Source organism: Anser anser (assembly GCF_964211835.1).
Source record: "Anser anser genome assembly, chromosome: 1".
NCBI classification, from domain to species: Eukaryota; Metazoa; Chordata; class Aves; order Anseriformes; family Anatidae; genus Anser; species Anser anser.
This window is the reverse complement of record NC_139720.1, coordinates 119,408,410-119,480,498: the sequence shown is the minus strand read 5'-3', so window position 1 is coordinate 119,480,498 and position 72,089 is coordinate 119,408,410. Positions and strand designations below refer to the sequence as shown.

At 42.3% G+C, this 72,089-nt stretch overlaps 2 long non-coding RNA genes across 2 annotated transcripts; one reads left to right on the top strand and one right to left on the bottom strand.

Moving 5' to 3' along the window:
- Positions 1-14,855: 14,855 nt before the first annotated feature.
- LOC310892889 lies at positions 14,856-65,159 on the top strand. The gene is made up of 8 exons (XR_014578567.1): positions 14,856-16,402; positions 23,320-23,426; positions 30,506-46,165; positions 46,304-46,553; positions 48,815-48,992; positions 52,317-52,408; positions 52,544-52,820; positions 54,991-65,159. It is a non-coding gene; the product is annotated as an uncharacterized lncRNA (long non-coding RNA).
- LOC310892890 lies at positions 28,049-38,143 on the bottom strand. Its single transcript, XR_014578568.1, has 2 exons — positions 38,014-38,143; positions 28,049-37,831 (listed from the first exon to the last, which is right to left on the bottom strand). It is a non-coding gene; the product is annotated as an uncharacterized lncRNA (long non-coding RNA).
- Positions 65,160-72,089: the final 6,930 nt, after the last annotated feature.

The window sequence follows — 72,089 nt, the reverse complement described above, 5'->3', positions numbered from 1 at the left end:
CTGTTTTATCAGAAAAAGAAGGCATACTCCTGTGATAGTAATTTAATCTATTTCTAAAACACATAAAGATAAAGGATAGTGAAAGTCTGAAGATGAAGATAACAAGAGCTGCTGAAGCTCATACTGCCAGAACTTCAGTGCTGAAAGATAAGAAATAGCCTTTTACTCTTCAGGTGTGTTACATGAGGCTGCCTGTCAGAATAAAACCTATGAAAAATCATATTTTCAGCATTTTCTTCTAATTTCTATTATTGCTTTAAATGTTGCTCTCTTTTATTATGGCAACAGATGTTGGCAGTACTGTACAATATGTGTCTGCACAATATGTGTTCTCACATTTTGTCCTTGCAAAGCAGGAGACTTGGATTTATTTTTATTTAAAATTAAAGAAAGAAATTTATAGGATGTTCAATAACTGGAAAAATAACTTAAAAACTCCTTATAGGACGTGAGGAAGGTTTACTGTTCAAATTCATTGCGTAATGTCAAGGGAAGTGTAAATACTTCCTTCCTCTCTTTCTCTCTTCTTGGTAAAGTAGAGATATTTTCTGAACAAAGAATAAGTGACAGACAAACACATGCAGCTTGTATCTTGCTCAAAAAATAGCCAAACATCTGCCATACAATAATACCAAGATATGAGCTGCAGTCAACTGAGGATTGTCCCTATCTGTGTAATTGCAATTTATCGAGGAAACCCAAAGAGCAAGCAAGCTTTGGTCTGGCCTAGTCTTTTTTCTTCCTTCATCCCTCATTTTGCATATGAATATATGCAAGCTATATCCCCCTGTGCAATGACAACGGTGCAGGGATGTGGATTCTGAGCAACATTAAAAAACAAATAAACAACTCCTGCATGAAGGCATGGAAGAAACTCCCCATGAAGGTGGAGGGCCATGGGTGGGCACAATGACTGACAAACAGGGTCTCCTCTGGCCAAGATGGGTATAAAACATAAAGTAGAGCTCACCTATGTGTGAGATGATGCAATGTCAGGGGCTGTGGCCCTCCTGGGGTGGTGGAAAACTGGTGTTCTTCATTCTTCAAGTGTGGTTGGTGCTCTGGAGTTGGCTGGTGAGACCAGCTTCCATTGCAGCACCCAGGAGCCTTGACTGCAGCCGGAGCCCTGGCTGCTTTGTCAGCCTTGAGGCACTGCTAAGTGCAGAGGTGACCCAAGAAAACTTCAGCACCGATCTGAGGACTAGCTGGCAGCACTGAACATGCTGTTAGCATATAAATGATGGACTTCACTAGGCAAAAGGATCAATAGATGCCAAAGTCACTTTGAGGATATGTTCTCACTTTTTCCTGGTGAAAGCCAAGACTCAAAGGTGTTGTGGAAGACAGGATAGGGCCAGAAACTGCCCAGGGGACTCTGTTGGCTCACAGAGGGATATAATATGTGTTCCCCTCCCACCCTTCCAAGTTTCCTGCAAGTATATGAAATTAGAATCTGACTCTTTTGTTCTGATAACCTTTGAAAAGGAGTCAGGCTTGCCAAAAACTTCTGCTACTACACCAAAGGAAAAGGAAGCAAAGTCATAAAACATGTTTTGGATCAAACAGTAACATTCTGTTGCACACATCTAAAACACAGTGGAGGGAACATAGTGCTGCTTTGGAGAATGACTAGGGACATGAATCACGATATTAGCTCAATATTTGCCTAAAGAGTATAAACCACTAAGATTCAGGCAGCTAAACTTTGTTTTTAAGGACTGTACAATGAAATGTGCATACTGCAGCCTTGTTTGGCTTAAATGTTCAATTCCTAGACTTTTCCTATACTCCAAGTAATTTTTATGTTCTTTTCTTTTTTTTTGAGCAAGGAAATGGTATAGGTAACAGCTGTGTTTCCAGCAGTCCTAATTTATCAATTAAGTTTTGAACAAAACCTGTCAGGTGAGAAAATAACAGAGGTTGTCTTCATGATTTGTCTGGACAGCTTAGTGCTCTGTGTTGTTTTTCACAGCCCCCCACCTGTCCAGGTGGCGGGTGCCTTCTGGCTGACCAACTCTCCCATGTGTATTTTGAGTCTTGTTCCTTTATCTGTTGTCTCCTGTCCCAGTGGAAGGATGGAAAAAGGCAGCATGGGCAGGAAGGGGAAACAAACGGGGTCAACAGAAAGCCTGGGAGACGTGAAGGCTGCTGGAGGTATTGCAAGGCAAGTTGTTACAGGGATATGGAGGATGCTAAAAGGACTTATGGGACACGTGGTGAACTTATGACACTGGAAGCAGAGCAGGGTTGTTTGGGGTGGAAGAGGAAAGCTGGGCACATTGAACTGCAGGAAATCAAGGTTCAGTAGTTTTGCTCCTCAGGGAACAACTTGTCTTCAGAGCTTGACAATATTGCATTGTGTTTAAATGTGTCTCGAGGGATTGGTTTATTACTATCATGATATATGGATCTCTTACAGATACTTATCTCAGAGGTTGTGAAGGGGTTCAGTTAGCAATGGCAAGCTATAAATGGGGAGGAGAAGGATGTCAAGCTTAACGGCAGGGAGGAAGGAAAACTAAAATAATAAATATTGATTTGGAGTATGTCTTTTATTATCTCTGAGTGAACAGGAAAATGTTATAATAATGTGATCTTTATGTGAACCATAAATTATCCACGTGAAGCTTTTCTGCATTGGTGTTGACTAATCAACGAAGCATTCTGGGGAGCTGTTGGCAATACTGTTCATTCAGCAGTGTGAGTTTGTTGTCATATTTCATTGCATTCCTGTAGGCTGTACATTTTTATTAGTTTATAGCGATTTGTGGGATGCATGCCCTGGACTCAAGGAAATAATTTTTGCCAGGTGGTTCAAATGAGTAAGAGTCTTGTCCTGAGTTCAGTGATCCTTCGATCTGTTCCCTATTGCATCATACTCTATAGCTAAAGAGGGCTAAATAAATCCTGATAATAACAGACTTTCTGCAAAGTTAAAATATTTTATATGGATCCTGACTTTATGCTGAAAGTGAATTGTAAAAACAATGCAGGCATTGGATATGTAAACTGAATGCTGCATTAGCCTATCAACGAGAGGCATTTTTGTAATAATAAGAAATCCGGTTCCTGTATCTGAAATTTTTTGGGCATCAATTCTCTCTGACATCACTGCTGTGGGTGACTATGTGAATTGCATATGGACAAGCCTAATGTATTTGCTGTTACCATAGGTTGATGTGAAACACATCCTAGAGGAGATGTCAGAGGTAAGGCAGAGTTGCATCCATGACCTAAAGGTTCTTTCCAAGAAACCTGAACCAGTGCTGGCTCAGACCCCAAGGGGAACCTCTGAACCAAAGGATGCTGCGTGAGTGGATGATTCTTCCACTCACAGGCTGAGTTTGGTGATTTAAAGCAGCCTGGCCATATGGGATGAGGAGGGGAAACACAATTAATATGCACTCAGAAACCAACAGTCTTGAGCTAGATCCTTGTCCCAGTGTGTATCTATGGACAGCCCAAGTCCAAATCTTCCTCTTGTGCTTGCTTATGAGGTTGGGGGGCACTGCTGTCCAGCTCCCTTCCAGTGCACCCAGGATTAGGGGAACCCAGACACAGGCATGGGCTGCACCAAGAGCTCTGTAGAGGGCATATGTTCTTGGCCACACCATGCCATGGGGTGGTAGAGGAGGCTGTGCATGTGTAGTACGTGTGCATGACACTTGGCTTTTCTGCTGGTGTTTTCCTGTGGACCACGTCCCTCTCCTCCCTTCTGTGTGATATGGGACACTGGGATGTCACCAAATCCTTCCCAGAAGCTGTGGGCACCCCTTCCCCAGAAGGTCTCATCTCCTCATGTCCCGCTATGAGAAGCAGGCAGTTGGTGACTGTGATGGGGTGTGAGGATGCATTACCATGAAGGGCTCAACCCAACCATGCAGGGCTCAACCCCATGCTCTGCCCTGAGCCCATCAGACCAGCTGTGGTCAGCATTACCAGCAGTCCTGCCTGAGGAACCTACGCACACCTTCAGTGTAGAAAAGCTTTTTTCATTCTATTTTAGCACTTCCCCCTTAAGGGTTTAATGAATTAAGTTAACAAATTGACACACCCCACTCAAGAACTCCTATAACAGAAATGCAAAATGGGCCCCTCCATCACAAATGCAAGCCTGGCTTTATGTGTGTGTGTGTGCATGTGTGTATCTGCTTTCCTGAAGATGCAGCCTGGGTCTGCATTTCTCCATGTTCAAATTGAAGTGTTCAGGTTCAGGTTTCAGGGGTTACAGGCTTGGACACCCCACTGCTTCAAATTTATTAAAAGCCGCACATTTTTTTCTTTAAAGTGTGACATGAAAAAGAAAGTAAGATTTATTGTCCAAAATCATTCCAAATGGAAAAAAATGAGTAACGTGGCAGCTAACGATTCCTTAATACATAGGTCAGATGGAGGAAATGTAAGCGATGCTATGAATACCAAGTTTTTCCCATTCAAAAATCGAGAAGGAAAAGTCATCAAAAGAGGCAGTGCAGATGTTCACCATGTGGTCACGCATCTTTTTTTTTTGTGTGGTCTGGAGTACAGATCATACAGCTGATATCAATATTTTCAGACTTAATCAGATGTCAATGCCTTAGTTACATATACTGGAATGGATATATTAAAGTTGTTTGTGTCTCTCAGGGCTGTTATTTCATGCTGCCTGCAGAGAGGCATGGTGAGCTCAGAATACATCTAAACTCTTAGTTACTTATGTATAAGCCATCCAGTCACATTTTTGTCCCTTTCTCCTGGATTTTCACGTGGAAAAACCTTGTTCAGATTCAGCAATTGTAGTGCTATTCCAAGATGAGACTAACCTGAGCCTGCCTACTTCAGTGCAGCAGAGCAAGGTGGATCCATAGCGCTTACAAAGTTTCTGGCAACAGATCCATGGCCTGGCAGCAGCCCAGGTCTGAGAGGCTATGAATCCCTTCCGCTCATGGTGGAAAATTCTGCTATCACAATAGAAACCATCTAGTGCATTTGTGTGCACCAGAGGGTAACGCAGACAAGGATCAAAGCCAATTTACTGGTGCAAAGTTGGCATGAAAATGCCATTTTGTGAAGATAACGAGTCTGATTGCAACACTAGCAATAAAAAAATGGTGTTTTGTTTCTTTATAAATTTATATTTTTATGTTTATAAGTATCCATTTCCACTGTTTCTTCTATCAGCTTACTGAATTCTTGTATTTTTCATTCAGTTTATTGGTCTGTGAAATCTGTGTGCATGCGTGACAGACTTGCAGTGTGGCTTCCATATACTACATTACATATGCCAAGAAATATGCTGTTGGAAGACTTTGAACATGAAACACATTCAAAGAGCCTGAGCTTGCATGATGTGTGAAAATCAGATCCCTGTAAGATCCCACATGTGAGATGTGTAAAGATGGGGGCACACACAATCAGTGATCACTTTAAAAAATTTATTTCTCCCTACCAAATCTCCATTAATAAACTCTTGAGTCAGTAAGCATGTTCTCTCATTTGCAGTCACTGGAAGATACAAATTATGGGGCTTTGTGTAAGTCTGATGAGTATTTGGAATGATGAAATTTAGGTAAAGATAAAGTCATTTCTCTTTATTAGAGCATTTCTGCTTAGAGTATTCTGGAAACGCTGCTTTTACTGATCCTCATTATTATTGGTGCTCCAATGCAAACAACAAGATTCCCCCAAGTCAGTTTTATTCTGAATGTTGTTTGGTCTGACACTACATAGTTCTTGAAAAGAATTTTTTGTAAACATTTAAAACACCGAAGTCTGATTGCTTTGAAATTGTAACAGTGTCAAATATTCGTTTGCAACTGGGGACAGGAAAATGAAAGCTGAACAGGCACCCCTGCCCACACAGGCATTTTTTTTTTTAATTGTATCTTCTAAAAAAATTTAGAACTATTTTTCAAGTGTTTCTGTTGCTGGTTGCTATTGAAACTTTGAAAAACCTTCCTAGTGCTTAAAATGTGACACAAAAGAGAGATTGCTTCATTTTTGGCTCTCAAAGATAAAGAAATTTCAAAATTATTAAAAGCAATAAAAAGGAAAATGAAAAGCAAAACCAGAACAATTTTGACATTATCTATCTTACTGTGTCAGTGCTGAAAGACAAGAAGAACGAAGCCAAAAAGTCTCTCTCTCTCTCTCTCTATGTACCTTAACTTTGGCAGGCTTCACATTTGAAAATTTTTGTGAAAGATTTTCATTTACTATAATTGCAGTTTTTCTTGACATCCAAGTTTTAATTTTCAGATAGTTCTGGAAATAAATATGGCTTGTTTTTGGAAAAAGAGAATCCCTGATAGATATGAACTGAAATCTCTTTTGTTATCTACAGAATGCTAAATTTGGACAGCTAGATTAAAAATAACTAACTATATAATAATTGAGTGCATGTCTTTGCTTCCGACTAATCTCCCTCCCCAAATTATGTGAGAAAATTAATTAAACTCATTTGTTAGTAATCGCTACCTTGCACTTATTCCCACAAGCCAGAACTGTCATCTGCAAACATGAGTAAGGACTATTAAAGTTACACTGACTGAATTTCAAGGAAATTTCTTGCAATATGTAAAAGTAATCATGTGCAAATGTGTTTGCAGATTGGGATTGTATTCTCACCCAAATACATAATGCAGTTTCCAGGTGGTACCTGTCTGATATTATGTCTATTTTTGTTTTAGCACAATGAATACTCAACAGCAGAGCAATACTGCTCACTGCCTTTTCCTTCTAATATTGTTCATGGCAGAAATCCAATTTATACAGTGTAAATAATCATAATTTTCAATAGGTCGAGGATCTTTCCTGGCAAAAGCATAACCAATGTCTTCTACTCCTACTTGTGCCATTCATGATGTTTCAGTGACGTGAATTAGCATAAAGAATCCATTACCCATAGATGGATTGTGGGAGGGGAAAAAAAAAGAAGAAAAAAGAAAACAGAGAACATGCCTAGTGCTGCAAGGCAGAGGGAATTAAAAGCAAATAGCAAAGCAGGTGGAAAAAGCTGACAAGGAAGCTTAATGCACTAAAGAAGTACTGAGAGTGTGTGGCCCTGGGGAAGAGCATGGCAATCGGTGTCTTTGAGGCATTGTTCAGTCCTCGCACATCATTACTTGGGAGTTAGTTATTGCTAAACACCACTTTTACGTGGGGCTTGCCACATTCCCTAAGCCCTCTCCGGAGACTCTTTTGATGTGTGAAGAAAGGATTTGAGAGTGGATGCCTTTCTCACCTGGAATGTGGTAGGGACTCAAATGCCAAGTGAAGCTCTTCAATTGTCCTGTGAAAAAAAAGGATCCAGCAGGATGTTAAAGCAAGAGAGCTTTTCATCACCGGCTTCTCAAACGGGAGTGACTCATATGCCATCTGTTTTGTCCCTCCACCCAATCGTATGCGCTCCCTGTTTGTGCTGGTTAATGTATTTGCCATCTATCGAAGGGAGAGGAAACTTCAAAGCAGTCAAAACAAACATGCCTGAGGAAGGCTGAAGTTTTGGAAGGGGCTGGTTGGAAAACCACTGCTGCCCTCACCGCCCATCGAAACATGCAGTCCTGGGGGAAGGACTTGCCTGCTGACAACCCACTGGCATCTTCTGGCAATGGGTCAGGGAGCTCTGCCTGTCTGAGGCACGTCAGTGTTATGTGAAACAGTGCCTGAGCTAGCTCCAGAGTGCATAGGGTGGAGAAGAGCAGGGCATGGCACCATGCCCCACGACCCTGCTCCTCAGTGCCACAGCTCAGTGGTGTGAAGTGGTGGCTGTCCTGCTCCGGAGGCTAAGGAAGGTAGAGGATCAGGTGTGGGTTATAATATGGTGTGGGTTTATGAGCAGTATGGAGAAGGTGAATGGGGACTCTCAAGCTGCCCAGAAGACATTGTTCCTCTAGTGCAAAAAATGGGAGCAAACAGATGAAAAGCACCTGTTGTCAGATTCAGAAAAGCCTGGGATATGCTCTGCTATCCAGCACAGAGCTGAACAGCAGAACTCCTTGCTGCAGGATGCTGAAATCCTATCTGGGACTTGAATAAATAAATGGGGAAAAAATCTATCAAAAGCAATGAAATACAAAGAGAGAAACTCTGATTAATCTTCAGCATAAGCTCTACACGATTTTGAGACTAAAACTGGGGCTCCCAAAACACCAAGCTTTATACAAGACACAACAGACCAGTGCCAGAATAAACTGGAAAACTGGATTACTGGTGCCTCAGCCATCCATAGGCTGTCATTTTACAGGGTTTTTGCCTCTGAGCTCCTAGTCATCAGCTAAAAAGTCTGCTAACAACAAGGTAATATCCCATCTGAGAACGTGGACTGAACATGGCGTGCTCCACCCTTCTCCAAGGCATTGCCTACAGACACCTTAGTGTGACAGTGACAGACGTTTCTAACAGGACATTGGTAGGTGGTACTGCTGGAGGAAAATCAATAACAGCCTGGGCTCTTCTTCAGCTTTCCATCATGACAAGAGTCAAAAAGCTTGAACAGGGTGAAGGAAAGCTTATGAGAGTGCAGCCTGACCAAGGAGCAGCCTTCCCTCAACAAACTCCATCTTCGTCATGTGTTTGTAAATGATTTCTCACTGGTTTTAAAATTTCATATGCAAATGTATAGAGAAAGAGGTGCAAGACATGCTGTACACGTGCATGTAAAATATATCTTAAGTCAGCGGTAGTTTCAGGTCCTCAGTGGGCAGCCTGACTCCATCACATACAGCACCCCAGAAAGAGCTCGCAGGTCTGGAGACAGTTTCAGCCTTTGCCAGGATGTGTCACAGTCTTGCTCCAGCTGGTTTATGGGTCTCCTTTATCAGTGAAAATGTTACCTAGCCAAACGAGACGGAGGAACAAACGGTACCTATCACCAGATCTCCCTATGTAACAGTTTCCAAACATATGCATTAGGTAATGAGCCTGTTTCCCTGACTATGTGTCACAGCACTTGGTGCTATTCTGGTTGTATTTCGCAAGCTGGCATTGCTTTTTAATATGCTTGCTGCTGATCTGTTCTGAATCAGCTGTTCTGCTTATTCTCAGGCTGCTTTTGTGAGAAACCGCAGTTACGCCAGGCAGCTTCTGTCAGCCCCATGCCATACTTCTCACAGGAACATGATTTCCAGCTCTCTCCAGTTTTCCATCTTCATCTCTCCTATCTCTAGCTGCTACTCCTTCTTTCGGTGTAGTGTGAAACCCTTTGTAATGGCAAAGGGCACAGAAACCACTCCAGCAGCCCTCATTGCCTTTTTTTTTGCCAGTGACAATAGCCAAAAATGCACAGTGGTGTAATTCAGTAATTCACATAATTCATGAATGCATTCAGAGAATATGTGCAAGGTGTTGTTCAGAAAGCTCAGCCTTTTGCCTGTGAATCTCTGAGACCTTCTTGTGCATTACATCAGCTTTCTTAACAGTTTACACGCCCTTTTTTTGTTTCCACCCCTCTGGAAACATTTGTCATGGTGTATTATTTTATTCAGCACAGCTGTACATAAAATGTAGAGTGTTAATACTTTGTTTGGCTAAACGTGTGTAATTTGGGAAGACAGGTGAAATGAAGGATTAATCATCAAGCTTTTAAGTCTTGTTAGCTGCGGTTTTAAATGTTGTTTATTTGGAATTACAGTGTGGATATGATGTCTAAGTGGAAGCTCTTTACATATATAAATTAAAGCTCCTTTGTGGTTGATAATAAGCTGGAGGTTTGATTTAGAATCTGTTATTTTCTCTTATATCTGGGTATTCAGATAGACTTATCACAAATAACCCAGTGGTGAAGGTACAGCTACCACAGTGACAGTAGTGTTTTCTTCCTGCTTTCTATTAACGTCCCTAAGCCTTGACTTACAGGATCTCTCCTGCTGGTTGTGGGAAGGTAATTACACCTGGATGCACACCTCACCTTTGGCATCAATTAAAACAGCTAATTCTGGCACTGTTTGTGATGGTTCGTTTGCGCTGCAGCTTTCCAGCAGCCACAAGTTCAGGTAAGGGAGAGCTGAGCTGTGCTCCTTGCTTTGCCCTTCTCCCTGACCTTCTCCAGCCTGATCTGCATGTGAGCACCCCCAGACTGGGCCGGACAAGCGTTCCCCCAGAAGAAGTCCTGCCTCCCTGCTGAAGGAGGTTTTCTAGCTCCTCTTCTGGAAAATTACAGACATCTGGTTACGTGGCTGTGAGTCTTTGGCATAGAAATAAATTGAAACCAATTTTACTGCTCTCATTGAGTAGCGAAATCACCCTTTATGCAGCTCACAGCTGTCCCAAGTCACCTTCTTTCCTATCTATTTATAGATTTCATGCTCAAGACATCTCAGCTTCAAAAGAAATTCTTCTCAGGAAGGAGTGCAGTATTGTCTGGAAAGATAGGGGTACTCCTGCTTTGAATTTGTGCTGTGGAAGAGAGAGAGGTGAATATTACATTTGTCAGAACAGCAATTGAACCAAGAGAACGGAAAAGCACTCACATGATGCTGAGCCAAAAAGGGTATTTTAAAGGATCCTTTTGTGAAACAACTGCTTTGTTTAAACTAAAAGGACATTTTTCAACTTCATTCTGGGACTATTTTATCCTTTTAACCTTTTTCCGCTTTAGATTTTTATTTATTTATTTATTTATTTTAGAGAAATAGTGTCTTTTCAGAAGAGTTGCTTGTTTTGATGTCAGTCAGAACATGGAGGTATTTCTGAAATGAAGCATTTATTAAGTGGCATCCAAACAGAGTGTTTTGATGTAACATTTCCAGCACTTTTCAAGTTTTATTTTGCAACAAATTTTTTAGTTCCCAGATATGCTTTGCCCAGTTTGGGTAAGGGCTGGTCTGCATCAGGCAAAGATGATAAGCAAAATTCCTTCCTAAAAGAGCTAGAGACAAAAGAGTACTCTGAGAAGCAAATCCTTCTTCCTTGACTAGTGCTGGAGGGAAGCAGTTGATTAAATGGTCTTTAGCAGTGCTGTATGATGTTCTTCCATATTCTGCTCTCAGGAACCCATATTTCTTATCTTTCAGATCTGAGGAAAAGTGCCAAAAACCGTGTTGCTAATTGTCACAGACAGCCGGCACATAGCTCGTTGTTGCCAGATATGTGCTTTTCTTTGAAGGATTTTAACATTTCCATTTCATTTGTGACTGCCCTCTTTAGAGGAGAACGCCATGATAACCACATTTGAGCGCGGCCTGCTCACAGCACTGAAGATACACCCTGCCTGACAGAATATAACCATGCTTGGGAAATATATTAACTTTGAACAAGAAGAGAAGGTAATTTTGAGGAAATCATGGTCAGACTACATTTCTGATATCTTATGGGAACTTATTTTCTGTGTCCCAGCATTCATCTCATTTCCTAGTGTACGGTGGTTTATGCGGTAAAAGGCTCAAGACACCAAAATTTCTGGAGGAGCAGTGACAGGAGCGCAGGGGGCACGTGAACAGGTGGGGGCACCCTGGTCACCCAGGAAGAGAAAGGAGCCCAGCCCTGACCCCTCCCCGGGCTGTCCCAGGGGACCCTCAACCCTGTTATAAGACTCCATTCGTAGCTCTTTTCCCAGGTGAGGGACTCACTATGTGAACTTATGGGGGTCTGGGTGCAAGCAGCTGGAGACAGACCATGGATCAGAGGACCCACGTGTTCGTGGTGCTGCCACTGGAGAGACAGAAGTGTGTGGGTGCATACATCAGTGTGTGATCACCAGTGAATTTCAAGCTGGACTAGCTGACAAGTATGCTAAGTGCTGTGGGAGACAGTATCAACGTGGCCATAGGTCTGGGCCAACTGCTGGAGAGACCAAAAAGCTCTGAGCTGACTAATGGAGGGACCGGGGGGTCCAAGCCAGCCCTCAGAGAGACCTTGAGGCCTGTGTATGTACATGTGTGTGTTTATGAGGGACAGCTGCAGAAGGACCAAGGGCCAGCAACCAAGCAGAGTGAATGTCTAAGCCCAGTTACTGGGGCATCCACAGTGTGTGTGTGTGTGCCCACCCATGTGCGTGTGCATGTGTGTGTCTACAGGGGTTACACGCTCAGTCTTGCTGCAGGCATGGAGCTGCAGCAGCCCTGCCAGCACAGCAGTGTATAGCCTGGCTTCTTAAGTCCACCTTGGATTGCGTCCACTTCAGCGTGTCTTTGACAGGAGAAACTCTGGAAAACATTTTCAGCAGTCAGACAGGAGGAGACGAGGACTTGCCAGCATTTGTCATCTGACAATAAGTGTGTAAACAAGCTGGCAAACAGCGTCTCGGATAATCTCTCCGCTTGGGTCTGTGATGTATTTCAGTTGAGCCATGACAGAAGAGAAAAGCTTGCATGCATCTTTTATCTGCAGCTTCCACATCACTGGTTGCTGGTGATCCGAGACGCTGCAGAGGTTGTAGCTGGACCAAGCTGGAAGGAGCTGGAGTCTGTAAAGGTCTTCTGGGCAGCTACACGCAGACCCTGCCACAGCACAGGAGCATTGCCTCTGAGGCCACTGAGGCATGTCATTTTCCAGAGCAAGAGGTTTTGCTCAGTTCTGGGTTGCCTTCCAGGGAGGAATTTTTTTCTAAACTGGCTTTTATCTGCTTTTCTCTTCCTAAATCACTGTCGCAATTGTTCATAGTTGGCTGTGTTTACTTCACATTTATACAGATTTCCAGGACTGAATAACCACCATTTTATATTAATTATTGGAACACAATGAGGAAAAGAATTGAGGAGAAAAGGAATCATCTGTGAAATTATCTGTTCATAGCATCAGATTCATGTATTTTCACACAAGGTTTTCACTTCTATAAGAATCTCTAATGCATACCTCTTGCTAGATAAAGGTATTTCATCCTACTCATTCTCCCTCCCCCCCGCCCCCCCATCAGAATCCTTCCTTCCTTTTCCTTCCTTCTTTCAACTCTTCTATTTATACAGCATTTCTATTAGAATTTACTGCATTGGAAGAAGAACTGTTCAAGCTCAGTTTTGCCCTAACTCAAGCCTCTGTACTTTCTGGAGGACAGGATTTGTTGGCTAAGTGGATTAGCTTCTCTCTCTTTGCTGTCCAGAACTCCATCAATATGGTTACTAAAATAATTGGAGATAAAATCTCTGGCACTTAAAACTACATAATTTTGGGGCTGATGCATTTTGCACAACACACATGTGGGACCTGTAGGTGTTATATGGAGTTTGAGAATTTTATTGGATTTATTTTCAGATTTTTAATAATGGGATGAACTCCATTTTGGAAGCAAGTTTATTGTTACCCAGCAATGACCTGTTTGTCACTGTGCACAAGAGGATTTCAAATCTGCACTTTAGAAGATAAGAACGAATAGAAGTTCTGCTGATTGTGTTCCCTTTGGCTTCAGGATTATGTCCAGACATCTGAGCTGTAGAAGCAGGGAGACAGAAGCAGATCAACCACTTTGTTTTTATCAGCCTCTTCAATGTGCAGCATTTTGGGTAAAACCCTTGCTTCTTACTATGGTTCTCTTGTTCCACATCTGCTCGCTTAGCATCACTCATGTGCACCCTTAGCTTTGCTACAGGAAATATGTAGCGGCAGCGTTGGTCACAAACCCTGCTACAGACTCTTTTATTTAACTGATAGCAACTGCAAAATGGGACTGTGTGTGCCAGGCAAGCACATGGCCCAGGTCAGAATTAGGTTAATTAAAAGGAGATAAGCAAGGCAGGAAGTCCTGAAATAGATAATAGTAGTTGGCATGATCTTGACTTTGAAACTTACTTAATAGTTTCCCTTTTCAGTTTATTTCTTTTCTAAATTTTATTCTTTCGGGCAAGGAGGGAAGGAAATGTGATTAAGTGAGATTAAGTGGCATTTAATTTGCATTTTTTCCTCTTTCCAGCTATATGTCTGCTACTCCTTTTGCTGAAGCCAGTGCTCTTGCATTCACTGGGGACGGAACAAGAACCTGAATAAATAATGGCATGCAGTCCCGTGAAAAGTTGTCCACATGGGATTTTGGAATTGTGATGATACTGGTTGCAGCAAAGGCAGAGTTTGCATGGATAAAAAACTGTGTGTGCTAAAGTACAAGTCTGTGCATTTGCTTAATTAAAGCTCCTGGAGGTCAGTTCAACTGGGCTTGATGTATTTTGCCTGAGAAGGAAAGGAAGCAGCATTAGATCTCTCCCAGATCTTGCTACAGCATTTTAATGGGGAGAATATCTATTTGGAAATCCATAGCCAAACAGTAACCTCTTGGCACCCATGTACAAGTGTCAGGTCTGGTTTACCTCTTGAACACTTATACTCACCTGTTACAGTGGTAACAACTCCTCTTTAGTTCTCTGACTGCATAGAGAGAATATTTTCCTTCTACAAGCGGGTCATACCCTTACTTTGATGACATTACTAACTGCTTGGAGGTGTGGACAGCTAATGCAGATGGCTCAGAAACCATTACAGAAAGCTATTAATGAAAATAATTTGCAATGTGTATTTCCAGGGGAAAGCCGCACGTGAGCAGCAGCCACCTGCACAAGAGAGGGTGCCAGCAACGAAGCTCATGGCACACCCTACACCAGGGCGTCAGCACACTGAAAAGCACAAATTCACAGTCTTACCAGACCTGGTGTAATCTTGTCAGGATATAGCATCCTGATGAGAGGATGTCAATACTTTCTGAACTGTGTAGGCTTAGTTTGTCCCCCTGAGACACCAAAGAGATGCTGACTGCCTGATGGTAAAATCCAGTCTTCCTGCATCATAGATATTTCAGACGTGAAGTTTGGATTGGAAAGCTATACCTCCATCAGCCATACAAAGAAAAGAATTTATTTTCTCTAGAAATTAGATCCTCTATGAGATGAACTTCCCGTGACTTTCTGGCAGTCAGAGGTATGTTTTTCGCTGAGTTGTATTCTTCACATATTGACTATGCTTCCCATGAAATTATAAGCACATTTAACATGAAATTGGCCAGGTTTCACTATCAATTTTCTCATTTTCACCTTTGCAGAAGGGTCTCACAATGCTTAGTGATTGGGCAATTGAATGACAGAAGAAATTCAATGTCAATAAATGCAATGTGATGCATATAGGGAAGAAGCACCCTAGCTGCACATATGGAATGACAGTTTCTAAATTAGCTTTTAGCATTCAGGGAAGAGATTTTGGAGTCACTACCAATAAGTCCCTGTGAAAATCAGTTCATTGCTCAGTGGCGGTCAAAAGGATTATTAGGAATTATTAGGAGAAGAATAGAGAGCAAACAAACAAACAAGCAAAAAAAAAAAGAAAAAAAAAAGGATGCTTCCATATAAATTCATGGTACATCTGCATCCTGAATATTATTCAGTGACCTCATCTACTCAACTCAGGATGGAGAGCTGCAAGTGGCCCAGATAAAGGAGTAAGCAGGCTTCCTGAATCAAGTGGCTTTTGTGTGAGCAAAGGTGAAATACGCTGGGTATTTTCAGCCTGCCGAAGAGATGAAGCTTGATAACATCATGAATGGTAATAGGTAGTTGAGGAAAAGAGATTAATTATCATTCCTGACAATGTAAGAATAAGGGCTGATGAAATAATCAGCTGGGCGTTGAAAAAAGCAGCACTTCATCACCCAGCACATGACGAAGTTGTACAACTCATGGCCACAGGATATTACAGAGACCAAAATAATACATGGGCACAAAAGCTGATGGGGCAAATTCACAGAAGATGGGGCCATCAGTTTATGTTCAAAATGATGTTCAGGATGAAACCTCCAGCTCTTCTGGGCTGGGAAGGGCCTAGAGGGACTGAGACCCACCTTCCTCCTTGTCTTCCTCCTGCTCTGTGTGTACAGAAATGGCCATAAATTGCCTTGCCATGCCCACCCCTCCCTGCCAGCTGCTCCAGAGCTGGCCATGACTGGGCTGCATCCATCCCTATGACTAAGGCACAGTGAGAGGAAAATAAAACCCCTCAGTGTGGCAAAGCCCTGAAGTCCTTACTCAACACTGGGCCGAAGCCTCCGTGGTTTGGTCGAAGTCCAGCGGCACATTTGTGGAAGAGACAGGAGCTGGATAAAGCCCTTTCCTTTCCTGGACACTAACCTGCAATTACAGCTGTCAGTGCAAAACACCTAATATATCCTTATTCATTTTTTTTTTTACCCTTGTTGTAACTTTTTCTTGTATTCAGTGTGCTGTAATTCCTTTTTTTTTCTTTTTTATTTTTTTTTCCCTTTATAGCAGTTAGTTTCTCAGCATAGTCCCTGACCACAAATACTTTTGAGTGGAACATCTGGTTCTAATGTGCGCTCTAGAAATGTTACTTTCTGCAATATCCCACTCCTCCCCCAGATGATATTTTCCCTCTTGTGTTTGCCCAGAACGGCTTGAAAGCGGATCAGTATCTGAAGAAACAAAAGACCCGTCTGAGAACAAAGACTTCAAAAGCCACAAAGTGATTTCCCAGAGCCTGGGGCAGTTGCAGGAGGGTTAGCCTGCAGCCTGGCCATGCAGGCAGGGACACTAAGGGGCTGCCTTCCTCCTCTTCCTCCATGCTGACCTTCCCCACTGCTCCTACCAGCTACCATAACCACACAGACGCTTTCAGCTGCTTCCCTTCCTTGTGATCCCACCTAGTGATCTTCTCCTTTTTTTCAGTTCTACTTCACTTCTAGGCAGACCCACTCCTCTTCAGAGGAGGAAATACTACTACCCAGTCCCTTCTCTTGTTTCTCGCTGCCATTACAGCAGCTTTTTCAGATTTGCTCTCTTAGAAGCCGTCCTGTGCTTTGTGAGTAAACAAACTTTCACCTACTTGTAGGGGGGGAGTACTGCTCTGCATAAAAGAGGCTGTGTAGTTGGTAAAGTGCAGATACAGGATGAAGCAGGAATGTGTAATGTATTTTCAGGCATAGGAAACATGAAAAGCCAACTGAACTCCAGAGAAAACTGTAGTGCACTTCTGGTATGTTTGCAATACAGTTGATGTAAATAATACATGACTCCTGGAAGGAGTGTAGAAATATAAAAAGTTTTATGCAGGGAAGCACTGAACACATGTGGGAGATTCAGATGCACCGACAAATCACGGGCTGGGCGCCAAGCACTGCAATGGTGCCTGCTGTAACTGGGGCTCGGGGACTGAACTACTTTGATTGCAACTCACATCCTGAAAGGGTAAATTGTGCAGTGCCACAACCCACCAAATTATTTAACTTCAGAAAAAAAAAAAAAAAGGTCCTCAGTGAAGGGAGAGGAGGATTTATTATTCCATTATCTTTACAAGCCATCCCAACAAGCAAATATGATCATGGTTTTGTAAGAGTTCACATGAACTAGGCTGTCTTACTGGACTTCATCATTGCCATGAAGCATGGAGAAACGGATCATGATGCAAAGGCATGAAAAAAACCCAGAACCTTAGCTTAATCATTTTAAGTCCCTTAGGGCCCTCGCTGTTGAGAGGTGAACAAATCTGAGCATGTTCTGTGGATCCTGCTGTCTGCGTGACCCTGTGCTGGCAGCTCGGCTGCGGCTGGGCAAGGTGGGATCTTCTGTGTTCTCAGGACCTACTGGCTGAGTGTCTGGGGAGGGAGACTTGCTTCTCCAACCCTGCCCTTTGAGGCAGATCTGGCATCTGTTGCCTCTCTGTTCAGCTGCCCTGCTTTTTCACACAGCCACTCCCCCAGATCCCTCTTTTTCATGAAAAAAAACAGAAGGTAGATGAGAAGGTCCCAGCTCAGCCCTTGACTCCCACTCTTAAGTCACCCTTTTTGTAGTGTTCCTCCCTCCTCTCAACCCAGAGGACATGCCTAATGCCTTTTTCAGCATTAGGATCTTCAGCTATCCTTTTTTTCATCTGCTCATCCATCCATTTAATGCTTAGCATGACTGCAAATGTTTGCCATATGGGCCTGTCTCTTGATATTTTAGTCTGGCCTGAGTTTTGGGTCAGTAATGAGCAGTAAGAAAAATTATAAAAAATCTGTCACACTTGAAAGAAAACTGAATTATAATTTTTATTTATATTATATATAATTTATATATATTATGTAAGCCATATTCTTAACGTAGCTTCTTGGACACCTGGGAAAATGTTTACATTGGGATTTTGTTCCAACTGTGCTGAAGTGACACCAACAGGACAGCAATTCCCTCTGTAATCATTTGCATGCTTCTGATGCTGGTTAGCACATGGTAAATATGACGAACTAGAGGAAATTGTTTGTAATGCTGGAGGTCAGTAGAAATTCGAATTATTTTACAAAACATGCCTGGAAAGCTAGCTGGCTTGTACAGTCACACCAGAGAGACCTGGAAATCACCTTGCACAGCAGCCTCTCTGAAACCTCTCCAGAAATATCTCTCAGCTTGAAGTCTAGTCTTTGGTGGTGGCTGCATTGGTGCAAATGAAGCAAACCTGCTGTGCTGGGCCCTCATCTTTGCCCAGCAGCTCTGTGAGTGTGGTGGCTGTAGGGAAGAGCTTTTACTGCAGTGCTGGAAACTGAGGGAATTGGCTGAGTGAGCTCTAAAGGAGCAGGGATGCCGTGCTTTGGTGTTTTCTGAACATAGACTTTCTTTTCAACATAAATGTTCCAGAAGATGGATACAAGACAACTACTGGTTTGATCTGCTGCTTTCTCTCAGGTGGTCACAGGGACAACATCCTGTGGTCACCCTCTGAATGCAGCTGTGCCGTGCTTACAGGATCTGTCCCCAGGGTCTGTACACAGCAGGGAAACCCCGCAAAGGGCAGAGGACTGGGAAGAGCTTCTCAGAAGTCAAAAGAATCAGGTTAGAAACTGAAGCAATTTAATCGTCTTTTGTAAGAAGTGCAGTGACAGATAATTTTGTCCTCGTTTATAAAAAAAAAAAGCATTCTTTGATATGAAAAAAATACCTAATTTTATAGGAAAAGTGCTTTATGGAAAAGGTGTTTTGAACTCATTTAGACATAGCTGGCAAATTTTAATTATAGATGAACACTTACTTTAGCACTTTTTAGTCATATTTTACTCCTCGGAAAGCATGGTGGGTCTGAGTCAGCAAGATTCACAGCTGCCTCCAGCCCAGGGAGGAGGCTGGGCAGAGCAGACTCTGCAGCCTACAGATGTTGTGCTCTGTTTTCAGCAGCCTCTTGTAACGCTTTTTGAGACCCAGTGATATACTGATTAAGGGGATTTTTTTTTTTAAAGGGAGAATCTAGATGACAAAAATTACTAGAAACAGTACAATTCCCACAGGTCTGACTGAACGACATCTGCTTCAGCTAAAGCACTGAGAGGTTTTTGAAACAAGGCAGGTGTTCAGGTTTCATTAAGGTAAATATTTTAAGCTATTGTCTTAAGGAGGAATGGCTGAGAAAGCAAAGTTGGCTTATTTTGAAGGAAATGGCAGAAATGGCAGAGATCAGGCCAACCAACCACCCCCCCTCACAAAGGAAGGAGTATGATTTTGATGTACACTTCGATGTACTTTTTTTTTTTTTGTATCTAAAAGAGTAACATTTTGGAAGGAAAGGAAGCAAAAAAAGAAAGAAAATGCACTTGGGTGCAGAAACAGGGCTTGCTATGCTAGAGTGGAGGACAGCAATGCAGTGGAAGGGGTGGAAGTGAATTAATCTCTCTCCAAACTCTCTCCAAAACACAAAGTATACACGCTACATGAACATGCTCTTAAAACCCTAGCGGTGCATATATTTTTGACAAAAGTCTTGTTACTTCACCTGTCATTCTGATTTATGCTTCTCAGAGAACATAGAGCTGCAGTCAGGAAAAAAGAGAAAAGCCATATGGCAGACTATCGTCAAACAAACAAACACATACAATATAGATGCCAAACAGATTTTGTTCAAACAAAAGGAGCAGAAAAACAACCCTATCCTCCTTTGATACCTTTATATGCTTTCATAAAAGAGTATTTGCCTGTCTTTCTCCGCCCTTCAAACCTTCTGAACAGACTTGCTCTAAGAGCACGTGTGCTCAAGGTATTTCCTAATTCAGTCAGGTTTTAATAAGATCACAGTTCACAGGGATATATATGGCTAACTCTGTAAAAAACTCTGGGAATGGCATCAATTGTAAGTGTTATCAGTGTGTTTTGTATAGCTGAAATATTGTGAGACGGAAAGCAGCTGACTGGGCTGGAGCTGTCATACCTTGGAAGTGGTCCTTGTGCAGGGCCCCCTTCAACCTGGGCTGAAAAATGAATCTTGCTCTCTTGGAGCCTGCTGTCACCTCCGTCCCACTGTGGAAACCTCTGAAGCAACCCCTTCTCAGGCAGGAAGGACCTTGCTCATTTTGAGTCTGTGAGCTGGTGGGTGTGGGGAGGCTCTTCAGGAACTTGCAATTACAGGGCTATTTTTTTCAAGGAGATAAGTGTCATTTTAAAAGCCCTGGAGCAACACCATCATACCTTTTTGTAAGAGTAAATGAGGAAAGAAATAAAATTATGTCTCCTCAACTTTTACTAAAGAGAGAAAATGCATTTTATCAATTGTGGAAACATTTAATCCTATTCAGGCTGTAGGGCGACATGCAGTTGATGCACACAGACACACGTTTCCAGGTTAGCACTGGGGTTCCATGCTGATGTGAGACCATGAACTTCACAGGGAACAGGCAGCTGGATGAGGGGATGAGGACAGTCAGAACTAGGAAAAAAGAAGAAAACTGACACTGAGAGCAGGGAGAACAGCAAAACCAGGAATTTGGAGGAATAGTCTAGAGGGATGGATGGGGAAGTTGCACAAAGCAATGGAGAATCGGAAAGTGAAAAGGGACTGAGAGCATCCACAAAGACATCCAGAGCTGGCTCTTCTTTTTCCTAAATTCCTGTGCTTCATCATTCCCCTACTTCTGCAGAAGTTCTGTGAATGCCTTGGCAAAATGATTATTTTAGTCATCTCTAAATGGATGCAGATCCTGGAGGCAGAGATCTGCATTAAGGTCTGTGCCACAGCTCTGGGTGCTCCACGCACAACGCTAGCTGAATTCCCATGATGGGACTGATAATTTTTTTTAATAGGAAATTACATGTTTCTTGCTCCCCACCCCCTTTTTACAAAAGGGGACTGCCATAGGTTATCTGTACTTTCATCCATGATAAAATGACTAACTTAATCAGAATTTACCGTGGATGCAGTATTATTCCACACGTTTTATTCCACACAGGAGAATTTGTGTTAATTGCTTGTGTTAATCACATCCTCCCCTGTTCATCTTAATCCCTACATTTAATTTTATTTGGGTTGTGTTGTTCCCTTGAGGAACTGTGCTTGATCTGAGCACAGTTAGACTTGGCTAAGTTTCTTGATGTGCCAAGGAGAGTGGAAGAGTGCACTGAGGATGTGACTCAATCCAAAGCAAAGAGGACAGAAGGGAGGAAAATGCAAAGAAATCTTGATGCAAAAAATGAAGTATTGTCTTGGGGTTTATCCCTATAAAAATACTAACAAGCTATGCTTATTTTAGGAAGCAAAGCAGACAGGAGCAAGTTATTTTGCACTGAGAGATGTGAACTAGCACCACCTGCTCCTGTGCTGCTGCATTTTCTTCCCCCACGGAGCAAGTGGCCTTGTCCATGCAGCTGAATGGAAGCAGCTACAGCTCTGTGCTGTCTCGGGATGTTGCGTGGCACAGTGCTAACAGGCATGAACCTAAACCATACCTGGGAGTGTGCTAACATCTAAATACTGAAGACATTCATAAGTGGTGCTTGGGCACAGGCCATAGCCCTGCTCAGTTTCCTTGTATTGATGTAGCTCATGGGTCTCCAAACAATTGGTAGTATATTTTTGTTGTGCAAAGTCTCTGTGCTTATAGGATACAGAAAGGAGATGCTGTTAGATGGGAATTCCAGATTTACCCTTGAAATTCTTTACTCTTGCAATCTCAGGTCAAATTCTTAGTGTTATGCTAATATAGCTTTTCTTGATATAATTTGCCTTAGCTTCAGTTTAGGATTGAGGGATTTTTGGTCATAATTTTTTGTAAGTGAGGTAATTACTGGGGATTTAGAGTAGGTAATTTTACCCTTGACAATAAATCAGCAATCATTTGTGATGAGGCAAATAGGCATTCAAGCTGGGCACAGTACAGCTGAGGTAGAACCTCAAGGGATTATAAAAGGAACCTGCTGATGTGCAGGTTTCTGACTTTCTGGTGTCAGCATTAAGCGACACTATTCAGATAAAACAAGTCTTTTTCTGTGTGGAATAAAGCTTTGTTTCCAAATACCTATTTGTACCTGGCGAGCGAGACATGAGAATTTGTGTACACAGATATAATGCTCTGTGTTTGATCAGCAAGCCTTAATATTAACTCATCCCCCTGTCCTTCAAGTTTCTCTGGTTGCAGCAATTAATTTATAATACAGTTATAAAAGCACAGGTTGCTGTCGCATCTAAAAGGCCTAAACAAAGCAGCAGCCTAAAGAAGCTTTGATTATAGCTGTCCGCTAGGATCTTGAATCCAAACATGGGTTGTTGCAAGTGTTAACAGCATGTGGTCACAGGAGGACAGGCAGTGTCTTGCAAGGGGCTGCCTTCATTCTTGGGCGACAAAACAGGGAAGAGTTTAAACAGTACAATAAAAATAATTTCTTAAGCCATAGAGATGTTGATAGCCATGCAGTTCTGGTGCAAATCCCCTTGAAGGGCCTTCACTGAGCAGCCCTGTTTGATTTCTTGCCACCAAATCTCAGAAATGTCCAAGAAGCAAGTAGACTGACACTACCCACTGTCTCGTCCTCTCTTTTGCCCTTCCTAGGCACAGGCCTTTTCTGCTCCCCTCCCATGGAAAGGGGCATACAATGCTGAGAGCTGAGACTACTCGACATCCTTTGCAACAGGCTTTAGAAATCCAACGTTTTTTATTTTAACAAGGTTGTCTTTATTGATGGTACATTTGCTCTTGTTCTCTCCAGGCAAGTCTATTAATACACTGATAATGTTTAATCCTTCACCTATTCATGGATAGATAAGCAGGCTGGTACCAGGTCTACTCTCCTTAGCGCAGTAGCATAAATTATAGCACAATGCAAGACTTTCCTAAGCACCTGAGCAGTTTATATAATCCTGGTGGAGTTAATAAAGACATTTCAAGATATTCCTTGCATTATAGCAGATTAATTTATTTTTATTAACGTATCACATCTTTGAATGTTGTAATCATGTCCTAGCTCCAGCAAAATGCTGTGATCCCTGCTCCAGACCTCTTAAAATTTTATGTTAGTCACAAGTCTATTACTGTGGTTAAAGAACTAGCAGAGTAAGTGGGGACAATAGGAGCCTGATGAAAGTTACAGTTATGAGGATGCCTGTTTTTCCAGAGGAATCATGGTTGCATCATTGAGATTTAGGATCTTTTTTTTTTTCCCTTTTTTTTTTTTCTCCTGTTAACATTAGATTAGAAGACACTCATGTGTTGGCACGCAGTGTGTGAACTTCAAAGGAAAAGAAGGAAAAGCCTTTGAGTAAGGAAAGAAGAGAGAGAGTTTTCCAAGATAAAACAGGTACCTTTTTCTGGATCTTCTTTTAATAACACATGAAAAAACACAATTAGAGAAGGAAGTTCTGACTAACTGTAGAGCTGAATGCTGAAATGTTGGCCTTCTGTACTAAAGCACCTTGTCTCCCCACCTCCCTTCCTCCTTCTATCCCTGTCTCTCTCCTTTCCTCCCTCTCTGCCCCATCCTGAGCACGGACACCAGCATATTTCTTGCAGTTGTGCAAATTCTTGTCCAGTAACAGTTTTGAAAAAGACCCAAAAATAAAATGACACAGTAATGTTAAAACAAGGGACTTTAAATTTTGGCTGAGGTGTTTAAAAGAAAATAATTTAAAAGGCAATTTAAAAGCATTAGTGGACTCAGCCTAGCCAAAACCACAATAAATAGCATTTTTTTTTACTTAGTTCTTCCTTTTTTCTTTTTTTTTCTTTTTTTTTTAATGACTTTTGCATTGAAATGGATGCTAATTAAAAGCAGGAAAATCACCAGGCTAATTAAAAGCAGGAAAATCACCAGCTATGTCAGTATAATTTGCATCTATTAGTCACCCAGAAGTTGGTGCAATTCTAGCTTGATCACACAAAAAAATAAAAAAAACATAGCCTAAGGGTGTCTGTAAAGGGGGACTAACATGCAGACATAATACATTGCTAAAAATACCTTATAGGTGAGCATATCTATGTAGGCCATGGACAGCTTCTACTCTTTGAGGAGAAAGGTGAAGAAGGTATCTTAATAAATAAATTCACATGAGTTTTTTAGAAGCATCCTGTTGTTTACTTTAGTAGCAACCTAACAGAGATTTAAATATGAATATATTCTTGTTTAAAACCCCAAAGGGAGAAGGACAACAAGAAGAAACATAGTAATAGAGTACCAGCAAACACTACAGCTACCAAATGTTCCCCCATTACAGTTGAAGACATTATTCTGAAAAAGACCCAGTAATTTCTATTCACAGCAAATCCCAGGAGTGTGAGAGGCAATGGGATTGCCCAGCTTCATGCCAGACTGCCTGCTTTATTTCTAGACATATGCTGACCAATTGTCATGGAAGGGTCAGCCCTGCAAACACTTGTCCCATCCTTGTGCCTTTTTGGCCCAGCAAGGATTGATGATTTAGGATGTCTCTACTCAGTCCTTAAAAATAAAACCAAAAGCCAAAAAAAACCACAACACAACAATCAGCAAACCACAAGCAGGAATGGATCTGAGGGTAGATGGGGTTCACTCACTGTTATTTGTTCTCCCTAGAGTTTACGTGGTTCTTACATACATAATGCATTCAAGTTTACTCATTTTTCACTTCAAACCCTACCACGGGTAAAGGGGTCTGTTCTGAGTGCGCTCACCTTTCCAGATTGTCAGCTTTTTCTGAACATATGATTTCATAGTTACAGATCAGTACTTGCAAGAGCAGCAGTAAAGAACAAAGATGCCAGTCTGGGAATGTGACAGGTCACTGGTTATTAGAAAGATTTAGCGGGCTATTGCATGGCACGGTTATGCAATTTCACACTTTTGCCTTGTCCCTGTGCTCAGACTGGGATGCAGATACTGTGATTGTGCACTGTTGCCCATGGCAAAAATGTTGGGCCCTAGAGGGGTCAGAGTGCAGCTCTTTGTCAGAAATGCTCCTGTTCTTCCAAGAGGAGGACAAGCTTGTAGCTCTTGGGAGGAGAAACAGCCAAGTGCTTCTTCTCATTCTTTGTGAACATTTCTCTCTTCTTTTTGTGATTTGCGGTGTGGACACCTAGCAGTTTTTGGCAAAGATAAAACTGCAATTTCTGTTTTGATTTGCATTACCTGGAAATCAAACCGGGGCCTCTAAAGGGCAGTAGGGCTTCTGTGGCAGCTCTCTGGAGTCTCAGTGGCTACAGTGTGTCTGTCTATATGGAAAATATTTTTTAAAACATGCTTGCTATGAGGACTAAATGGCAACATGGGCTGTCTGCCAATAACCTCAAATCTGTAGTGAGAAGTAATTCAGTCTGCTAGCAAGCTGAGCTCTAGCCTTCCTCTCCTGTATAGACTGTCGATTGCTCTGTGATTTACTAAGGGTAGGTACAAAGCATATTTTATTAAGGCAACATCTTCCACTCAAATCATGGTTCTTAAAGCAAAATGCTAACATTTTACTCACTGGCTCCCCAGCACCTCTCAGTCCTACTTTTAAATGTGATATACGGTTGTGAGTGCAGCTCTTCATCACTCACGGTGGCTTTCAGCATAAGTCATTGCTAGATTTAGCTGCTGCTCTCCATATATCATCAAGTATCTTGAAGCAAATTCATTACCAGAAGGCGGGTGTGTGTCCTTGCTGCATTTTTCCATCTTATCTAAATTGTTGAAATGGTCAAGCAATGTGCTTTTAAAAGTGGAAGTCTGAAAGTATCAAGCTGAGTTTCAGCTGGCAGGTAGGTGAGGATGCAAGTACCATTTACTTCTTATCAAATCCTGTAACAGACCTGACAGAACATCTCCTTGAGAAAGACCTTGCTGTTCTCACCAAAAGCAAACATAAAACTGCTGATGTCAGGCAAGGGAGGCAATGCCTGTGCTTCATTATGTGTTGTAACAACTGCCACGCGTGAGATTACAAACCTTCAATACGAAGTACATTTGAGTCTTTCTTCTCAGTGCACTTGGAGCAGGCCCTGGGAGGCTGCAGTCCAGATGTGGCTTTCTGACGTGTTGCATGGTGACGTGACATCCTGGTGTGACAGAGAGAAGACGAGCCTCAAAAGAGATGTGGAATTACCCAACTCAACATTTGGTATGGGAAATGCATGAATGCCTAACCTACGCATATGCTGAAGATTTCCATGCCTTTGGTGCTGGCATGCCACAACTCCATGGTCTCAGCAATGAAAGTGTTAAAGCCCAGCACCAGGTCCTTATTCTGTGTTCAGGTTCAGGAAAATGTGGTGTGCACTGGCCACAGAAGTGGTGATGGCTGTGACTGGGAGATACCAGCATTCCTGAAGGCAGGGTGTAGGAGATAACAATCCCACAGATTGCATATTAAAAATGGCTTTCTCAATTAAAGACTCAGTTTATTAGCCGCAAGTAACCCTTTAAGGGGTGACTGCACATGAACAACCCGCAAAGAGAGAATGGGTCTGTAGGAACGGGAGCTTCCCCAGGGCAGCATCCTATTTTGTGCCTTGCCGAAGGAGCTGGCAAGCCATTAAGGTGTTTGAGTTCAACATAACTGCTCAGGCTTTCCAGACTCTTAGGGCTCTGGCTGAGGCTCTTGGAGCTGCAACAGGTCCTGACAGCACTTTCAGCTGGATAAAACAAAGAGAGCAGCAACTGGAGCCAAGCCAGGATGCAGTTAGCAGAGAGATACAGTTTCCTTTTCGTTTTTATAAATTTGTTCCAAGACTGTTTTATTAAGCTCTTTCTTCCTTTCCAGACGCTGCTTTAGTTTTCAGAAGGACTTCAGGCTGAATGGCAAACTGTCCCACGTCAGGGACATCAAGTCCATCGAGGAAGTTCCAGCAAGGAGATGATGATCCTAAATGCCTGTGCACCCCTGTGGAGACCAGCAGCAAGCTGACTGGGGTGCTGGAAAGCCGGGGGATATCTCCACCTTTGAAATGCATCACTTCTATGTTGGAGACCAGCTCTAGAGAGCATACCCTGTGATTCAGCAGGGCACTGGATGTGCATTACACAGGGTCTCCTGAAATATGTGACAGCCAGGAATTGGGAAGGCCATGCAGGAAAAGCTAGGCAGACTTAGAGTGCTCTAATTCTGTGCCAATGCTGAGGTTGAGTTCCCTGAAATGTACATAAAGGGAGGCTGTACTTCCTAGAAACCCATTTTTTTCTCTTTTCTTTTTTCTTTTCTTTTCTTTTCTTTTCTTTTCTTTTCTTTTCTTTTCTTTTCTTTTCTTTTCTTTTCTTTTCTTTTCTTTTCTTTTCTTTTCTTTTCTTTTCTTTTCTTTTCTTTTCTTTTCTTTTCTTTTCTTTTCTTTTCTTTTCTTTTCTTTTCTTTTCTTTTCTTTTCTTTTCTTTCTTTTCTTTTCTTTTCTTTCTCTTCTCTTCTCTTCTCTTCTCTTCTCTTCTCTTCTCTTCTCTTCTCTTCTCTTCTCTTCTCTTCTCTTCTCTTCTCTTCTCTTCTCTTCTCTTCTCTTCTCTTCTCTTCTCTTCTCTTCTCTTCTCTTCTCTTCTCTTCTCTCTCTTTCTCTCTTCCCTTTCCTTTCCTTTCCTTTCCTTTCCTTTCCTTTCCTTTCCTTTCCTTTCCTTTCCTTTCCTTTCCTTTCCTTTCCTTTCCTTTCCTTTCCTTTCCTTTCCTTTCCTTTCCTTTCCTTTCCTTTCCTTTCCTTTCCTTTCCTTTCCTTTCCTTTCCTTTCCTTTCCTTTCCTTTCCTTTCCTTTCCTTTCCTTTCCTTTCCTTTCCTTTCCTTTCCTTTCTTTTCCTTTCTTTTCCTTTCTTTTCCTTTCTTTTCCTTTCCTTTCTTTTCCTTTCTTTTCCTTTCCTTTCTTCTCTTTTCCTTTCTTCTCCTTTCTTCTCCTTTCTTCTCTTTTCCTTTCTTCTCTTTTCCTTTCTTCTCTTTTCCTTTCTTCTCTTTTCCTTTTCTTCTCTTTCCTTTTCTTCTCTCTTTTTTTTAAAAAAAAAAACTTTTCTTTTTTCTGTTCTCTCATGGCTGGCATGGACTACAGAAAAACCTGCCTGGCAGGTAGCTCCATGTGAGGAGCACACCTGAATGCTGGGAACCCCCAGGAGCTTGATGGCCATCTGTCAGCACCAGCAGGCAGAAAGCGAGGAGCTGGAGCACACCTGCAGCCTCCCAAAAGCCAGACAGAGAGAAAGGAGGCTCCTGAAGGGGTATCAGCAGCTGTTCCCAGAGCGTGCCACACTGAAAAAGTTGCTGTGATGATAAAACTAGAGGCCAGAATGAAGAAGTGAAATAATGCTGATCTCAAATACAGGCCAAAAAGGAGGAGTTTGAAGAAAAACATCAGGGGACCAAGTGCAGGGATATATGGAGACACAAGATATTCACACACACTGAAACTCAATGTGTAAGTGAAGCCCTGATGTTAAGCACACAGTAAGGGAAAAATATAGCTGTAGGGCAGAAGTTGTAGGTGCACACTAAAAATACTGCTGAGCCTTCCCTTGGAGATCTGGAGAAGTACCAGGCTGCATGGGGCCAAGGTGCTGCCAGTGGGAACCTGGGTCTCCATCATACTCAGGGCTTTGGGGACCATGCCTGCAAGCTGCCCTGTGCTCCCAAAGATACCAAAGATCATGGCCAGGGGAACAGAAAGAAATGTGTGGCAGGGCCACAGGATCAGGCCCCACCAAAGTAGTGGCCAGGACTTTTGGGACAGTCACGGCAGGACTGAGTACACATATCTTGGTTAATGGGAGAGTATTTAAATCTGCATTGAGACCACGGTTGTTTTACCAGGGCTTAGGAGCTGGAACGTGGTGAGAGCAAGGGGACCGAGGTAAATTTTATCAATTCAACTTAAATCAATTTGCATTTGATTTGGTCAACCAGTCCCAATGCCTGTACAGATATTTGCATTTCAGAGGGAAAAATGGATTATTGTGAGTTAAGTCAAATGAGAGAGGAATTCACTCCAGCCCAGATCAGACAGGTGGTGCTCATGCCTGGGCTGGACTTGTCTGCAAAGCTGTTGTCCCTTTGTACTTAAAGGACTATACGTGGGAAGCTGAGTTAATTCTTGCATCTCAGCTGAAGGACAGTCACCTCTAGCTGAGGACAAACAGGTGTGCAAATTGATTGCCTTTTAAGCTAAATCAGTGTGAACCACTCTTAAGCCAATTTAAACATCTTAGAAATATGTTTCTAGAAAGATCTTATATTTTGCTGTTGCTTGATTGCATCAGCTTAAAATTCACCTTTCAATCAAATTGGTAGAAGTTCACATGTAGTCTAGTCTTCATGCTCCACGGTTCTCAAAAATTAATACAGCCTCAGTCTGAAGATGAATGAACAGGAGGGAAAAAAGCTTTATCTTAGACAGTAATCCTGAGTGTGACTCTGATCTTCTCCAAGTTTAACCTAATGCACTGATATCAAAGCAGATTTTCTCCCTTTACATAGAAATAAATTTGATCAGTGGTTAGGCTGTTAATTTGGAATTACTCAAACAGATGTAAGGTTTTTATAACATTATCAGTTTCTTAGTAGTTGAAAAATGAAACTTTACATTAGTGTCAGAGTTGTGGGGGAGAAGCAGAATGACGAATGGAAAAAGATAATAATATTTGCCCACGGCAGACGATTAAAGAGCAATCTACTTTAACAGTGTCACCTATATAATTTCTCCTGTCTACCCTTGCCACAGTTTTCCTCACCTCAGGGGCAGAGTTGGCATTCTTATCAGAGCTCCTAAATGCTTTCTTGTTTCTGTGAGGTGCTTTGAATATATTTATATGTATTATACACAGAAAGCCAAAAGTAAATCCACCCCCAAACTCCACAGAAAAACACAATGAAGTTAGGCCACTGCTGGTAGCAGAGAGGGAGTTGAATGTTGTTGCACAGCCACTGCCTTTCTGCTCTTAGACAGCAGAGTGGGCGCATTGCTTTGGCAAAGTGAAAACTGTTACTTGATTTTTCATACATGTTAATGTAGTACATGTGTTTTCTTAAAGATACCATCAGCTTCTCTTTCCTGCTCATTTATTCAGCAAACTTTCCTACATGTGAGAGAAAAATAACCTTTAATTTTCAGCAATCTGGATTTCTTAAGTTAATATCTCATAAAACGCTGTTTTATGTTCAAAAAGCCTGAGCTCCTCATAGTAGTTTGTACAAACACTTTCTATAAAGGATGTGTCTGAAACGATACATTTGTTTTGGATAAGCTGTGTACAAGTTCTTCTGTCTTTTGGTGTTAGCCACTGTATTCTGAAATTGAAGCATGGTTCTGCTATCCCGCCAGCCTGCTAAACTTAATAGTGTGACAAGCTCCCCCCACATCACTAACATCACACTACTGCATCATTAACATTGAGTGTATATTTGAGAGCAACAATTTATTGTGCAATCAGTCAAGACACCTAGTCTATTTGGCTAGTGTCTCTTGTTCCAGTGTTGCCTTGCCAAAAGATGCCAGTCCTTGGTCAGGTTCACTCCTCCCGGAGGCTGATCGCAGAGCTCCCATTGATTTCCATGAAAAGGTGACGTGCTTCTGCAAGGAGACTCCAGTTAAGAGCAGTTATTTGGAGGAAGACGGAAACCTGCTGCTGCCACAGTGCAACACAGAAATAAGTATGGAAGGACAAGATTTACCTGAAAACAGAATATGAATAAAGTCATTAATCTGCCATGTCTACGTGTTTTTCAAGTTGTCTGCTTTGGTTTGGCCTTTCTTTCTGTTATCACATAGGTTACAGAATCTGTTACATTAAATATTTGAAATAGTAATCCATGTAGCTAGGGATAAAAATATTAGATGCAACAATTAATTTAAAATACACAAAATGAGCACACCCTTTGAAAAACTCAGGCTTTGTGTTTTATGGCCCCAGCTTGTGGCAATTGACTGTCTATCAAAGACACTGAGGATTTATGGCTGGATTTAAGAGCTAGTTTCAGGTACATTCTAGCCATGAAACAGCATCACCAGTGCCTCACTTAAAACATACAGAGGGAATAACTTCATGAGTATTTTTCAGAAATGTGGCCTTAAAGCGGCTGCATTTCATTCTGAACCTTTGTTTTGCATTTTGTAACCAGTGAAGAGTAACAAGCTTTTCACTCCTGCTGGTAGTTGTGAATAGGATAAATGATCTCCCAAAGATGCATGTTGACAGATTCCTATTTTTAGCTTCTGCCTCTTTCCTCTGTCTTCCTGGAAATTTTACAAGGGTGCCCATTGCTTTGGTACCTGAAAACGTCGTTCTTTGAAGCATTCTCTTTGGCCTCTGATATTAGCTTTTGGGTTAGACTCACCTCCATGGATAAATATAAGGCTAGTTTACACAAGGAGTAAATATGAGACCATAGCCTCTTTCAGAGGCTTAGACAAAGGTGCCAGTTATATGGGATGAAACCATTAGGCAGTTCTTAATGTGTATTTGACTATTTCTTGTCATTTTCTTACACATGATTTAATTACATAGCATTTATTTGGCTTACAGGAAGCTACTTTTAGTATCTTTAATACCACTGCTGGATATCCAAGTGCATTAAACTTATTTCAGAACTGTATGGCACCACAGAACATTTATAATGTAAGCTCTGTATAAGAAATTCTGAGTTAATCATAACAACACTTTTCATTTCACTTCACTGTTACAAGCACATCCTCCTCTGGCATAACATTAGAGACATCACTAAATGTTTGAAAATGAAAAGGCAAAGCTAAAATGCTGTTATTAGTCTACCTTTCAGTGCCAATATATTTTCAAACAAGCCTTATGGCTTTGGTGATGGAAAACTGTCTGTTCTCAAGTCTTTCTTAAGGTTTTAAATTCAGCCCAGGCTGATGTGTCCAAAAGTCATCACCCATTTGACTTGTCTCTGGTTAGCTATAGTATTTAGAGCTGTAGAGGTGAGCTGTGTGGCTGTCTGTCACAATTGGCATCTGCACCAGAAGTCTTACCAACAACTGGGTACTGAATACAAATGCTCTCTCAGGCCTACATCACCATCAGTTATTCTAATATATTTGTCTGTCAGTCCCCATAACATATATCAGATTTGTTTACACTGAAATGTATGACAGCTGAGTGCTTAATTTGGGATTAGGCAGAAGCATTATGCATTTCTAAGCCCTGAAGAAGCAGGTCAGAGACCTGGAGGTTTGACAGGGCCTCCTGTGGAGACCGCATCTCCCACGAGGTGTGGATTGCAGCTGGAGGGAGAGCAGAGCCCATGACTTCAGGGGTAAAAACTAGTGGACAGCACAGGATAAGTAGTCTGGGAGACACAAAATTCTTGTCAATCACCCAAAATAGTAGAACAGCTGGCCGAAATGTTCTAGCAAGACTTTGAATATGACTTAAGAAGTCAAAGGAGTGTAGTGGGTTTATGTGGCAAGGTTTTGGTAGCAGGGGGCTGCAGGGATGGCTTCTGTGAGAAGGATCCAGAAGCTGCCCCATGTTAGATCGCGGCCAGTTTCAGGCAGCTCCAAATGGACCAGAGCTGACCCAGTAAGCGATAATGTTTGCGCCTCTGTGAGAGCATATTTAAGACAGGGGAAAAAAGCTGCTGGGGAACAGCAGCTGGGAGAGGGAGAGGAGGGAGAAACAACCTTGCAGCCCCCAAGGTGAGTGCAGCAGGAGGGCAGGAGGTGCTCCAGGCAGGCAGCAGCAGTTCCCCTGCGGCCTGTGCAGGGAGAGGCCCCCGGTGGAGCAGGCTGTCCCCCTGCAGCCCATGGGTCCCACACGGAGCAGATCTCCACGCTGCAGCCCGTGGAGGAGCCCACGTGGAGCAGGTGGATGTGGCCTGGAGGAGGCTGCGGCCCATGGAGAGCCCCCGCAGGAGCAGGCCCCGGGCCGGAGCTGCAGCCCGTGGAGAGGAGCCCACGCAGGAGCAGGGGGTCTGGGGGGAGCTGCCGCCCGCCCGTGGGGGACCCGTGCTGGAGCAGTTTGCTCCTGGGGGATGGACGGACCCCGTGGTACGGAGCCGTGTGGGAGCAGTGCTGGAAGAGCTGCTGCCTGTGGGCAGCCCCCGCAGGCTCAGTTCGGGCAGGACGGCATCCCGTGGGAGGGACCCCGCGTGGAGCAGGGGCAGGGAGGGACCGTGAGGGAGCGGCGGAGACGAAGCGTCAGGGGCTGACCGCAGCCCCCATTGCCCATTCTCTTGCATTGCTCAGGGGGAGGAGGTGCATGAGGGTGGATGGGGGAAGGTGGTTTTAGTTCGCTTTTAGTTTCTCACTGCTCAAGCTTGTTAGTAATAGACAATGAATTTATTTAATCTCCCTAAGCTGAGTCTGTTTTGCTCATCACAATAATTGGTGAGTGATCTCCCTGTCCTTATCTCAACCCTTGAGCTCTTTTCCATCGTATGTTCTCACCCTTTCCATTTGAGGAGGGGCAATGAGAGAGCAGTTGAGGTGGAGCTCAGCTGCCCACCTGAGTAAAACCACCACAAGGAGAAAAGCTAGCCAGCCTCATTACAGTAGAATCTATTTTGCTGATTTTTTAACGGAGTATGGGATAAAGTCAAATACTTTAACACCTTCCATTACACTAGACAAATTAAGGGCCTTTGAGGAATTTCTCTCTACTTTCTCTGTTTTCAGTATTACTGATCGTAAGCAAATGTTGTAAATAATCAAATTGATGACAGAATGCACAGGAGAATATTTTAAACTTAAATATTAGAAAAACAAAAGACAGGAAAATGGAAAAAATGAAAAAGATCAAACAGTATAAAAGTTTTCACAATCTGATGGATATGCAAGTTAGAAGATGAATTCTACAAAAAATCTTTTAATGCTTTGTAGATTGTGAATTTCTCTTTGACAGAAGAATAAATAATACTTTTATATTTTCTTCATATGCATAAAAAAGCTAGAATATTAGAAAAAGTGATACTTGAGCTGTTTAATTAGCTTCCATCCTGGAGTGCTCTTTTTCATGTATAGGAGATCTGAACTGTATTAAAATACTCTCAGTATTGAAAAATACAGCCTGCTGAGTAAAAAGCCCTTTCTGACATGTGCAGGACTTCTGAAGATCCTTTTGCAAGTAGTTTGGGCATGTTTACACCTTTCTTCTGAGCATACTGAACAAATACGTAACTTTGTCAATGTTGGGAGTGATAATACTTTAAATAAGTCTGTGTGGAGCTACCACAGCTACTTCTTAGCCAGCTGTGTGGGGAATTGTCCTTTTGAAGCAAATATTCACCAGTGGAACTAAAAGTGGCAAGGCTTGTAACTTTTGATGGCATCACTTAAAAAATGAGACTTACTTTTTTTATTTTTATTGCCATTGAGTCCTTTTCCTAAATTATCTGTCAGCTGTCATGACTCACATTTTCCTGGTAGAAAGAAGGAAAAATCCATCCAAGGAAGGAAGGAGATCCCTTCCCAGAATATTTCAGTTCTTTTTGACACTCTTCTGAACTGGAGAAGAGCCAAATTCTTTTACTGGGGTGATGGGCTGTGTCATAACAGATACTAGTTGGAAACAACTGGCTTACTTTTCAGATATCCAAACATCATTGACTTAAAAATACAACCTGTTACAATTACTTTGACTGAACATCCATTCAGGCTGACCAAAAAAGCCAGCATCCGAGGCCACAGGGTGGGACAACCTAGTCTCTGTTTTTCCAGGTACAATGTCACAACTCAGTCACAAAGTCATGGCTAATTAAATAAAAAAGCAGTTCAACAAAATGTCTTTGGCTTTTGATTTCTAAACCAAAATCAACACCTAAGGCATTTCAGAGACATGACTTTTTTTTTTTTTTTTTGTCCCAGGGGCCCTCTGGTGTTGGTTCCTGGCTTGCTTTAACCTACGTGTAGCTAAGGTGTTGATAACTGCTGTTCTCTAAAAACAGATCAGAGACTGTGACTTTCTACTCTCTCCATTTGCTATTCGAAGGACAGGATTGGGCCAACCCCTGCCTCTGTATGAGGTAAGGTTTGGAAAGATGCAAGCAGTTCCTCTAATTTCCCCTAGAGTAGACAAAACCTTTGTTCTGCCAGGGACAAAAAATGGTCCAGCAGTTTCACTGCCTGCTTTCTGCCCAAATGCCTGCAAGGAATGCTTTAATGCTTCATCAGGGAGTTATAGTGCAACCTTCTTCACAGTATGTGCCCTCACCAGTGAAAAGCGTGCCACTCAGCTTTCGATGAATGTAGCAAGTTCTTTAAATAAATTAATTTTGCCTTTTTTTTTTTTTTCCAGCTTGCTGAGGGTTTGCCCCTTGTAAAATCTGGTGAGGTTTCTGCCCATTCGATCATGAAGTCTGATTTCTGTTATCAGAAATGGTTGAAAAGATGCAGTCATTCATAACAAGGAGAAGGGAGGGAACAAGACTTTGTTGCCTTTAGAATTGAAGCTATGATTTTTTCTAATGGCATCATAAGCGCATAGATAGTCACGATAGTCTTCTGGTGACTCTGGTATTCTCCACACCAGAATAGTAAAACAAAGTATGTTTGTGACTAGCACAAAGCAGTCACTAGCATCAGTTCTGCTTCTGAGAGCACGCCCCATGTAGGCTTTACGTTCTCTTCAAAATGCACATACACCACAGGGGAGTAGGAGGCGTGGGTTGTAGCCAACGCTCCCATGGCTTCCTCATTGTTCCTGTGATGGGGCTAAGAAAAGGCTCATCTGGTAGTTTTGTAAGCTCAGGAGCAGAAGCAATGGACTGAGTGTTGCTGCATTTAATAAAGAGCAGAAGTCAATTACAGCACCGCCCAGGAGGAAGGGTAATTGGGGCAGGAGGTTCAGTGGCACGTCCTTGCCAATTCTCCCTTTTGTTCAGCACAGTATTACCTTCAGTTATGTATTTAGTTACATATTCAATATCCTGAATATAGGCCATGCTGTGGAAGAAATCTACCTGGAGCTCGAGTTTTAAAAGCAAATTCATATTTGAATAATTCCAATACAAAAGACCTCTTAATTTTTGTTGAAGAAGTATTCTTGTTTCTTTCCATGGTTGTATAACACACACTAATGTGAGGGAGCTCTTTGTTCTCTCTGTCGAGGCTGCTGTACCTCTGCGCAATGCAGAACTACCTTGGCTCATTGTACCAACATTAAGAAAATGAAGCTTTTGTCTGCAGACTATGAGGGGTGCTGTCTGCCAAGAATGATGAGAGTTAAGTCATGAGGGCAGAAATTGAAGTTTTAAGGTGGGCTTTTGGTTTGCCTGTCTGAATTAGTTATAACTCTTGCTGGCAAAGAAACCAGAGCAGCATAGCAGATAGCCCAGGGTTACAATGATCAATACAGCAAAGTGATAAAGCAAGTCCTGAAGTGTGAGGTAAGGGCGCTCAGATCTTTTAGCAAGGCTTCTTACAGGAGGAGACTGATTCCTTCCCTTTGTTAAAATCTGCTAAGTCCCTATGTATCTCCTATGGAAATATATGAATTCTTATCATTATCATTATTACATTGTCAGGTGCCACACAAACCTGGAAGAAAAAGATGCCAGTTTGCCTGGGAAATGTTTGGTGTCAGAATGAGAGGCAGCTGTCAGAGGCAGTCAGGAGATAAAGGAACAGAAGGAAAGAGTGAAAACTATTTATCAGCAGGAGAAACGATGGGCTCAGCAAACCAGGAATTTTTGAACCATTGACTTTCATTGTTGCTGATGAAAAAGATGGTTTTCCACTAAGTTACAAAAAACCCATCAACTTCAAAAGGAAGTAACTTGTGCTTTTAAGCACAAATGTGCAGAGGTGACCTGATGCAATAGCACTACAGAACGCTTCCTAAAGCCTACTTAGGTTGCAACTTGCTTTGGTTAGCGCTTATTTATTTATGTAATGACAACAGACAGTTTTACAAGTCTTAGACTCAGTCACACATCACCATCATTGGTATGAAAGCTTTCTAGTGATATTAGGCTAGGAAAGAAAACCAATTGAGAGCATGTGTGCACTCACAGGCTACTGCTGGAACTGCTGCGTGTTGTGTCAAGCCAAAAGATGGTTGCTTTTTTGTAGCATGAATCTGAAGCTCTACTAACGTGTGCTCTTGCTAGTTGCTTGCAGAAGTCAACATTAACATTTGTACTCCAGATGTAAGCCCAGAGTGTGGTTTAGTGCTGCGGTAATGGCATATTGTCCACTTGCAGCCAAGCTAATTTGTGTACCTGTAAAAGCTATCCAGGGACGCTGCAAGGTGCCAAGCACATACCTTCTGGTGCATTATCTGAGTCAATGTTTGCCTGCCAGATGAGAGACTTACTTTGGATGCTTTGCTGGGTTTCACAAGATTTAACTCTACACTGTAGGCATTGATCCCAGCCCCAATCACCCTTGTCTCTCTATATGGCAACTGGAAGAAACAGGCAGCTCTAGGGTACAATATGACTCAACTATTTTGGATGTCCCCTCTTCACAAGATAGAACAGCTATTTATCTCTGTGGACTAGGAAGGAACCTTGGCAACAAGCTCAGATGTAGCAGTCAACAACATAGACATACATACTTAGTTTGATGATTTCCATGTTAGATCTTGTCTGCTTGCTCAGAAGATCCTTGGTGAGCAGCCTGAGTGAGGCGGGTTGGCCATGCCTGGCCACCCAAGGGTGCTGGGCTACCTCACAGTGATTGCTTGGCCTCATCACACACACACTGACCGTCCAGCTTGTTAGGATGGTGGAAGACAGGAAGGAAGAGCCAACTGAGTGTCCTGTGATGCCTTTTGGCATGAATGAAGTGCATTTCTGGGTGCTTCTGTCTTCGTTCTGCCCCCCGAGCATGAACTGCAATCAACTGAGAATGAAAAGACACTGGAGAATGTAGGGGATGTTAACTTCCACAAGAAAGAAATTCTGTCATATCCAAAGGATGTAATCTGGATGCCCCCCTGGATCCCAGACAAGACTGTTCTTCTATTTAGGTCATATGGGTGCTGCGTGCAGGGGAACCATCCTGACCGGTGAGCAGAGACTTACCAAGGAGGTGGCCCATGTCTGTGTGTCTGCTCGTGCAGCTGCAGGAAACCAGAAGGGAGAAGCAAGTGCTGTGGGTGGCCTCGTGTTCTCCCCAAAATGCGGTGTCTGTGAGCATGCAGCGCACCTGCTCTGCTCCAGCCCTGAGGAGGAAGCCTGCATCTGCTAAGGGAGGAAACTGGCCTTTAGCAAAGTGCTGTGCAAATGTATATAGTACATAGAAGGGGAACTGTTGTTTAAGTATTTCCTTAATGGGGCCTCCTATGGTCCCAGTGTGGTAGGAAATGGCAGGCCTGACCATTCCCTTGTTCAGGTGTTTTTATGCCAGAGAATAACCCAGATGTGCCCTCCCCATAATTAGGCCTTACAGGCCATCTGACCCCTTGCCCCCTGCCACTGGCAGCCCTGCTTCCCCATTAAGCCCCGTGCAAAGGCGCAGTGGCACAACCGGCTTCCTCTTCATTGGGTGCATAGAGAAGCTTAAGGGTGGCTGCAGAAAAGAAACTGGAGCAGGAATAAACAGATCCAAACAGTCCTTAGCAAAACAAATAAGATGTACACTGGGAGCCTGTGTGCATCACCTGTGCCCTCCTGCTCTGCAACCCCTTCTCCTGGAGGCTACAGGAGGCTTGGCTGATTTGTGCCCTGCTCCGCTGCTCTTTGCTGAAGGGTGGGATCCTCCTCCAGCAAGCAATCAGTCAATGGCAAATGAACAGGGAAGGCCGTTGAGGCTTCACTAACTGCATTCATTACAAACGTTGTAATTGTAAAGATTTGCTATAATTCAGTTAGCTGCCCTAAAACCCTTGGCAAGCCACATTATTGAAATGATTATTGTTACAAGATTGTTGTAAATTGGAGTCAATCATCCAGACGTGAAATTGTCTTTTATATTTCTGTGTGGTAGGCAAAAGTCTTCTTATTTTTATTTCTTTAAATTAAAATCTCCTGGTTATAGTACCTGGAGTACTGTGTAGGACAATGGGATCCTCCCACCCACCTTTCAGAATAACAAATAAAACTTATCTCATAAACAGAAGAACACTGAATCCTCCTAATGTGAGAGCCCACACTGTTTCTCCCAGCAGCTTTTTCGGTGTTGTTAAAAAAACAGCTGTCAGGGATTACCTAAGTACAGCTGGCACTGGTTTGCAGAGGAAATAGGCAGCGGGACTGGACCAGAACTTTACCTGCACCCCGTGGGAATGACTGCTAAACAAGCAAACCAGTTAAGGAAAATCATATGTGCACATATCCAGACACATTTCCAAGAACATATCAGGGAAAAGTAATTAATACATTTTCGAAGTTTCACCTTATTTTTATTGGTTATAAATTGGTGAGCTGTTGTGACAGCCCTGTGCAAGATGGTCTGCTGATTATTTTAAGAAGAGGATCCCTGGATTTGAAGTGGTGGAGAAGCATTGGACTTGCCCATCTCTTAAGGTTCTGCAAATCTTTCCTGGTGTTCAGGCTTGGTGTTTATCCCAAACTGAGGAAACGTGATCCTCGCCTCTGCTGCTGGTCTTATTGTGTTGCTTTGTGGCTTGAACTGCTGTGGCTGTCATGCGGTAGATTTTGTGCAGGAGATCTTGTGCAATTAGGACATGTCAACTCTTGCGGCCATAGGCACCTGAAGGGGTGGAGATTATTCTCATCATTACAAATGCCAGCTCAAGGGTGGCAGTTTCACCTAAAGGGACTTTGTGTTCTACCTAAAATGGTTGAAAGATACCCCAGTTAAAACTTTTTCTGTTGATTTGGTCAGGTGCTGGTGCAGGCTTTGATATGAACACTCAGTCTTCTTCGGTCAGAGAAGAACATCTATAAACAGGGTAAGTTTTAGAGCGGGTAAAATATAGCCAGCATAGTTGCTCTTAAGATAACACTCTTTTGGTGTTAGTGTGCTTTCCCTGAGGTGGGCTGCCAGCTCAGTCAAAAAGAAAAGCAATCTCTAAGCTCTGGGTGAGCTGTGTTTCCCAGAGGAGCAGGAAAGTGCGAAGGAAAGAGAATTTTTTATCAGTGGGTACCTCTTTAGACCGTATGCCCAGTTTCCTGTCTAAACAAGGACAGATATCTTTAATCATGTGCTTGTACTGCAGGAGCAAAAAGAATCAGTTTTGATGCCCTTTGTTGCTTCTTGGTCAAGTGATAGCACCTGGTGCTGCTGTGGAAACTGTGGAAACAGACACTTCAGCTGTTCATTGCAAAACCCTTACAATTCTTCCTCTGATAAGCAAAAGTTCTTGATGTTTTGAAGCTGAAAGCATGGCTAGATTCCAGCAGCTGTCATGAAAACAGTGGGAAGTGGGGCAGAATGTGGCTACCTTCTGCTTCTAGAAGCAGAGGGATGCTCTTGGTGCTTCCCATCCCCTGTGGGAGCAAAACTCCTCCCTTTTTCTCTGCCTGGTGCAGAGAAACCATGCAGTCCAAGAAAGTCTGGAGAGGGAGAAGTGGAGAAACCCAGTGTTTCTGGTCTGGATTTATGTGGTCTGCCAGCCTCCCCTGGCAGTACAGGAAGGTATCATGTTGGAGATCACCCCACTGCTCTCTCCAAGAAGGACCGTTCCCTCCCCACCACTGAGAAGCTCCCCAGCCTAGGTGGAGCGTCACTGAGAAGCTATGTTTTGTCCATTTCTCTCCCTTCTGGAACAAAGGTATCATGTTTTGGAGGATGAAGAAGTGACCTCACCCCTCCACCTCTTCTATTTCTGGCTGGCAAACAGCACATACTGCTCCTCGAGCCTATCTCCATGCAACACCAGCTAGGGCTTGGGTGGCTGTGACAAACACCCCAGTAACGCCTTTTGGACATTTTTCTTCTGCTTATGCCTTTTTATTGTCCCTGGATGCATGCTGTCACCACATAGTGTGCTCTGCTGCATTAGCACCATGTAACCTGCCAGACGAGAAAGAGCTTCAGCATTAATTGTTTGGCTGTGACTCTTCCCTGCTCTCAGGTCACTCAGAAGTTTGTTGGTGTGTGACTCTCGAGGGTCCTTCAAACCACTACAGCTTTCATGAGCATCTCTCGAGTACTGCCTACCATGCCTCTCCTACCTCACACTGAAAAAGCAGGTGACTTAACTGTGGCAGCAGGGAAAGATATTGAGAAGAAATTCACCAGAAAAAGAAATTATTATCTTCCTAAACAGAAAAGGTGTTATAACTTCAGGGAGGAAATACCAGATCAGGCCTGTGGACGATACTCCAACCTAGAGCCTAGGAGCCAGTTGTGGAATTTTAATTGTATGAGCCTACACTATAATAAGTGTATTTTTCTTTTTACTTCACTTTTCTGTATTCAGCTGAAGCTGATGCTATTGTATCCATGAGACCAAATATAACTCCAACTCATTACCTCCCTTGGGGAGAAAGAAACATCAAATGCCTGGCAGATGAATTTGGGGTAAAGCTAAAAGTGAAAAGTGGTTAATTTCAAAGTGGGCAGTGAGAGTGCTGGTCAAATCGGGAGCCTGATACATCACTGAGCTGAATATAAAGATCTTCCTTTTTTTTTTTTTTTCTTTTTTTCCCCTCTTCTGAATCAAAAGATTTCATAGGCATTTAAATAAAACTGAAGTGATATAATTAGTACAAGCCCACGAGAAATGATTAAATTAATAACTATGGCTAGTGCTATAGCTGCATAATGGAAGCCTTCAGTTTTTATTAATTACATGTTTGAAAATCTGGATTAAATAACCAAACTAATAAGTCAAAACACCAATGTAAGATCCAAAGGACCACGGCATTGTCACTCTGTATAGCAGGGCACCAATTCAATGCCTAATTGATACAAGAGCTGTAATAACAGAGAGCATGTTTAATTAATAAGGCTCCTAATCAGTCATGAAACTTTTAACAGTTCCTAGTGCTGTGAAATTGTTGTAGTTTACATCCTGCATGCTACCAAGTGTCAGATCTCCGCAGGCCACGCGTAACGTTGGGTTGGTAGGTGTGCACGAGCAAAGACGTGTCACCGTGCTGCAAAGGATGAGGCTGCCTTGTGTGTCCTGGCGAGCTCAGTGTTCATGCCTTGGGGGCAAACGGCTGGAGACTGCTTAACCTTGTTCATGGAGGAAGACCCACACGCCATGGGGATGACTTAGGGGAGACAGAGCAATTGGGTTGGCCCTCAAAGAGGCCTGGCTGGAGGGCAATTTTGCTGGACACATGCAGCACATCTTTATGAGCATACTGCAAAAGCAAAATTCATATTTGAAGGTGTTTTGCTATCCCGCAGGTTAAAAAGATTGGAATTTTCCTTTGGTTTTGCTTTTGCCGAAGAGGAGCAGGGCAAAATGTAGAGAGCCCAAGCAGTCGAGGTGAAGAGGCTGAAATGAGTGGTGGGGAAGCCTATATTGGTTCTTCTCTCATTAGCTCCCACTCCTGATCTTTATTGCTGAGTCTAACAGGCACTCACAGACTGATCGTCTTGAGAAGGAGCTCTCTCAGCATTTTATAGACTTTTCAGGCAGGAACTTTCTATATTAAAGAACAGTGTTCACTTTAATGCTCAAGCCATATGCCAGAATTTATCATCCTTCCCATTTAAAGCAGTTCATCTAAATTTGATCCCAGACTTGTGCAATAAAAAGTATAATTAAAGGTGAATGTAAAAATTATTGAACAAATATAATAAAAGGTCAATTAAAATTATCAGTGAGAAGTTAAAAAAGTGCAAGAAACTAATGCTAACAAGTCTCCTAAACTATTACTACAGCAAATATATTTAATCATTCAGATGCCATACTTTTTTACCTCTTGCACGGAACTATAAGCAATACTGTTAAGTCAAGGACACATTCTGTGTATTTTTTCTCTAATACCTAGAAAGATTAATTGGAAGGATAAGTTGCTGTTAGTATAGGCTTCTGCTCTTTCTCTTAAAATTGGCATACCCATGGCAGCAATTCACTTGCTGAAGAGAACAGCTTATTTAACATTTCCTTCATGGATTTATTTTCCTCATGAATATATCTAATACTTTTTTTTTTTTTTGTAAAGCTCATGTAATTTTTCAGCATTCCCAATTTCCCATAAAAAGAGGCTCCAAAGCTTAATTCAGTGAGCTGACAGCTGTGCTTTTCTATGCGAACCTGCTACCTGCAAGATTCGCTCTTAACTGGTGTTAGAAGAGACAGTGGAAATCATTCTCTTTTCTTTCTCTCCATGTTGCCTATTCACCAAAAACTATTCTTGTTTGCAGAAGAGCTGTCTATCAGTCTGAGCACTGCATGAGGTCATCCTCCATTGTAAGATTAATGGGAAGAAGGTTCTAGGGAAAACACCTGGCTATCTGCAATGTTAACTGCAGAGAGGTGCTATAGCCTGTGACTGAGTTATGTGGTGACTAGGGGACTTCGAAGGAGGTAGAGAGCTGGATAACTGTTTCTTGGAAGAAAGTTAGCTTTGAACTGCAAAGACACAGGATATGTGAAGAGAAACTAAATAGAGGAACTGTATCAGTAAGATGGAACCAGACTGATCAGAAAGTAATTTAACAACCAGATATGACAAATGAAAGCATTTATTTTAAATACTTCATGAATCTGAAAATATCAGATCCAGTACATTATGTAAATTGAGAAGAGCATTTAATCTGTGGTATGTTTTTCTTTGCACCAGCCTGCTAATCTGAAATGTATTGCCATTAGCAGGTGTGTTGTCGTGAAACTTCTGAGTCTTCTGGCTGTGATCAAAGGTGGAGTAGGCTGCAAATGGTGATTAATGAAGATACTGTACTGACTCTTTTTTTTTCTTCAGTGAGCTAAAGCTGAGAATTTGTTTTTAATCCTTTACAAAGACAAAATCAAGAAGCAGCTAAACCAGGCAACAAATAAGCAGACACTTCTTTGTGTGCATGCGATACAGCAAATAGGATAAAAGCTATTCCTGGGTTCAGTGGTGTTTGTTGTTTAACACCTATATATTCTCTAATGGCAGTGGCTGCTGCTCGGTTAATATACTTGACTCGTTTGGTTCGCTGGCTTGTGGCTTTGCTTTGCGGAAGCATTCAAAAGCTCACTGATGAAAGGAGTACATCAGAGCGAAGTTGAAGATGGGGTGGATGTTTTGAAGCCAACTCAAAACCTCCTAGTTGTAGGAGGGTGGTTAAAGTCTCCAATTTTCTAAAGTTACTTTCTGGTTCGACGTGTGGGTACTTAGTACTTAAAATCCCTTACAGTGCTTTGTGCCATTCAGTGGCTATGCCCAATACAGAAACCACTGCTGTGAGGAAAGGTCAGTGCCTCATGTCCAGAGCCATCAAGAAGATGATGGTTAGCTGCAGAGGTTTTGGGGAACTATTGATATTCCCTTCTGCTGTGATTCCCTCAGAGCTGCAGCAGGTCAGGGCTATCCCGGGAGTAGAAAGGGACAAGGGATATGTGGTGATGGCTGGAGACTGCCAGGTTATGGGAGAACTGCAAAGCTGTGCTTGCTCCAGGCTCTGAAATAGCTTCTGGTGTCTCCACTGCTGATGAACACCACTAACTTTTCTCTTCGGAGCCTTGTTTAAGTCAGCGCTGGGGGTCAAGGACCTCACTTGATAATAACCTTAGGTAAACAGGAATTCCTTTCCTGTAGCAGCTATGTTTTGGCAGAGCAATCATTTGCTTGAGAAGAGACCGCTGCTGAGGGAATAGCATCTCCTCTTTTTTATCCTTTACTGTAATGTCCATGTGAAAGATGTGATGCAAATGTTGGTTTTGGAGAAAAACTCTGGCTAAAATCCTGACCCCACTGAAGTCAATGGCAGCATTCCTACATATTTCAGAGTGGCCAGAGACTTGTCCTCTATCCTTCTGTTCCCAGCTTCTTCATCCTGGAGAAAATGTTTGTTCAAACCAACAAATGTGATACATTCATGATCATAAAGGGGGAAAACATAAAACAAACAAATGAACAACAATAACAAAAAAAAAAACACACAAAAAAATGAAAGCAATGTTAAGAAAGATTGCAATGGCATGAGAATGCCTGACAATGTGAGGGGTGGGGGCTTTTCTCGGGAATAGGGCCAGCTGGCTTCCAGACACAGTCTATTGGGCAAGCTGAGCTAATAGTGTGGTGAAAAATGCAGAGAAATAGCAAAGAGAAATGTCCAAAGCTTGGGGGTATTAGAAAATGCAATAATAAACTCAACTTTAGGAGGAAATATGCTGGCAGTGTTTTTTTCCCCTCTTCCCTATTTTATCTTCTTTGATTTTTCCAGCTGGCTCATCTAGCTGAAATTTGAACTGTGTCTGACTTCAAGTTCCTTTCAGGATATTGTGGAATATTTTACATAGCAGTCTGTCTGTCTGACAAAGCAAGATTGTGAAATCTGTAAACCACAATGTCCTTACCGCCACAATGAAAACATAAATGATAACACTGCCCCATTACCCCATTAATGGTTGCAGTACAACTCCCACTTGTGGTCTCCATGACTTGGGAGAAAACTATATATGCTGGCTGAATATTTTAGCAGATATAATAGCAGACTAATGTTGGGAATTTTTGGGGGAAGGGAGCATGGTATGAAAACAAACATGATCAATGGCTAAAAAATGCAGTGTGCTAACAAACATTAATAAGTGCTTACTAGGATGGACTTGAATCAAACCTTTACCTCCAGCAGATCATGAAGTATGGTGGGAGTTTGGAGTCCAACCTCAGATCTGCCATCTTGTCAACCTCTCTTTGCAAGGGATTGAACCAAACCCACAAAGCTCAAGGTCTGTCTATTAAGAGGCCTGTTGGACACGGAGAACGAAAAAAAATGTAGCCTGCATGGAAAAAAACTCCTTTGTTTGGAAGCATGTAAAGACAAAGACGGTTGAGGAAATATATTGCAGAGGTGTTTTATTGCCTTTTCAGATAATTTCTGTTGAGTTTATTTTATGAGCTTTGGCCACGTTTTTACATTACTAGTGAATAAAGCTCTCATTGTTCAACGGGAGTCATCTGGTGACTCATGAATTTCTTCAAATGCTGCTTAAAAAAACCTTCATGTGATATTGCGAATGCTACTATATAGAGCTACAGGCCTACAGAAAATGAACCACTGTTGAGCTTGATCAGTTACTGGACTGGGGAGGCTCAGACAATTCAAGATTGATGGCCACAAGGAAGAAGCAAGAGTATGGCATCATCTCTGCTCCTCATGGTAAATAAATCTCCTTGATTTTGTGTCACAAATGCTGATTCTGTGCTTCCAGCTCAGGACTCATTCTGGTTCTATGAGTTGAATTTAAAGTGCATTTAAGTTATTTTTTAATGAATGTTTGCTCTCTCCCTCTTTCAGGGAACACAAGCGTGGACACGCCTTACATAAAACTTGCTGATAACAGGGAAGTCAAAGGATGTTTGGCTGGGCAAACAACTGCTTTACATGATTTGCCTAATTTTCTAGGTCATTCTGTATGAAGTGAGTCTTTTAAACCCAGCTTCTCTAACAGCTTCACAGTTGTGTGCTCAGGAGGCTCCTGGGTATTCCGTCTGTCTGCAGCCCAAGCAGCATGATGCTTTCGAGGAAAAGTGCCCTTCCTGTCTGGGTGAGTGACTACAGTCCAAAGTGCAGCTGTTGTTATTTTCAAAAAGTTGATGTGAGGGCAGAAGTGCACCAAGCCACTTTATAAACCAGCTGTGGCTTAACTTCCACTGAAACATTTTCATTGTACTGTTCAACTTGTGTATTAGTAAAATGTTAAAAGGGTGATGTCTCACTCCTCCCCAGAGGAGTATCTGGTAATCTTGTAGATCAGCTTTTGCCTTATTAAACCAAAACCATGTCTATTGCTCACTTTTTCTTCCTCTAGCTTGCTGTTTCATTATGTAGTATGTTATGGGCAATTCAGAAATACAGTACATTGTTCCCTGGTAAAAACTGCTTCAGGTAAGTAGAACTTAGATCCAAGTCAATGTTTACTAAAAGAGGTTGGTAAAGATTTTTTTTTTTTTTTCAACTTGTGAAGAATATCTTTACACACACTATTGACATGGGAAATGTACCGTGCCAGGGTCAGTCTGGGGAGCAAAGAAAGGAAAAGTTTCTGGAAATCTGAACCCACGTTTAGAAATGAGAGTTTGAGACTGGGATTTTATACCCATACATATACAGGGGGGACGAATCGCATTGGCTGCTGTGATAGACTCTCCCAAGGGAGGTTGCCCCTTACTTTGTTCCCTACTACTACGTATCTTGCCTTAGCCTTAAGTGGGGTCTGGATGGAGCAAATCCCACAAAGCATATTGGGGAATTTGAGAGCTGCAACCTCCTGCAGGGTGCTCTCACATTAAAACGTTTCCCACAACATCCTTTGTCTGTGAGATTTTGCTGCATTTCCTATTTGCATTCTACAGTTCTTGCTGCTGTGTGGTGCTTTCACGCAGATGGTTATTGCGCGCCTGGAAGCACAAGGGAGGAACCAGAGAGACGAGCTTATACTACACCAGAGAAAAAAAATGCATCTTCAGTGGCAGCAGGGCCTTTAGGAAAGATCAACACTGAAGATCTTTTCCCTTTTCTGCATAACATTGATATATTAGGGAGAAATAGGGAGGGCAGACAATATCAGTATAATCCCCTTCTTGACTCTGAAATAGAGAATCAGGAAACATCTGTAAGTGGTCCCTCCTGGAGCTGGATAAGGTGATGTGTGCATTGACCATAAAGGTCTAAATAGCTGATCAAAATGTGGTTACAGACACTCAGGATGACCAGATTTTCAGGGGTGCTAAGAACTAATAAACGCCTCTGAAGCCAATGGGATTTGTGTGACCGGGTTGCCTTTGCAAATTAAGCATTATAAAACTGAGCCATGTTTTAATACAGCTTTAAAAATACATTAAAATGAACACCTCGCAACCCCAAGTACTGAGCAATTTTACATGCAACGCATTAAGAAAAGATAAAAATGAACCTAATGCACCATAACTTATAATATTTAGTGAAAATATTGATATTTCTGTCCTAAACAATGTGCCTCTAATAAGGACACAAAACTATGAGCAATTTACATCCAAATCAATGCATTGACAAAACAGCAAATCTTCAAATTACCAAACAATTCAAAGTTAGTGTATTTCTCCATGTAACCTTTCCTATTACTTGCAGAAAACAAAGTCCTACTTACTCATGTGAATGCAACAGCTGACCAGTCAATAGTTAAATATCCTTGTAAGTCTGCCGATGCTCTATTACAAGATGTCTGATTGATAATCCTACAAAGCTTCCTCAGTTTAAAAGGGCAATCCTCGATCAAATCTTTCTCAGGTTAATGCCTGAATGTCAACTTCCGTCAGTGCCTGCATGCTGTTTGCAGCCATGTATCCCCTAAAATGAGGCCCTGGGAGCACCTCCATACCCCATTCTTGTACCCCTTGGCTCCAACACAACCCTGCATCATTGCAAGTTCCTAAAATGGGCATGGGCATACCTCTTTTACTGCCATGTTACACCCCTAGCGCTGCAGACAAGCATTTCTTCCCTCTTCAGAGAACCTGTGACCTGGAGCCTGGAGCTCTACTATCAGCTTTGGCAAGCAAAGGCTACATGCTCTCTCGTTGGCCTTTCCAGAAAGCAGTAAGGGTGCACCAAGAAGGAAGTCCACTTTGCTGTACCATATCTGGCAAATGGTTGAATGGTAAACTGTCACACGAAGGAACTATGTTTGTGCATCCACTTCTTCTTACATAATTGCTACTGAATGAATCAGTCAGTTGCCCCTGTGAGTGATTTTGAATATTCAGTATGAGTTGAGTTGACACAACTAGCAGTGAAACAGATGCTTTGTTTTTCCTTCCCCTTCTGCAGGAACAGTTCCAAGCCACCATTGCCTTACTGTGAAACATGTGCCCGACCACAGGACTGGGTCAGTAAGGTCAGTGAATAACTCCTCTGGACACAGTCCTAGCAAGATCCATTTTTCACGGGACATGGGTAGGAAAGGATCTGAAATCTTATCCTTCTGACTGTGGGTTTTGAAGGAAAGGTAAGCTGTTTGTGGTTCTCAGAACTACCTTTTTAAGATATGAAAACTGAGTTTTCCCATACAATTTAACATTTCCTCTGCTTTCAATCACAGGAAACATCAGGTGGCAGTGACTTTTCATTACTGATCGTCTGAGCTACATTTTTCATTAAGGTAACTCCTGGCCCCCAGCCCCAATTCCTGGAGAGGAAACAACAGACATCAATTAATTCTGTAGAGAGTACAGGGGATTACATAATGGTAACATGGGAAAACCAAACCAAACCTTTATCCAGCTATAATCCTGCCACAGTTCAGCTAAAGATTTCATCATTCTGACTAATAGGATTAACACACACACCAAGGGGCTCCAATTGTCTAGTATCACTGCCTTATTCATTTAAGTGCTGGCCAGTTTCAGAGCCAGGGGAGATCCCTGAAAGGGTACCAGTACCAAGCAACACATACTTTCTATTTTTGAGGAATGAATCTGAAGAAATCTTACTAGGACATTTGTTGTTAAAGGGGTAAAGTTATTCAGTATGGATGTCAAGGTCATGGGAATAATTTCCTGTAGGTCCTGTAGATAATTTCCATGCTTGGCAGCGTTCCCCTCTTTAGTTCCAGTTTGTGATTTTTTTATTCTCCTTAGTTAAAGCTTCTGCTTGACTTCATGCAACCTCAAATGCCAGTCCACTCTTTTTTTACTAGCTAAGTAAATACTAGAACTTTGCTTCATGAAGTGATAATGTTGGTGTGCAGCAATGTCCGACAGAGCTCTGAGAGCCAGGAGCCACAGAGGCCTCTATGCCAGAGCCCACCCAACCAACCCCAGCACAAGAGCAGGGCAGGCCCAGAGATCATAGGCAGGCTCCAACAAGTGTCTGGATCACCAGACAAGCTCATGTTGATGAGACATGAGGTCCAAGGTCAAGCTAGCAAGTCAATCAACAGGTCAGATCCAGTGAATGCCAGTCAGGTCCAGACAGACAAGGGAGGCCCAAGGTCAACCTGTGAAGTCAGTCCCTCGGTCAGGGCCTGCCAGGCAGAGACACAGTTGTGGCTGAGCTGGAGCACACTCATTTCACAAGGCTCATACGTAAACTCCAACTCAGTGAATGCCCAGCACTGAGCTTAAATATCCTATGGAAGAGGGTATGGGTAGAGGCCCAGATTAGTTTTCTCAAGGCTGTTAAGATCTGGTGTCTCACTTGTTCCGTTCTACTTTCTCCAACACCACAGCAATTCATTGGTAACTCATAGATAACACCTGTGGAAAGAAATCGTCCCAGTGAATGTTCCTGATTAATTTTTAATATATAAAAATTTACATAAAAATTCACTTTGTCAACAGAATGATCTCTTTCTTGTTATGATTGAGACCAATGAAGTGCAATGATTGTGTATGTGAGGGTCTCTATTAGGGATTCATTGGTTTTCTTTGTCAAAAGATGTTCCTTTAGTGAAAACATATTAGAGATATATGAATTGTAGACTTTAAAATCCTGGAAACTAATATCCAGTACTATTTGAAAACTGAATGTTGTATTTCCTCTACATTTGTGTATCCACGTTATACCATGACAATGATTGAGGGTCATGAGTTAAGCTGTTGCTGCGCTATCCACAATGACAACATGGGCTGAAGTGATGCCACTTGCCACAGACACCTTACGTAGGGACCAGTGCTTATGTCTTTAGTCTTATGGAGCAGGCAGAAGGGTACCACTGCTCTGATTTCTCTGAAACACTCAGCAGTGTATGGTACTACAAAGCAAAAAAAAAACCAAAATACGCAAGAGACAGAAAATTGCTCTAATTTAACTTGGACATGTACAGTCTCTTCAAAGAGGAGATTTAGTCTATTAGATTCATCTGTAGTTTTGTTCCAGCCACTCAGCTATAAGGGGGTTAAGCGCTGGAGGCAAACAGTGATTCAATTTTATGACCAGACTGAAAATACAAATAAATCTATTGCTCCTGTGTGCTAACTGTAATGCATGCTCAAGTGCAGAATGCTTTAATTGGATATAATAGCTCCGGGTCTGGACTTATATACATGCACATCAAATCACTCCTTTTAAACCATAAAGTGCTATTCAAATAATTATTTTATTAGTGTCTTCATCTTCCTGTATGGAAATGTGGAGCATATGACAAGCCCATCAAATGCCTACAGCCATCACCCTGATAGTGTTATTACATAAGAAAAAGAAAAGGCATTATATTTTTGATGTACTGGCTGAGAACACTCAGGAGGCTGAACTGGAGACTGCTGTTGTATTTGTCATCCTGGTGACTGCCTAATGGGAAACATAGAAGACCAGCAAAGTGTGGGAAAAATGACACATTGTTGAGGACTGAAGTCTGAGCACCGGGGCTAAGAAATTACAAGCAGTGACTAACACTAAATATTTGACAACAGTGCAGAAAAACAGCTTATTTCTTCCAGGGAACAGGCTGATGACTATGAACAAAGTTCCAAGTTTCTTTGAGTGATTAGAAACTGGTAGCGTTGTGGGTGCCACATCCTAAAAGTCCTGGAGAAGAATATGGGCAATGCAGCTGCCAGCTAGTTCATGGAGAGCAGCTGCAGGAGGGAAAAAAAAAAAAAAAAAAAAGCCTCTCCTCTCCTTGCCCTTTCAGACCTTTCAGATGGACGAAAACTTTCATGAAAGACCCCCTGTGAAGGAGGATTGGGCTTCAGCATAAAGAATTGGGTTGCAGTTTCCAAGCAGATATGTGCAGAGGAAACAGTAAGGAAACTCTGATCCCTGAATGGAAAAACTCCCAAATTTCCTGAATATCCCACTCAAAGGAAATGTTGCTTCTCCTCCCTGTGAGAAGTGCTCAGGGTAATGTAGAGCAGTGGAGAGTGAGGCTGTCTGTTCTCATAGACCAGGAGCTGGTGCCTCGATCTTCTGGTTTAAAATTGCTGCGGAATGGGCTTTTCTGAGTGAGAGAGTCTCCTGTTCAAAAGGTGGAGAGAAAGAAAGGGAAAAGGAGCTGCAAACAGGAGCTGAAAAAGGGCAATCACATGTGAAAGAACATCATTGAAAGGGCATGGCAAATGCTTGAGCTGGGTTGCTCGTTTATTTAGTAATTTTGTTGTCAAGACGCTAGGATGAGGAGAGTCTTGATTAGTTTTGTTGTTTCCTAATATCAGTAAACAGTGCTTTACAACAAACGAAGTACAGGGAAATACCCTTCTTGCTATGGAAACTGTGTGGAGATTTACATCAGTTTAAGGAGCCCTGCCTCTGCAAGTTCTTTGATTTCCAAACAGAAATAACAGTGTGTTTTTTGTTGTTTTTTTTTTTGTTTGTTTGTTTTGTTTTTTAATAGGAATGTTCCTGATACACAACACACTTCTTCAGAAGTCTTTACTTCCCCAGGATTTCAGAGTAGCCTGCTGGGTGCTCAGTGGCAACACACAGGTAGCTGGGACTGTGACGAAGCAGCTGGCTTCGCTTTTGAAATATGCATAGCCTTTGTGCATTTGACTTAATTTTGGTTGTGAACAATCAAAATTCAGGAGAGTTATGAGAGGGATCCTATTTTCCTTTTCTCAGGAGAACCCACAGGAGTAAGACAGAGGAATATGGGTGTCTGTGTGAGAGAGAAGCTATTCCTCTCCTGGTACCATCTAATTCTGCCCCAAGTTTGCAGAGATCTGTTGTGTGCCTCCTCAATGACTGTTTTTGGGGTGCATAAGCCAGAGACAAGGAAACAGAAGGGTTCAGATAAATGACTTTACTGAGCAAGCACTCAGGCATGGAGGAGATTTGGATGGCTGGACTGTGAAGCAGAACTGACCAGGAGCACCAGCTCCATCACAGATCCCATCAGGTACACCCATGCTCGCAGGTACACACTGTAACTTGGCTTTGGGAAGTGGTTGGTGAAAGAGATTGATTCATTCTTAATTTGCCTTTCCTCTGTTTAATAGCCCACATAACATGTAGTTTAAAGATATACACAAGCTAATTAGGAAAGATATATTCTGGATGGGAGTCGCAGCTGCACGATGTGAAATTCCTGCAATCAGTGAAAAAAAACCATAAGGGGCTTGTTTACACACTTCAGGCATCCAACTTTAGCTACGCTGCTGTGAATGGCTGAACTTGTGATATTCCATTCTTCCTTCACAGTAAATATTTCTGCAAGAACTTGTAATGCTGCTTGTAATACCTGTCATTAGGATGCTCTTGAAGTCTGGTTTGTGTGCTCAAAATCTTGACCATTGTTTCCAACAGGAGCTGTTGTTTGAATACAACATCGTTACAGATCCCCTGCAAAATTTGTTTCTTACCCTTAATATTTTCTCCCAGTGATATTGCTGGTATGATTTCTGGAGCTACTTCAGGTTCCATAGGTTTTCTCACCCTTAGATGAGGAATAATTTATTTTCCACTGCATCAAATCTTTCATTGTTTTGGTGCAAGCTCCCCTCTTCCCTTACAATACTTAAATGATTTCAAGTTTAAGATCTTTTGCTGTTTACCTCTATGGCATTCATTATCAGCAATTTATCATCTTACTGCATTTTTTCATATTTAATATTTCATATTTAAATGCACAATCAATGCATATAACAGTAACAAATCTAAAAAATGTTCATATAGCATATATTCCTTATAATGTACTATGTTGTGTTTGTGTGTGCAATACTATACATAGTATACATATGACATGCATATACTGCACAGTATATACTATACTGTATATACAGTATATGCTGTACTGTATATATATAGCATACTATAGTATATGTATATACTGTAGTATGCTATATATATAGTATATACTATAAGTATACTATAGTATATGTATATATACTATAGAATACTATATATATAGTATATACTATACTGTATATACTATACATATACTATATACTATATACAGTATAGTATATACTGTGCAGTTGACTGTATTTGGTGCAGTATACAGGATTTTCTCCCCAGGTGGAATCAAACCAGTGATGAAGGTTTAATGAATTACCTTAAAACAATATTTTCAACTTAATTTTTCCTTTTTCATGGCTGCATTTTTGAAATTGAGATACTATAAAGCTATGAAAAAGTCTTCATCATGAAAGATGATCTTTTTCAAGATACTGGATCCTAAGTGGTATGTACTTTTTGATGGCTAGATGGCTTATATATCTATTAGCAACCTTAGATTCAGTCTGCCCATTTGGTGCGAGCAGGAGATTATTTTCCCTTGCCTGATGTCAATGTGAAATGTAGAACACTCCAGAAAATTCTAGAAAACCTGTGAAGAAAATGTATAATAGCTTTAAGACTCATGAACCTTAAATGGTTTGGAAAACCTTTAGATAAACTTTGAGGAAGACAGGCTTACTCATTACAAATATTGACTAGCTAAAGGACAAGACTTAGCAAATAAGATGATAAAGTCAATTGAACTCTTCTTATTGTGTGCAGATTAAGTGCTGCTTTCCTACTTTAAAGAAGGTTCCTGCTGTCTTCTGCAATACTGAGAGAGGAGTTTAGTTTACAGCAGAGACAGTAATTTTCACACTATCACAGAAAAGCAAATTTTGGTGGGACAGAAATTAAGACCAAAGGATAGGATAAATATCCACAGACAGACCAGAAGCTGGCCTGGAAGTCTGAAGGACCACATCAGATATCTTTTCTTGATTTGTCATGCTTATCATCAAGTAATTCCAACTGTGAGGACAGAGACTCCACCAAGGCTGGTACAAAACTGAGCTCTGAAACAGAAAGTAGATCTGAGTCTTTACAGTTATTTAAGAAACAGAAAGTGGATCTTAATATACATATTTCAGGATTAATCATCTGAAGTTGGTGTAAAGCAAATGAGAATAAAAAGAAGCCTTCCGTCCTTCTGGTAAGGAGGTAATCAGGTGGTTAATAACATTGCAGGACACCAAAGGAGACATCAGGCTGTTCCAGTACTGTGGCTGCCCTGTTAGGACAACTGTATAATAGGATACACCTAAATGCTGTTAACTTTGGTCTTGTTTCAGATGCAGTTGTCCAGATGTTTCAGATGCAGATGCAGGAGTGCACAATCAGGAGGTCCTCATTACCAAGAAATAACGCTGCTATCCTTTTCTTAGTCTGGTAGCTCTCTCGTTTGTCAGTATTTGCTCTCAAGAGTGTCACTGGGCTAAAGAAGATGTACAATAAAGGATGACACTATCAGGAATAGTAATATAAGAATGTATATATGCAGGACATTGTCAGATTATGTGATAAAAAAACCTCATCTCTGTGCACCAAGAAGATACACCAAGATGCACCATGGGCTGAGGGATGCCCACCCAGTGAATCAATGGAGAGGTGTTCTGCAGTGCCTTGCAGTACAAGGTTGCTGGCTACAGGAATACAGGACTCATCACGGGATGCAAAGGAAGAGCATTCAGGGATCACACAAGACAGTACGGGGTGTTTAGGGAGGAACAAAATGTGGGGAAAGAGAGGGATCAAGGCGGTTGGGTGTCAGCAGCTGGACTTGCAGTGGGACTGCAAGATGAAGGTGCCAGCATTGAGTGTGGAGGTTTGTATCAGGGTGTGATCAACTAGCAAAGACCAAGCTGGATGAGCTGGTGGGTAGGTGCAGTGGCAAGGAAGCCGAGGGGGTATCTCTGAGGGTGAGACACATGGAAGAGCTGGCTACTGGAGGGACCAGGGGCTCCAGACAGCCTGCCAGACACTGTGGGGTCTAAGTGTTGAGTGCAAGACCCACTTACATATGTGTCTGTGTGCAGGTGTGCGCTGATGTGTATACTTCATAGTAACAGACCTCCATTCTGATCAGCCAGGGGAGGGAACAAGATGGGGCCATTGGTGCTGTCTGTGTTTGTATGAGTGCTTGATGCGCATGTGCTGTCCTGTGCATGTATATATGTGTGATATACATGCATTTGTGTGTGTGCCTAATTGGAAAAGATGTTCTGCCTCGCTACAGATTGGACCTGGGGGCATGGAGCTGTGGCAGCCTCACCTGCATTGGCCTGCTCTTTTTGCTAACTCCCTAGCAGACACAGGTTTGGATAAAGAAGTTATTTATACATTGCAATACAATGGAGGGATGAATGAGGATAACGATCTACATACTGTGTTCCTAACAAGTCATGGAGGAGAAAGAGAAAAATCTGACATTTGCCTTTCTACAATCCTAACGGAGTCATAAGCATGGTATCTCTGGGGCACTCAGACTACTCTCTCTGTCCCATTTCCATTCCCTAACAGTGGGCCAGCCTTTCAGTGGTTCCAAAACTGTGACTAGAACAGAGTGCCTTGAAATGTCACTTGGCATTTTTGAAGGCCTGGGACCAGCGGCAGGGAACAAAAAAAGAGAGCTAGGTGAAATGTAAGCTTCCTGAATATGGGCCAGAGACAATGCTAAAGACTTAAATGTTATTTTTCTTGCTAGCGCAGTCATCACAAAGACAAGCTTATCCTCCTAAATGTTGAAGAATCTTGCATTTTTATTATGTATTTTCTGAACATGTATTTCATGACTATGCATGTTTACCAGATTTTAAAATAATGTTTCCGAGGAATGCCAAATGCAGTTGATTTGACCTTTCTGTATAGCTGTCCGTGTGCTGGTAGAGTGAAGGCACTAGCATGAGCGCATTTGTGAGCAAGCGTATGAGTCTGCATCTGAAGCCAGGAAGGTAGGATGCATGTCTATGGGTTTTCCTCTGATTTACTAGAAGGTCAAGTGATGAAGAATCTGATGTCAGAGAAAATCATGTCAACATAACAGCATCATGGAAGGTCCATTCTCTTTCACTCTACATAGCTAAGTCCTGAAGGTTTAGCAATTCAGAAAGGTGCCTATGCTGAAGCATGTTGGGTGTGGTGAGAATGAAGGCTTGTCATTGATATCTGCAGCATATTTCTTTCTGCTTATTTCTACAGGATAAAATCTCCTAAGAGGCAACACAGACATAGGGACATTTGATTTAAAGATCAGTGAAGTAGTGTCAGGATATTGTTAAGGTTACGGAAGTCTGTGACCAATCCCAGCAAAACAGGCATCCTGTTATGCAATAGATGTGGAACATTCCTGTTCTTCTCCTCCATTCTTGGGCTTCTATGGTGCAGGATAATGCACTTTGACCTCAACCGAGTGACCCAATATTACTGCTTGCTGCAGTTACAAATTTTGAATGGAAGTTTTTTCATCCTGGCTAGAGGTTTAATATCTAGCTCGATTTAATATCTAGACTGCACCATGGATGTTAGATCATCAAAAGGCAATTAAATGATTTATAATTAGCCTCCTGCATTCTGTTTTGGTTGAATTGAAATGGGCATCTTACTTGGCAACAGTTGCTTCTTAGTGTAATGTGACCAATACATGGAACAGTAATGGTTTTGTTTTGCCCCCTGGACTAAGGATGAGGATTATTGCCCCCTGGACTAAGAACAATATAGGTCAAAAGTATGAGCTGTGTGGCTGATAAGCTGCTGATCTACTTTCTAGAGGAAGCTAGAAAGCCTCTGGATGCTGTTTGCCTCTACTGCTTATGTGACGGTGTTCTGCTGTTGTTTCTTATCTTCAGCTGCAGATTCAGAGAAGGAATCTTTCCTATGAAATGTTCAGGGCTCCCACTTGCTCTGGATAGACAAAGAGCCAGGCTTTCTTTCCATGATTTAGTAGTCTCTTAGCATATTTGGATAGGCTGTTGAGGCTTGCAGCTTCTTTTTCCAGGTAGAAATTACAGTGAAGGTGTTGTTAGAGGAAGGATGCTATGGATAGGCCTCACTTTTAATACCCTGCAGTGACAGAGGGGTTGTCCCTATTTCAACGGTGATGCTCAGACTGCCTAGAGACTGTGGAAAGCATCATGGCATCTGCAACATTTGTTTCCTATTGTCATGCTCTACTTTATATATATAAGAACAGCCAAGCTTAGAATGACTCTTTTGCTCCCTGAAGCATGGCTCTGTAATGGCTGGCTTGGCAATGCTGATAATTGCATAACCTGTGGAGGATCTGGTCCATTTTCCCTGTAGTTCACTACAGATTTTCAATTTCCCAATGACTTTAGTGGACATAAATTCTTAAAATTAATAAGGCCTGGCCTTAAAAAGACTTATGCTGTTGTTGACATGAAATTTGTTGTGGTTGCTATGGTTTTACACAAAGAGCAGGGTGATCTCATGGCTGCCTCTTTTAAAGTAATCAGCAGTACTTGATCTGTACTATACTTGCAGTATGCGTATTTAGAAAAGAATAAAGAGACTGTATTGGGTTTACATGGCAAGGGTTTGGTAGTGGGGGGGCTGCAGGGGTGGCCTCTGTGAGCAGAGCCCAGCAGCTGCCCCATGTCGGCTCAAAAAGGGACCTGCTGCTGGCCAGAGCCCAGACAGGGAGTGACGCGGGGTGGGCCTCTGGGAGAGCAGAGTTAAGGAAGGGAAAAAACACCATGCAACAGCAGCTGGGGGAGAGGGTTGAGAACCAGCCCTGCAGCCCCCCAGGTGAGTGCAGCAGCAGGGCAGGAGGTGCTCCAGGCAGGCAGCAGCAGTTCCCCTGCGGCCTGTGCAGGGAGAGGCCCCCGGTGGAGCAGGCTGTCCCCCTGCAGCCCATGGGTCCCACACGGAGCAGATCTCCACGCTGCAGCCCGTGGAGGAGCCCACGTGGAGCAGGTGGATGTGGCCTGGAGGAGGCTGCGGCCCATGGAGAGCCCCCGCAGGAGCAGGCCCCGGGCCGGAGCTGCAGCCCGTGGAGAGGAGCCCACGCAGGAGCAGGGGGTCTGGGGGGAGCTGCCGCCCGCCCGTGGGGGACCCGTGCTGGAGCAGTTCGCTCCTGGGGGATGGACGGACCCCGTGGTACGGAGCCGTGTGGGAGCAGTGCTGGAAGAGCTGCTGCCTGTGGGCAGCCCCCGCAGGCTCAGTTCGGGAAGGACGGCATCCCGTGGGAGGGACCCCGCGTGGAGCAGGGGCAGAGGGTGACCGTGGGGGAGCGGCGGAGACGAAGCATCAGGGGCTGACCGCAGCCCCCATTCCCTGTTCCCCTGCACTGCTTGGGAGAACGAATTGGGAGAGGGTGGATGGGGAAAGGTGTTTTGGTTTGCTTTTAGTTTCTCAGTGCTCTGGTCTGCTAGTGAAAGGCAATAAATTAATCTCCCTAGTTTGAGCCTGTTTTGCCTGTGACAATAATTCTTGTGTGATCACAACAATGAGCATAAATTAAGCAATTTGTGGCAAAATTTAGGGTTAGACATCTAAATCCTAATTTCTGGTAATCAGGTCCAACATCTTGGTAGAAATGCTGTTCAAATAACAGTGTCTCTTGGAAAAGGTGAAGGATTTGGACCCTGAATAATAACTAAAGCAGCTTAATGTTAAGATGTGTCAACTGAAATATGATCTATATCTAACTGAAACATTTTCAACAGGAAATTTGCAATGACATGGATTATAGCATGAGAGACTGAGGAACTGGAGATCTGCAAAAGTGTGAGACCCCACAATAATAGTTGAACAAGACAAACAACATGATGCTGCATCTTTGCAGCTGGTATTACTTCATGAATGAGACATAGCGCAACTGACATGTAAAGTAGCTGCAGATAACCACAACAACACACCAGCTATGTCCCTGGTCTTACGAGTTTCTTCATCAAATCATTGTGTAATGAGGCAGGAGAAGCTGTACCATCTGCAGCTTTCAGAAGGATGAAGATAAAGAACATTAATGTCAGTCTTGCACTGGAAAGACACAGATGGACATTCATCATGACAGACCAGTACAACGTTGCCAAAGCAAGTGAATGCACTGCCTCTGATAACAATGCTGACAATTGTATGTGAGTCCCTGCAAATCTGTACAAAGAACTGAGACACACCAAGGGCTCACTGCGATTTTAAGTCATTGGTAGGTGAGCTGGTGGGTGGGCTACACGTTACAATTTTGAGTAATATGTCATTTCTGGTGCCACCTTGGTCTACGAAAGGAACGTGCATGGGCTTAAACTTTTAAGAAACTCAGACTTGATAAGGTAGGAATTTTCCTGGCAATAGGCACTCTGTTCTCCAGTGACTGAATTGGGTAGTAAAATGTCTCTTTGTTAACCAGTTCTGAATATCAGAGACCTTTGTATGTCCTGCTTCTGGGTCCACCTCTAAGCAGGGGCTGCAGATGTGCAAGAGACTTTCTACATTATGTGCTTTAGCAGATGCTTTCCATTCTTTACCACTCTTTGTAAGAACAACGTTCCCTCATGCTAAGATATTACATGGTCTATATGTTGACAGAAAAGCTGTATTTCATACCCAGCACCCAATTTACTCATATTCTGGAGGGTTAGATACAGACCTTTAATTCAGATTAGACAGGAGTGTTTGAGGGCAGGAGAAGACCATATGGTCCACAAAAAACTGTTTCTGTAAAGCTTTACAATTAATCAGCACCTTCTACGTTGTTCAAATCTCATTAGTGATGGCACCTTTCTGACCTCTTTTCTTGGAAAAGTGTATCCAGCCATTCTGTAAGCACTCTTCTTCTGTATCTGAGGCTGACTTTGAGTATTTGTTTTGCTCTACAGCCTCTTTTATTTATTTATTTATTTATTTTTTAATAGACAGTCTGTCTGCACATCATAAAATGTTTGCTACCAGGGTAGGAGAGTGTCAGGCTATGACCCCTTGCTGACAAATTAGATACTATCATAAACAGCTTACTTCATCAGTCTGTTGCCCTCTTTCTCATAGGACTTCTTTACCTCTCACAGTCCCTTTATTCTCTAAGCTACAAGATAAAGGGAAATAGGCAAATCTTTTTGAGTCACATTCTCTGAACTCATCACTAGTGGTTTCCACCTTACCTATCCTTCCCCAGTGAACAAAGGTGGGGAGCTAAACACCACTTTGCTAATATTCTTTATGAGCTTATCAAACCTTGTGACAAGATAACTAATACTGTGTTATCTCACATATCCATGTTATATATTGCATGTCAAAAATAAAGTTAAAATAGCTTGAAAAGTCTAATTTGAATCTTTCAGCATCAGAAAATTCACCCTGAAGGCTGAACACAATACTTTCAATAGTACACTGAATTCTACTTATGCTTCTCTAGGTTTCAAAATATGCATGGTCACATTCTGTAGACCTTATCGCATTGACAATGAAGAAAGGAGAATTTTTGCCCCATCTGAAGGTGCAAAAGGAAAGCTTTGTGGATATAAAATCTTGCAGTTTTGGCAGGACTGTGCAAATAATTCATAAGGACCAGAGAATGAGATTTTTTTCTTCTTGTTGTTTTAACTTATTTAAATTCACTGTATTGTACAAAGGAGAATTGAGTGTCTTCATGGCATTAATTAAAAAGGTTAGCAACTTCACAGAGACTGAGCTTCAGAAAGCTCACTGCTTTGAAAGATTCTATCAGTGTAAAAATAAATTCTTTATACTTAAAATGGAGTGCATAATAAAATCCATAAGGATATTGCCTAGCCTAAGGCAATTGTGAGTGGTAATCTTCTGTTGATTCTGTTGGTACCAGTGTTTCACTTGGGGATGATAGGGAGTGGGAAGGAAATTATTTGTTATATCCCAGAGGACATTTTGAGATTTTTTTTTTCTTCCTTGCACAGAATAGGGAAAGAAAACTGAAATCCTGAAAGTTTTCAAGGACTGGCAATCTGAAAATTATGGATCATTTAATTTTCAAGTACCTTTTCAGATGAAACTAGTAAAAGTTGTTGAACAGAAGTCTTGCAAATGGGAAAAACTCCCAAAGTTCACACTTTTTTTTTTTTTTTCCCCTAAAAGCTGAAATGGAAATCATCTATTGAAATAAGTAATTTATCAAAAATTCTCAATCAAAATCTAGTCTCAGATAATTTTTCAAAGAATGGCTGATGTTGGAAGGGATACTTGAAGGCCATTTAGTCCAATGCCCTCTGCTCAATCAGGGCCACCTACAGCAAGCTGCGCAGGGCCATGTCCAGATGGCTATTGAATTGCTAAGATTCACCCCTCATCCTTCTCTTCTACAGGCTGCAGTCCCAGGTCTCTCAGCCTTTCCTCATAGGAGAGATGCTTCTGTCCTTTCCTCTCTGTGGCCCTTTGCTGGTCTCTCTCCAGCATGTCCATGTCTCTCTTGTACTGGGGAGCCCACAACTGGGCTCAGTACTCCCAGGTGGCCTCACCAGGAGGAGGATCGCCACCCTCCACCTGCTGACAATATTTTGCCTAATGCAGCCCAGGATATCATGAACCCTCTTTGTCACAAGGGCACATTGCTGGCTCACGTTCAGCTTGGTGTCCACCCGGACCCCCATGTCCTTTTCTGCAGAGCTGCTTTCCAGTTGGGTAGCCCCCAGCAGGTGCTGGTGCCTGGGGTTGTTCCTCCTGCAGGACTTTGCCCTTGCCTTTATTCAACTTCAGGAGGTTCCTGCCAGCCCACTTCTCCAGCCTGTCCACGTCCCTCCAGATGGCAGTGCAACCCTCTGGCCTACCAGCCACAACTCCCCATTTTGGGTCATCTGCAGATTAGCTCAGAAAATGCTTTGCCTCATCATCAAGTGATTAATGAAGATACTAAACAGGACTGGACCCAGTATCGACCCCTGCTGTACAACACTAGTTCCTGTCCTCCAGCTAGACTGTATCACTGATTACCACCCTCTGGAATGAACATTTTTCAGTCTACCTCACTGTCTCATCCAGCCCATACTTCATCATCTTCTCTATGAGTACCTTATGGGAGGAAGTGTTAAAAGCCTTAGTGAAGTCTAGGTAGACAGTATCCACTGCTCTCCCCTCATCTAATAAGCCACACATTATTATTATTATTATTTTTTAAGTAGAGAACTGCTGACTGTGAAAAGATAACAGACTAACAGCATGTGATGAAACTAGATAGATGTGTGGAGGATATTTCTAAGTCCCACAGTAGCCCTTAGTATGCTTATATATATATCATACACTGTGTAAATATGTATGTGAAGTTTATGTAGATGAATCTCAACTTAGCAGCCTTTCTTAAATATGAAACAAACAGACAAACAACACAAATGAAAAAGGTTTCTGGCTGGCTGGCCTATCCAGTTTTCAAACTTTTCTTCACTGCATTCCTATGAGCCCTTCATGCAGACCAGTCATCCCAGTTCTTCTGCAGTCAGCAATCTAAAAAGCAGAGACAATGCTTCTTCCTTTGCCTGCCCCTACTGTCTAAATTGTAAACTGTATGTAGACGTGTTGCTTCAGGTTCTTCTGTTCTATCTTTCTACAAGCTCAGTGTTTAGTCTGAACATGTCTCCATCAAAGTCCAGAGATCTGTTCTCTGTGTTCAGAGACAGGTAACTCCAAGCTTCAGAGAAATGGTTGAGGCAGATAGCTGAATTGTCCCTTGCTCTTCACAGACTAGTGCGAGATCATAAGCCTAATGCACCTTGATGAGTGGAGTGAAAAGAGGCAGTCAACAGGAACAGCAGTTTCAAGGCTTCGCTTTGAGATCATCTTGATACTCAGGGAGCTGGTTCTGGTATTGCAGGGACCTCCCAGAAAACCCCTAAGGAAAGTCAGGGTAGCAGCTGCTGCTGGGTGGGGTGAGCTAGAGGAGTCATGGGCTCTTGGCAAGCTGCAGGAGCCTCTCATGAACTCTGCAAGCTGTTCCTGATGAAGGGATGTATTGATTTTTTTGTTCGTTTGTTTGAGCTGACTCCTGACAAAGCAGAGAAAAGAACTCTCTGAACATCTGTGAAGGAGAAAGCCTATGTGAGGACCACCTCAGGGCACATAACTGTTGTCCATCATTGTCTTTCACAGAGGTGGTAATGGCCATTATTCATGACTTTTTTTCCTATTTTTGGCCTTCACAATGACATTTGAAAACCACAGATAAAAAATGCATCTTGTTTGACATCGCAAACATGTAACTTTGTTTTTCTTTTTATTAGCAAATGTGCTTTGTAGCTTTATTTGGTATTAGTAGTTTGTAACCCCTCTGTGTAACAGTTTTGACAGATTTAGTGAATCTGCCACAAAAATATTTCTTTCCTTGCTGTGCTGCACAACCTGTTTGGTGGATAAGGAAATGGCTGGTTGGCCACATCCAAAGAGTAGTGGTCAACAGCTCAAATGTCCTTGTGGAGACCAGTAGTGAGTGATGTCCCTCAGGGGATCAGTCCCTCAGTGTTGAGATCACTACTGTTTACTATCTTTATAAATGACACAGTAAGATTGAGTGGACCCCCAGGAAATCTGCAAATGACACCAAGCTGAGTGATGCAGGTGACAGTCTGGGGGGAAGGGAGGCCATCCTGAGGTATCTTGACAGGCTTCAGAGGTGGGACCACATGAACCTCATGAAGTTCATCAAGGCCGAGTGAAAGGTCCTGCATCTGGGTCAGAGCAATCCTAAACATCAGTACAGACTGTGTGATGAATGGATTGAGAGCAGCCCTGCAGAGGACCTGGGGGTGCTGGTGCATGAAAAATTGGACATGAGCTGGCAGTGGGTATGTGGTGGTTTTACCTTGCTGGGCAGCTGAACTCCACCACAACTGCTCTCTCACTCCCTTCCTCAGAAGAAGAGGGGAAAAAGAAAGTATGCTGGAAAGAAAAAAAAAAAGACTCTTGGGTTGAGATAAAGTTAGTTTAATTAAAGGGAAAAGAAAGAAAGAAAGAAAGAAAGAAAGAAAGAAAGAAAGAAAGAAAGAAAGAAAGAAAGAAAGAACAAGCAAAGGCCACACAGAAGCACAGAGGGAAGAAAAAAATTATTCTCTACTTCCCATCAACAAGCGATGTTCAGCCACGTCCCAGGAAGCAGTGCCTCAGTATGTGTAGCATCTGTTTGGGAGGACAGACATCATCACGAGGGCCCCCCCTCTCCTTCCCCTTTCCCACCTTTTATTGCTGAGTGTGACACCACAAGGTATGGAATATCCCTTTGGTTGGTTTAGGGCAGCACTCTGGTGATGTCCCCTCCCCACGTCTTGCCCACCCCCAGCCTTATGGCTGTGGGGGGCATGTGTGGAGGGAGTCTTGATGCCGTGCCAGCACTGCTCAGTGGTAGACACAACACTGGTGTGATATCAGTGCTGTCCTAGCTACAAGTGCAGAGCACAGCACTGTATTGGGCCGCTGCAGGGAAAGGTGTCTCCATCCCAGCCAGACCCCGTACAGGGCACTTGCAGCCCAGAAAGCCAACCATATCCTGGGCTGCATCAAAAGAAGCATGGCCAGCAGGCTGAGGGAAGTGATTCTCCCTTTCTACTCCACCCTCATGAGACTCCACCCTAGAGTGCTACATCTAGATCTAGGTTTCTCAGCATGAAAGAGACCTGTTGGAAAGGGGCCAGAGGAGGGCCACAAAGATGATCAGAGGGCTGGAGCACCTCACCCATGAAGACAGGCTGAAGGAGTTGGGGTTGCTCAGCCTGGAGAAGAGAAGGCTCTGGGAAGACCTTACAGCGGCCTTCTAATACATAAAGGAGTCCTACAGGAAAGACAGGGAGAGACTCTTTACCAGGGCATGTAGTGATAGGACAAGGGCTATCACATTTAAATTAAAAGAGAGTAGATTTAGATTAAATATAAGGAAGGAATTCTTTATTTTGAGGGTGGTGAGGCACTGAAACAGGTTGCCAAGAGAAATTGTAGTGCTTCCTCCCAGGCCAGGCTGGATGGGTCCTTAAGCAACCTGGTCTAGTGGAAGGTATCTCTGCCCATGGCAGGGGGTTGGAAATGATCTTTAAAAGTCCCTTCCAGCCATTCAATGATTCTATGAGCCCCATTCTTAAGAAGTCAAGACGTTTAAAGGTATCTGCTCTCTTCCACAGGGAAAGCAAGACTGTTTCTTGCCTGTACCTCCCTAACAGAGCACCTTCCTGCACTCCTCCTGCTATCTAAGGCATGTTGTTCTGCTATTCCCCAATCTCCTGTCTGTGTTGCTTTTCTGAAGGGTTTCAGCAGCTGAGTTGAGATCAATCAGCAAGAATCTCTCAGGTTCACTCAAGAAAACCAAACATTAACCTCATGCTCCACAAAGATATAGATACTATCAGTCTGTAAGAACAAATAGTATTTGCTCTATCTGCCAGTGATATAAAGGGTTTTATAATCAACACTACAACAGGAACTCCTTTTCTCTTCAAATACAGGTATGTCTGTTTTCATTCATATGATTTGAAAAGTCCTTCTATCTTTTTATTTAAAAGTATTTGAAATATTGAAATAAAAATTGAAAACAACTAGAGAACTTCCAGTCTGATATCACAAATACTGTAGTTGCAAGCACTGTACAGGAAGTTGTTCATTACTTTCTTTCTCTGTAATTAAATATATTTGTATTTCACATGGATCTAGTCATACCCAGCCATTTGAACTCACAACAAAGCCACAGTCACATGCTTCTAAGTAACCTTAGCCTCTACGGCATCCACAGACTTCAGTTTATGCAACACCCATCAATATGCCTTCTCAGGAAGGAACACCGTTAGGGATCACTGCACTCCATCTTATATTCTGCACAGGCTTCCCTCCATCAGATGTCAGTTCTCATTCTGGGTCCTGGTCCCTACTCTGTGAGCCACAGACTGGCTGTGAGTGTAATCTTCAAGACAGCTCCACCTGAGGCAGCTGAAACCACAATCAAGAGTCTCATTGACTTTCCAGGTGCAAGATCTTACCTGGAGATTGGAGAGAGCCAATTGCAGAGTGAAAAGCAATGCTGGCAATCACAACATGAACTACTTGCCTAAATATAAACATGTAGGGTCACTTAAGATACCCTCAGGTATGGTTTGCAGATGTTTGCAGAGGATTGGAAGACATGACACAGCGCTTTGTCACAAGCCATGCCTTCTGGAGAGGCAGCTATGGGCTGGTTGGGATATCCAAACAGCAAACAAAGTCTCAGACATTTACATTTATGCAGCTAAATACTGCCCTCAGTAGCAAAGAGGAACAAGAACAGGAAAAAAAAATCAACCCTGGTATGCTAACTAAGAGCAACAAATCATTCCAAAGTAGAGCCGAGGATATCTGCATTTGACCTGCTGGCCCGAGAAAAAGCTGCAGTGTTGCACCTCCCCTGACATTCTTCATTTCTGGAAGGGCAATAACGTCTAATGTTCACTTGGGTTGTCAGTCTGACCAATAGGCCTCACTGTTACAGAAAGGAAAAAAAAGTAATGAAAAAAAAAGTGCTGGTTTAGGTATATCTGTCCTTTTTAATAGGATGTATCACACATACTCACCAGTGAGAACAGAGACTGGATTATATGTTCCCACATTTGTTCTTGTGCCCAGGTACTGAAATGACTGTGCAAAAATATCACATTGGAAATAGCCTCTGGTTTAGGTTTCAGCAACATGAGCCTGATTTTTTCTCATCAAAGTGAGAAACAAGTGGATGGCAAAACTCTCAGGGACTCTAATAAAAACAGTAACAGAGCCCTGGACTTTGCCTCAAGAATCAAACATCATGAAGTTCAGAGGGGCTAGGGGGGCTGGTCACAGTTTGAACAGATGTCACTATAGAAATCATCAGACATGCTGAAAAATGTTAGAAATGAAGAGATTTTATATAATTACTGATTTTTGCATATGTTTTCTACGTATTTGCTTATCTTTCTGTTTATACAGTGTTCCTATTTCAACCCCTAGGTGAACAAAGATAATTTTTTTAAGTCCACAAGTCTACTAACTTGACAAAAAGACATTCTAAAAAATGGGTAAAGTAGACTTCCAAATCTTCTTTAATGAGCAATGTGAATTTTTGTTTGTATTTTTTCCTTTTTATGTTTTTGCTGAATTAAAGATGGATTCTGTGAATGTTGACAGTTCATCTTCTAGAAAGAAGCTTTTATGTTTGTTTCTCTTTTAATGTCATTTGATCCTCTGTTGTGTTTTTAACAATGCAAGAAAAACCACTAATTCATGCATTATTTATTTCCTTTTTTGCTTTGCTATGTTTTGTTTTGTTCTTTCAGTCACTGTGTTTTAACACATTTTTGCCAGGTGTTTCTTTGACACTGCCTTAAATGAGGTTCTTATTAATATTTCAGCTTTTTTTTTTTTTGTATATGTAATACTCAAAAGTCTCAGAGTATGCAGAGTATGTAATAATACCATACATTCTGTATAACTTTTATATTCCTACTGAGGTGACTTAGAAGCTTGGAATCACCTTCCCAATGTCTCATTCCAAGGAGCATTACTCATTGAGATAAATGCCTCATTTCAAGGAGCATTATTCATTGTAGTCTTATTGTTAGTTCCATTACACGTTTGCTACTCTGTGGCATATATTGATCAAAATAATTTAGATTAGAAATAGCAGATCATGGAACTGTGGTTGCTTAAGGAATCGTTATTAAAGCAATGGCAGTTGCAGTTATTTAAATTACTTTCTACGCCTTTCAGTTGGAGATTTTTTATAAATTCTTCTCCATTTGAATCTTTTCAAGCAGAGGGTCATACCTGCAGTGCTTATCCCAAGAATCATAATAAATCTTTTTACTATGTTCTCCTTAATTTTCTGATGCATTTCCAAAGCTGTAGCAGACCCTAGAATCGTTAACAAGATAAAACAAACAAAAAATATCCTAGGAAACGGGGAAAAAATGTTTTATGTGTTCAAATCAGTCTTTGTTTTCAATAGTTATGATCTTTACCTTTTGACCTAACTGTGTTCTGATTCTGGCTGTAACATTCAAGTGTTTAATATACAAGGTTCCAGTTTCAGAAAGTATTTAGAAATTTCATTTTTGTCAGAGACTTAGGAACCAAAGCTGTGAGGTTGTTTCCTTTCTTAATATATACTGGCTAACAAGCTACATTAACAGAGTTTTAGTCTGCAAATAAAATTCAGTACCTTAACAGTGAAAGATAGATTTCTTGTGATTATTTCTGAAATGAATGTTCTACTATTTGAATTAAGAATTGATAAAACATTTAAATAAAATAATGATGTGCTGCTTTTAATTGATAAATATAAGCCATCTACTTGGTGCCCACTAACAGGAATGGGGCAAACAAGTTTTTTGAAAGAACTTTATTTTAGTAGTTACTGCAAGGTCAATTCTTGTTTACAGTGCACCTATTTCAAAGTATGGAAAGGTTACATTTTTGGAGATGTATTTTGACAGGAATTAATATTTCCAGTTATGACTGGTATAAAACAAGTACTTTAAAGGAGCTAATGAATGCTCATACTCCACATTTTAGATTTTTTAAAATGTAAAACATGAGAATTACATCTTTAGCGCTACAGAAACATGAATTCTGTGATACTTGTTTGTGCAGCTAACTGCAGAAATCCATCTAACACCATCCTCACACAGAATTCTATGTACACCAATGAATAATCCCAGAATCACCGAATGGCCGAGGTTGGAAGGGGCCTTTGAAGATCACCTAGTCCAACCCCACCTGCCAAACAGGATCACCTAGAGCACATTGCGCAGGACGGCATCCAGGCAGGTTTTGAATATCTCCAGAGAAGCAGACTCCACAACCTCACTGGGCAGCCTGTTCCAGTGCTCTGTCACCCTCACAGTCAATAAGTGCCCTCTCATATTCAGCTGGAACCTCCTGTGCTTCAATTTGTGCCCCTTGCCTCTTGTCCTGTCGCTGGGCACAACTGAAGAGACAGGCTCCATCCTCATGACACCCTCCCCTCAGATATTTATACATATTGATGAGGTCTCCCCTCAGTCTTCTCTTTTCCAGGCTAAACAGGCCCAGTTCTTTCAGTCTGTCCTCATATGACAGGTGCTCCAGGCCTATAATTATCTTCATAGCTCTCCTCCAGACTCACTCCAGTAGCTCCATGTCCCTCTTGTACTGGGGAGCCCAGAACCGGACACAGTACTCCAGGTGAGGCCTCACCAGGGCTGAGCAGAGGGAGAGGATCACCTCCCTTGACCTGCTGGCAACACTCTTCCGAATGCAGCCCAGGATACTGTTGGCCTTCTTGGCCAAAAGGGCACATTGCTGGCTTATGGTCAGCCTGCTGTCCACCAGGACTCCCAAGTCCCTCTCTGCAGAGCTGCTCTCCAGCAGGTCAGCCTCCAGCCTGTACGGGTGCTTGGGGTTATTCCTTCCTAGGTGCAGGACCCTGCACTTGCCCTTGTTGAACTTCATGAGATTCCTCTCAGCCCGTCCCTCCAGCCTGTTGAGGTCCCTCTGAATGGCAGCCCTCTGGGGTATCAGCCATTCCTCCCAGCTTTGTGTCGTCAGCAAACTTGCTGAGGGTGCACTCCGTTCCATCATCAAGGTCGTTGCTGAATAAATTGAACAACACTGGACCCAGTACTGCCCCTGGGGGACACCACTAGCTACTGGCCTCCAACTAGACTCCGCACCACAAAGCACAACTCTCTGAGTTCTGCCATCCAGCCAATTATCAATCCACTTCACCGTCCACTCATCTAGGCCGCACTTCCTGAGCTTGACCATGAGGATGTAATGGGATACAATGTCAAAAGCCTTGCTGAAGTCAAGGTAGACAACATCTACTGCTCTCCCCTCATCTACCCAGCTAGTCATCTCATCATAGAAGGATATCAGATTGGTTAAACATGACTTCCCCTTGGTGAATCCATGCTGACTATTCCTGATCACTTTCTTATCCTCCACATGCTTGGAGATGATCTCCAGGATGAACTGTTCCAGGGATGACCTTTCCAGGAGACCTTTCCAGGGATGGAGATGAGGCTGACTGGCCTGTAGTTGCCTGGGTCCTCCTTCTTGCCTAAATACCCTGATGACAACTTTTAATCACCTTATTTTCCATAATATTTGTAAACAGGTTTACCAAGGTTATTTGTTCCATCACATTCCCAGGAACTGATTTGAACCTGACCAACATCTAGTTTCCTAGATTCTTATTCTTGACAACAGCAGTGATATTTACTTTCTTCCAGTCCTCGAGGAACTTCCCCCCATCTGCCATGACCTTTCAGAGATAGTTGTGAGTGGCCTTGCAATGGCATGGGCCAACTTTCCCAGCAAGGTTTCTTCCTGTCTGAAGAAAGCCTCATTTACTTCTTCCTGATCAGGCAATTTGATGACAGTGACAATGTGAATATGAGTACTCTATCTTCAGAGATGAGCTAAGAAACTTTTTGTCCACTGTGTGATACAATTGTGCTTTCCTCTGAAACCTCATAGTGCAAGTACAGACGTGGATCACAGCTATGGCTGTTAAAGATGGTGAGGAAGGATCTTATTTCATTTTAATCAAATCCCTCTCTTTACCCTTTCAGTAGAGGAATTTTCTACATTTTCTCCCTGCTTTCTCTTGTCATTTATTGCACACCTCATGCAGGTAGAGAACTTAGAAAGACCTGCTCTTGAGCACTTCAACAGTAACGGTGCCACTGTTGTATTAGAGATGTGATGTCACTTTATCCTTTCTGTTTCTCCAGCTGTGTCTGTTTTGTATCTTGGAGATGTACATACCAGTTCTCCCTAGGGCAGGAACTGCACCACCTCACATGTCAAAACTCACGTTAAGATGCTTCTATAAGTAGTTAAAATTACAAGCACAATGCCTGAGCCTTTCAGTAACAAACCGAAAGGAGTAGAAGTAAATATCTCCCAGCAAAACCATATTTCTACAGCAGCCAAGCCAGTCACCAACTGCTGTTTCAGCTTCCTTGGGGCTAGCCCTGTTATAATATCTCTATAGCATCTGGAATGTATCTTTTCCATTAAAATCAATATATATATAATTTTGGCTATTTAAAAGTACTTTAGCAAGAATGCCATCAGTTAGCTGTCCTTCATCTAGGGACACAGTAGTATGTATTAGCACTGGCCACTGTCATTTGTGCCAGTCAACTGACAAACCCTTTGGATGTTGTTTGTTTCTATGAGATACAGATGAATGCCCAGGATATGTGGGCCACCAGTTACCAAGTGCTATATATTGTCCATATAGCAACCCACATCAATAAGATGCTGTTTGGCATTTAAAAATAAATTTAGCATTGCCAATTAGTCAGTCATGCCTCTAGTAACCTTACTCAATGCTATGATGCTAATCACTTCTGGAAGGCCTTGACATTTTATAATTGAACTGCCAGGTTTGCATTTTGCTGCAATTCATTCACATGTAAGTGTGTCTTGTTAACCACATTATTTT